The sequence below is a fragment of the Mustela lutreola genome, chromosome 14 (assembly GCF_030435805.1).
Source record: "Mustela lutreola isolate mMusLut2 chromosome 14, mMusLut2.pri, whole genome shotgun sequence".
NCBI classification, from domain to species: domain Eukaryota; kingdom Metazoa; phylum Chordata; class Mammalia; order Carnivora; family Mustelidae; genus Mustela; species Mustela lutreola.
In genome coordinates this window covers 71,119,083-71,185,557 of record NC_081303.1, presented here as the reverse complement: position 1 = coordinate 71,185,557, position 66,475 = coordinate 71,119,083, and the positions used below count along the sequence as shown (strand labels likewise).

At 54.4% G+C, this 66,475-nt stretch overlaps 3 protein-coding genes across 6 annotated transcripts; 2 read left to right on the top strand and 1 right to left on the bottom strand.

Annotated features, from left to right (window-relative positions):
* Positions 1-1,548: 1,548 nt before the first annotated feature.
* On the top strand, positions 1,549-10,323 carry CASQ1 (calsequestrin 1). The gene is made up of 11 exons (XM_059146577.1): positions 1,549-2,257; positions 3,910-3,994; positions 4,751-4,851; positions 5,080-5,191; positions 5,493-5,566; positions 5,856-5,986; positions 6,975-7,020; positions 7,435-7,489; positions 7,720-7,820; positions 8,636-8,710; positions 9,693-10,323. The coding sequence occupies exons 1-11, from the start codon at positions 1,985-1,987 to the stop codon at positions 9,837-9,839; spliced, it is 1,200 nt and encodes a 399-aa protein (XP_059002560.1). The 5' UTR covers positions 1,549-1,984; the 3' UTR covers positions 9,840-10,323.
* A 2,717-nt stretch (positions 10,324-13,040) lies between these two features.
* On the top strand, positions 13,041-21,307 carry PEA15 (proliferation and apoptosis adaptor protein 15). Its single transcript, XM_059145490.1, has 4 exons — positions 13,041-13,194; positions 18,488-18,661; positions 19,757-19,912; positions 20,064-21,307. Exons 2-4 carry the CDS (start codon positions 18,490-18,492, stop codon positions 20,126-20,128), a joined length of 393 nt encoding a protein of 130 aa, XP_059001473.1. The 5' UTR covers positions 13,041-13,194; positions 18,488-18,489; the 3' UTR covers positions 20,129-21,307.
* Positions 21,308-22,395: 1,088 nt separating this feature from the next.
* Positions 22,396-65,109, bottom strand: DCAF8 (DDB1 and CUL4 associated factor 8). Of its 4 annotated transcripts, none has more exons than XM_059145484.1 (14): positions 64,971-65,109; positions 63,858-63,930; positions 50,654-50,728; positions 47,252-47,922; positions 46,181-46,321; positions 44,848-44,942; positions 40,281-40,391; positions 31,895-31,967; positions 31,354-31,411; positions 30,738-30,845; positions 29,056-29,186; positions 25,458-25,577; positions 24,926-25,042; positions 22,396-24,298 (listed from the first exon to the last, which is right to left on the bottom strand). In XM_059145484.1, the coding sequence occupies exons 3-14, from the start codon at positions 50,700-50,702 to the stop codon at positions 24,182-24,184; spliced, it is 1,791 nt and encodes a 596-aa protein (XP_059001467.1). In that variant the 5' UTR covers positions 50,703-50,728; positions 63,858-63,930; positions 64,971-65,109; the 3' UTR covers positions 22,396-24,181. The 4 variants fall into 4 exon arrangements, with proteins under 4 accessions (XP_059001467.1, XP_059001466.1, XP_059001469.1 ...); XM_059145483.1 differs by lacking the exon at positions 64,971-65,109 and adding an exon at positions 64,800-64,940; XM_059145486.1 differs by lacking the exon at positions 50,654-50,728.
* Between the last annotated feature and the right edge of the window lie 1,366 nt (positions 65,110-66,475).

The following is a 66,475-nucleotide window of genomic DNA, read 5'->3' as shown; positions in this document are numbered from 1 at the left end:
GGGGGTGCTGAGGGGCAGGTCCAGTGTTCCAGCGTCTGCCCCTCCCCCAGAGTGCAGCTGAAGTCAGAAACTCCCTCCCGCGGCCTTCTGTCTGGCTGTCTGACCGTGGCCCTGGCTTGCTGCTGTGGGCAGCTCAGTGGCTTTCCTGTGAGGCCAGGAGATGGGTTCCGAGGCCTCTTAAGTTCAAATGGGCCCAGCTCAGGTTAGCTCGGGCCTCTCCCGCCCCAGGGGCAGCTGTCTCTCTTGGACAACCCCTCCCCCCGCCCCCCGCCGCCCTGCTGCACCACATTCTTGAGATATCCCTTGGCCTTACTTGCTTACTTTGCTTGTGGTGCAAGGCCCACCCCACAGGAGGGGAACGCTGTTCTGCTAACACAACTTCATGTCCCTGCCCAGGTGCAAAATAAACCCTCCCTCTCCGAAATCAGAGATTGCTCAGGGTGGGGGCGGAGGGCTTCGATCTAGCCTCTCCCCTGGGCTCCCTTGTGCCTCACTTTACCTGTGCCTTGTAGGAGCCCTGGAGGGCCATGAAAAGGGTCCTTCCTTCCTAGGTACCCAGAGCCAAACTTGTCCCCAGCCCTCACCCCCAGGATGGGGCGCAGGAAGTTAGAGCCCCTTCCCCCACTCCCCCGGGCTCTCAAGTGCACAGAACGCGTCAACCCCAGGCTCTAGTGCAGGGAACCGTCTTCAGGTTTTCCAGGAGTTAACGTCTCCCCCACCAACCCCCCAACCCCAACCCCCCACCCCCACCCCCGGCCTTTGCGCCTGATCCTCTTTGTCAGAATGTTTGGCCTTTGCGCCTGATCCTCTTTGTCAGAATGTTTGTCAGAATGTGCTCAGCAACTCTCCCTCCTCCGGATGGTCCAGCCCCCGGGAGCCACCCCTCCCCGCTGTGCCCTAGAGAACGGAGTCCCCTTTGATCCGGAGTCCCCTTTGATCCGAGGCTGTGCTGAGCACGAGGGCGCGAGGCAGCACTCAGGACTTTCCCCTTCTCCGCTAGGCCCTGTGGGGAGGAACCCCAAATCGCATTTCTGCAGGGTGGACGCGGGCCAGCGCTCCTGGCCCCACGCCCCGTCCTGCCCCTGCGTCCAGACAGGAAAGCAGCTGGGGCCGGGCCAGGCGGCCCTTCTCGCCGGCCGCCCAGGCTCCATCTTTTATTCAGAGAATGACCTCATCCTCGGTCCTGGCTCTTGAAAGGGAAGCGCAGGGCCTCTTTCTGCAGCCCGGGCGCTTCGTACCAACCTCTCGGCCGCAGGATCGAGGACACAGTCCCAGGTTTTAGGACAAGAAGCAATCTGGCATTTGTGCCCCTTTGTCCAGTCTATGAATTTATTCTCTGACCCAGAACACGTCCTGTCCACCCCGTCTCTCTCGGTCTGAGTACCCTTACCCTCCCTGGACTCTCCCTAATGACTCCACGCCTCCCCTCCCCCAGCCCAGCTCATTTACCTCCGACTCATCTGGTCCTATTTTTAGCTCAGCCTTTTTCCTTTCTTAATATGGCGATGAGCTTCATCGGGCAGTGGGGACCGTGCTGAGGAACCCTGCCCGAGGCGGAAGGCAGCGGGGGAGGGGCTCCAGGAGCCTGGGGGCGCGGTGGAGAAGGAGGGAGGGTCCCGGCCCTCCTGGAGCTGTCCTGGCCTCAGAAGGTTATCTTCTCTCCTGCCAACCCCAGAGACAGAGACATATTTAGACGGAGCCAGGTGGGGGCCTCCTGGTGCCAAGTTCAGGGACAGCTCTGGTTCCCTCCCCGCCCCCTGCGCCTATCCCGCCTCCTGACCCTTTCACTCTTGGCTCTGTCCTCAGTGTGTCCAGAACCCAGCAGCGTCCTCTGTCCCCTGCTCTGGGCCATTCCCCACCCCACCCCTTCTGTGAGCCCCTCACTCAGGGTTCAGGACCCACGCCCCGCCCTACCCCAGCTCCCTCTTCAGGACCCGGCCAGCTGACCCTGACCCTGCTCCCTCCACGCGCACCTGCTGACAGGATGGGGGCCAGTGCTGGGGCCAGAGCTGGGCCCAGGCTACGGCCTGCACTGCTGTTCCTGTTGATGCTAGGGACACCCAGATTGGGGGTGCAGGGGGAGGACGGGCTGGAATTCCCTCAGTACGATGGCGTGGACCGTGTGGTCAATGTCAACGCGAAGAACTACAAGAATGTGTTCAAGAAGTATGAGGTGCTGGCGCTGCTCTACCACGAGCCCCCCGAGGACGACAAGGCCTCCCAAAGACAGTTCGAGATGGAAGAGCTGATCCTGGAGGTGAGTGGGGTGGGGCCTCTCCCGGCCACCCCCAGCCTGGCCACATGCAGACTTGGAGGGGGACTCTCGGGGGGCGAGGGGCAACATGCCACCAGACTCGTGGCATGTGGCCTTGGCCCCACGAGAAAGTGGCTTGGAACCCAAAGTCGCACCACGGTTAGGCACGCTTAGGAGCCAGGGGCTGCAGGAAGACCCCTCCTCCAAGCCGCCCGAGGCTGCTGGTGCTCCGTTAGGCCAGGACTGAGGTGTCCTTGGAAGGGGAGCACAAGAAAGAAAAGGGACGTGCTTCGGAGCAGGGGGTTGGAGCTGTACGGCAGCCCCAATCCACTCTCCTGGCCAGTACGTGCCCCCTGTCTGCGCACTGTGGGGCCTGCACCCCGAGCCCATCCAAATGGAATGCATTTTCAAGGCTACCTACCTCTTCATTTGCATGGCATCACTTTCTCCCACCCAAGGTTTAACTGAGCCCACCATGACTCCCACTGGCCTCAGTCCCTCTCTCCCTAATTCTCCATCTGCCCCTACTGGGTCAGGCCAGATGCCCTGATGGGAAAACGCTTGCCATTGCAGGAGGCTTCAGAATGCCTTCCCCAGCTTCTCTCTGCGGGAAGGCTCTCCTCACCCAGGAGCAGAGCAGACTTACAAGAGAAAAGGCCTGTTCTGGGGGATGCCTGGGAGACACAGTCCCACACACTCTCTAGCAGCTAGGATGCATTCGTGTTCTGGTCCAAGCTTCTGGAGCCCCTTCTCCAGCCCGGCAGGACGGCAAGGCTCCAGCCTGCCCGAGAGAGGGACCACAAGCTCTCATTTCCGTGTGCCCCTGTGGGTGCCGGGACCTGCCGTCTGATGAATGCGCCGAGTATTTTTATCCCGAGTGCTCAGCATCTCTGCCCGTTCGCCTGCCAACAGCCTCCCTGTCTTCGGAGAATCTGGGCGCCCAGCGTCACTTAAGAGGGAGCGTGGCAGAGCGAGCCAGGGCTGAGTCCAGCGGGGAGGCTGGAGGGGGCAGGGACCTAGGGGAGTGACTGTCCACAGCCTGAGTAAGGAAGGGCTGGGACACGCAGGGTGAGTTTGGCCTCAGTGCGGACAGCTCTACCTGTGTCCCCTCTCATGCCTGCTAGAGTCTCTGCCTCTGAAGGTGACAAGTGGTGGCCACGGTGACCTCTACTCTCATCTCTCTGGCTTCGGCCACTCCTCAGTGACATGACTGCCCACCCCCACACACCCCTGCCCTCCAAAATGCTCCCCAGTGGGGGTCCCTCAGAAGAACCTCGAGGACTTGAAATGTCACCCCACACTGAGCCTGGCCTTTAACGATGAGGGTGGGCAGGGCTCAGCCCCAAAGCAGGAAGGGCCTAAGCTGCTCTGAAGTCAGACTCCCCAGCATCCCCGGGAGCATGGAAGTGTCCCGCACCCGCCTTGCAGAGCAACGTCGGAAGCTCCATGCCCACGAGCAGCCGTGTCCAGGGGCTGAAACGGAACCACAGCCCAGGGGTGGCTTCGCGGGGAAACGGAGGTTCCCTGGAGCCCTGTGCCATGCCAAGGGCAACTCTTCTCTTCCCCATGTCCCCAGAGACCACTCTGGGAAGCATGAGATGGGTACGGGGTGACTAGGAGCCCCAGAGCTGATTCCGTCCCTGTGTTCCCTCCAGTTAGCGGCCCAAGTCCTCGAAGACAAGGGTGTTGGCTTTGGGCTGGTAGACTCGGAGAAGGATGCAGCTGTAGCCAAGAAGCTAGGTAAGGAGGGGGTGGGGAGGCCCTGTGTGTGCACGTGTGGGATGGGGGAGGCCCAGGCCAGGGGTTTGCGTGGGCCCCACCGCGTCTGATCTGGCAGTGGGAAGAAAAGATTGACACGGGGGGGGGGGGGTATGGCGGGCGTCCTGGCACCTCCTCCACTCGTAGAGACCCATGATCAAATCCCAGAAAGAGTCAGGGGCGGCCTCCCTCATCCTAACCTAAACACCACGGCTGAGTGCTGGAGGAAAGGGGCAGAACCCAGGCCGGCTGGAGAGGCCTCTGGGTCCAGGGCCTGCGGGGGTGGGGGAGGGTCCCCAGCACCGGCCACCAGGGAGCAGCAGAGGCCTGAACTGGACCCCGGAGATGCCTGGGGCCGGCGGTCAGTAACCAGGTCATCTGGTCAGTCATAGCAGTGGGTTACAGGGCCGGACCGGCAGGGAGCGACGGGAGTCCTCAGAGGAGGTAAAAGGAAAACCTGTCTCTAGTTATGGCGAGCAGAGGAAGGCAGACATCTTGCTAGAGTCCACGCCTCCCCATGTCCCCCCCGACACCCCCGCTGAGCCCACCTTCTGGAGAGCCCCGGGGCCTGCCCGCTGCCTGGGCTAGACGCACAGGCCCAGTGCCCAGGCCGTAGGGGCCTGACGTGAGGTGAGCGGGGTGGGGGGACGGAGAGGTGGAGGACTCCAGGGGCGCGGGGACGGGCCCTGGACCTGCAGGCCGCCTGGCCGCCCGGCTCACCTCCGGCGGGCGCCCTAGGACTCACGGAAGAGGACAGCATCTACGTGTTCAAGGGAGATGAGGTGATCGAGTACGACGGCGAGCTCTCCGCAGACACCCTGGTGGAGTTTCTCCTCGATGTGAGGCTCTCCCGGGCCCCGGGGCCTTGCTTTAAGACTTCACACCCATCCCCAACCAAGCCCAGCCTCGCACACGCGCACACACGCGCTCACACGCCCGCACACACTCACACACGCGGGCACACACACTCACCAGGCAAGAGACAGCCCCTCCCTCCCACCCCATCCCTCATCCCTCCCCTCCCCGGCTGGCTCCTTCCAGTGAGGAGACCCCTCGTCCTCCTCCAGGTCCTAGAGGACCCCGTGGAACTGATCGAGGGCGATCGCGAGCTGCAGGCGTTTGAGAACATTGAGGACGAGATCAAACTCATTGGCTACTTCAAGAACAAAGATTCTGAGCGTGCGTAACCCGCAGGGCCCCTGTACCTCTGTGGACCCCCGTTTTACCCATCTCCGTAACCCCCACTCCACCCACTGTCCCCACGTCTCTGCAGCTAACCCCCTGGCGTGGTCAGCTCCCTCACGGCTCTGACCTCCCTGCACTTGGGGCTCCCAGCCCCCCAACGTCCCCCACTGAAGTCTTGCTGCTCTTAGAGGACTGGCGGGGGATCTCAAAAGGAATCCCTCCGGCCAAAGGAGACTTGGGGAGAAACAGAGTGGCCTCGGCTCCCCCAGAGACTGACTCTGTCCTACTCCTTCAGATTACAAGGCCTTCGAGGACGCGGCGGAAGAGTTTCACCCCTACATCCCTTTCTTCGCCACCTTCGACAGCAAGGTCTTCTTCCTGTGGCCATACGGAGGCCCCCTGCCTGCAGCTGCCCTCCAAACCTCTCTCCCAGAATCTGTGGGGGGACCTGGTCACACATGACACCCCCATCCCCACCTCGGGCCTCTCACTCTTGCCCCCAAAGATTTTAGACCCTTTAACCCACTCCTCCAGGGTTCAACCAAAGCCCAGAGACCTTGTCCATTGTCCTAGGGGCAGCGACACGGGCCCAGGTCATCTGACCTCTGTCCTAAGATCTGCTCCCCATGATGCGCATCCCCCCCACCTCCCCCGCCAGGTGGCAAAGAAGCTGACCTTGAAGCTGAATGAGATCGATTTCTATGAGGCCTTCATGGAAGAGCCTGTGACCATCCCAGACAAGCCCAACAGCAAAGAGGAGATTGTCAGCTTTGTGGAGGAGCACAGGAGGTGGGCACCAGGGGCACCCCTAACCCAGGTGGCAAGAGATTGTCAGCTTCGTGGAGGAGCACAGGAGGTGGGCACCAGGGGCACCCCTGACCCAGGTGGCACCACCTAGGGCCCCAACGCCCCTGCGCAAGAGGAGCCGGGGGTCCCCACCAGCCAAGAAGCTGGTCTGGCTGCGAGTGAATGCCATCCTGGGCATGGCGGCCGCTCACTCGCGCACAGACCAGGTTCAGCCAGGGGCCTTCCAACTCTACTATTGTTTTTAATCCTCCCAACAAGCTCAGGAACCCTGACCCCACCGGTAGGAAGTGTCAGAACGGGATCCTGACCTGGATCTGGGCACCACTGTTTCTCGACCGGGGCGACCTGGTGGAGGGGCAGGTCAGGTGGGGGAGGCTCTCACCCTCCAGGGGGCACTGGCATTTTTGATGGAGGAGAGAGCTACCGCTGTCTGGTGGGGAGAAGCAGGGACACTGCTAACCCTCCAGGGTACACCGGACTGCGCCCCACAACAGAAAATTCTCCAGCCTGAGGCTGGGACCCTGCCCTCACTCCCACACGGTGACTGTCTTCCTTCGCCGCACCCCACAGCTGGAGCGTCCCCTCACGTCCGTGGAGATGCCACTGCCCTCACCCTCTCCCGCTAGGTCACGGTCCCTTTTGTCGGGGAGGGCCGTCACAACGCCTCCGGGGCGCCTCGCACAGTGCCCAGAACATCTCAGACTCTCGCTGTGCCGTATGAAGGACGGAATGCCCAGAGACCCCGTTCTTACCTTTTTCCCAAAGAGTCTCTTCCAGGCCATGCCCCCCCCCCCCCCCCGCTGCCTTCCCACCTGCTTTAACCAGGCGGTGACCCGGGCCTGCCGCCCGGAGCTTAGACACTGCCAGATGGCTTTGCTCTGGCCTACAAGCTGTCTGTGCCCTAGGCTTGACCCAAAACCCTCTTGGGGGGCATCCTTCTCCTCTGCTGAGTCGTGACCGTCTCTTCTAGGTCCACCCTGAGGAAGCTGAAGCCTGAGAGTATGTATGAGACGTGGGTGAGTGTCTCCCCCAGACGGGGCCAGGTCCCCAGGGGGGGTGTGGGTGGCTGAGGACGGAAGTCCTGGAAAGTTCCCGCCCCGCTGCGCTCCGTCCGTGTCTGGCTCGCGGGAAAGACCAAAACACCAGCAGAGTATGGAGGCTGTTGCTCTTAAGAACGTGCCAGGAATTAGGAGACACACAGACCCTGACACAGATGACAGGGAAGGAGGTCTGGGGGCTGCAGAGTTGGCCAGAGGGGACGCGGGGGCCCTGGAGGGGAGGCGAGCCGTCCGCGTCCCGGGGGCCGCCGCCACAAGAGCCTACCTAATCCAGGAGCTGGGGTTCCACGAAATTCAGGCTCCAGGAGGAGGCAGCGTGGGTGCGGCTCTCAAACTTCAAGAAGCATAGCTAAGCCGTGCTGTCCCCAACAGGAGGACGACATGGACGGAATCCACATTGTGGCCTTTGCGGAGGAAGCCGATCCTGGTGAGGGACGGACGCTGGTTGCGGGGGCGGGGGTGGTTGAGGGACACAGGGGTGCTTGGGAGATGTGAGAGCTCGGGCTTCCGTGGGAGGCCCTCCTGGGAGTGCAGGGGCCCCGGGGTGAGGCAGCAGCGATGGTGGGAGGAGGGGAGCACCCCGACACTGCTGCCTCGCCTCCCTTGCCTCCCGGTCCCCCTACCGCTTCCTACTCTCTGACTCGTGTTCCCTCCTAGATGGCTACGAGTTCCTGGAGACGCTCAAGTCTGTGGCCCAAGATAACACTGAAAACCCCGACCTCAGCATCATCTGGATCGACCCTGACGATTTCCCCCTGGTAAGAGGTCGGCTCTCCCCAGGCAGGACCTGACGCCGTCACCCTTCCTGAGAGGACCTGCTGTCAGGGTTCTGTCCCCGACTTCCGGCCTGAGGACATTGGGGGGTTACGGCCCGTGCTCAAGGGCACCGTGGGCAGGCACCGAAGTCACCCCGAGAAGGGGAGACAGGATGGGAAGTAAATCACATGGAACATCGCACACGCCATGCCCAGAGCAGAGGCGCGGCAGGGAGCTCGTGTGCCCGGGGCTGACCCCTTCTACAAAAAGACAGAGTGTTGGGGGGCAAGTGGGCCCATGAACCCTGCAGATGGTTCTACACCGTCACGGACTGGAAGTGGGGAGAGTCCGTGCCTCAGGGGACAGCTCCGTTCCCAGCCGGATCCCCAACACTGGAACTCATCGTTGAAGGAGCAGCAGAATGAACAGATACGTGAGGAACATTAGCAATTACTGGGGACAACGGCCTCAGTTTAGAGATGCAGAGCCCGAGGGTCCCTGAGAAGTGACTTGCCCAAAGTCGCAAGATCAGGCGGTAGCAGAGCCAGGATCGGAACACGGGTTCCAATCCAGTTTTCCTGGGAAAGTCTGGGCCAGTGTCTTCAGCTGACCCCTCCGGATAGTTTCTGTTTGGGACTTTTACCTGCAACTGCTCCCGCACACACCTTCTCTTCTGGCCCCCAGGGGGTCTGTCCCCATCCTCCAGCGTGAGTTCATAGTGACCTTCCCCTGTCCCCAGGCTGACCCTCTACACTCCCCGTGCTAGACACACGTGTTTCCAGATGCTGCTTCGTTACCGTATGTGGTCTCTCCACAGCTGGTGCCCTACTGGGAGAAGACATTTGACATCGACCTGTCAGCGCCGCAGATAGGCGTGGTCAACGTCACCGACGTGAGTTTCCTTCCCACACGCCCCGCTTGCCCCCCAGCTCTGCTTCCCAGCCCGTCCAGCTCTCCCTGCTCCGCCGACCGCCCCCCAGACGTCAGACATGCCTGGAGACTCGGGGTCTGAGTACACAGCGCCCTGCGCTCCTCCTTCCAGGCCTGGCCCACCATCCTCTCCAGATCTCCCGTTTGGAGTCAGGAGCCCCCATCGGCACCCCCAGAGTCCATGTCCCATTGCTAACTGGACTTCGCTTCCCCTAGCTCTGCATTACGCCCGCCGCCCGCCTCTCAGGTAGACTCTGAGCTCTTGGAGGGCAGAAAGCTCATTCACACACAGCAGGTGGCCTCTGCAAGTCTGTTCTGGCAAACGGAGTAAGCCAGACTTTGCCTTCATCCCCTTCGCCCTGTGACCAGGGAGGCGGGTATTTTGTTAACAACACAGCCAGATCTTATAGACCCGATTCCAAAGAGACTCATAAAATGCTAGGAAGCCCCAGAAATCAAAGCAGCTTCTGCCGGAGAGAATCGGAGAGCAAGGTTTCAAGGAGTGGCCCCGAACACGGACAGACGCTCGCGGGGTTGATGATGAGTCTTTCCAAACCGACGGGAAAGTTAGTGTGAAAGGTCAAAAGTAGGAAAATGAGTATCAGGTTCTGGAAAAGGCAAATCCTTTTTTATAGCTTGTGAGACTAGAGGCTTCTGCAAACAGGGCTGGAAAAGCAGGTTATGAAAAGCTGAAGGGTGGCTGGCCTGGCTCTCTGGCCGCCGGCGCTTCCCCATCAGAGGCCAACCCAGCCATCCCTGTCCCCCACCCCGTCGCCCTTCCCACCTAGACCTTCACCTGCACAGCAAGCGTCCCTGGCCGGTGACAGGAGAAGGGGAGGGACAGAGGATGCAGGGAAGGACAGAGGGGGCCCCGGGAGGGGGAGGACAGGTCTGCAGACCCGAGTCGGGCTTAGCTGCGGTCCCCTGTCTGTGCCTCACCCCAGGCGGACAGCGTGTGGATGGAGATGGACGACGAGGAGGACCTGCCGTCCGCGGAGGAGCTGGAGGACTGGCTGGAAGACGTGCTGGAGGGCGAGATCAACACGGAGGACGATGACGACGATGATGATGACGACGATGACGATGACTAGCGGCTGTGGCCTCGTTCTCCAGCCCGGCCCCCCCCTCCCTGGGCTCCCTCCCAACCCCGTCCGTCCCTGGGCTCCCCTGGGGACACTGGGCCATCCTCTGCGGTAGGGAGGCCCGATGCTGAGTGCTGAGACCCCGACCTTTGCCCCACGAGGCCAGGACCTGCTCGTCCCCACGCGCCAGTCCAGCCACCTCTGCCGGCCATCTCCTGTTCCTACGATCCGTTCCCTCCATGATGCGTTTCCTTCCCCATTCCCTCTGCTCTGACCCACCGTTCCCCATACTCTTCCCTCTGGTTCTCTTCTCCTTGGTTCTCTCCACCTGTGCATGATCTTCCCCACACTTTCAAATCCTCCATCCTTCTGGCGGCCTGATCCCTGGCCAGGAGAAAGGGCGGGCCCCGTGTCTGCGGCTCTCGGCCATCTCTTGTTAATGCATTTGGGTCAGATATCGGGAGCCCTCAATAAAGGATCTGGGGCAGCATGAGCAAGTGTCTGCTGGGGAGAGGCAGCCCCAGGACGGGGGCTTGGGGGTGCGGGCCTCGTTAGGGCACCAGGATGGGGGCGCTCCCTCTAGGCGGTCCTCCCAGAGGACAGAGGACTGTTTATCTGCCACCAGAGCACAAGCTCTCCCCTCACACGTGGTGTTTGTCCAGCACCGCTGGGAGGCTCTGGGAGAACGCGGAGTGCTGGGTCTGTCCCTGCTCTCGAGCTGATTAGCCTCACTGGGAAGTCAAGACGAGCAGCCCAACGACTGAAGCCGAGCACAAAGCAGCACGTAATTAAGTGATTATGTGCTGCTTGATAGCACCCTCCCTGCAGCTGCTCTTGGAACCCGCAGGACTGAACCCAAACAACTCTTCTCGGGGAGGCCTTCTCAGAGGCGGCTGCTGCGGTTCCCTCCTCCGGGCTCACGGGCCACTCTCTCCGCCTCCAGTCCAGTGCTCCCTCACCCTCCCCGGACAGGTCCCTCTTCTCCACCAGACTGCGGGGTGGGGGCGGGGGTGCTCGAAGGCAGGAGGCCAGGCTTCTCCTCTGTGCCCCCCAGGGCCTGGCACACAAGAGGCGAGCTGCCAGCAAATGTCTGTTGACAGAAGGAATGAAGGAACACGCAGGGTCGGGACAGAGAGGCCCCAGCGGGCTCTGACGGCTTCGGGAAGGAGCACTTTCTAGGCCTTCAGTGAACCATGGGGTTTGACAGGGCGCAGGAGACAGGGAAGGGACATTCCTGTCCGTGGAGAGCACCAAAAGCATGGGCAGAATGTGGGTGTCCCACGGGGGGTGCAGAAGAGACGGGAGGGGAAAGAGAACCTCACGGGGCGGCCATGAGAAGGGGGAGACGTCACGGGATGCAAAGAAGTTCGACTTTAAACCCCGGGGGCTGCGAGGAAGGACACAAAGATGGCAGTGATGAGCCGGAAGGACAGAGGGAGGGGAGGACGGAGCCAGCAGGTGAGGGGGGCGGCGCTCACAGCCGGAGCCCTTCAGAGGTTGGGAGAGCGTGGCCCTGCGCGGTGGCCGTGGGATGAAGAGGAGACACAGAGCTCTGCGTTCCAGGGCTCCCCATCCCCACCCCAGACCCGGGCTGCCAAGGCTCCTGGCAAGAAGGACCTACACCAGCACCGCCCAGGCCGGGGTACGTGTCAGGGGGTCAGATGACGTGGTGTGGGGGAGCCAAGGAACGGACCACGCCCAGAGCTCCCAGACGGGACAGCGGTCATGGGGCCGGGGTAGCCACGGGTGGGCTGCCTAGCTGCCGAAGGAAACCTGAGGTGACACATGGGTCACCCTTCAGAGACAAACGCAGGAAGTGCTCCCAGAGGCGGCAGAAGCGTGTTGAGCAGAAACCATGTGTTCACCCAACTAACACAGGGCTAACGGGGGGCTGACCGTCCAGCGTCGGTCAGCAGAAGGCCCCAGATGGAGCAGTCACCCTAGGTTTCCAGCGCCCACTTGTGCCAGTCCTTACACACTTAGGATTTCCAAGTCTCAGGAGAACCATGCCAGGTGGACGTCAGCATCTCCGTGTCACTGGTGGGGACACTGAGAGTCCGAGGTAGACCCAGCATGAGAAAGGGGCGGGGCCAGTGCGGAAGCCCTGGTCCCCTGCGCCTGCAGCCTCAGGGAGACTTGACCCTGTCTCTGTCCAGAAGTCCTTCCGTTTCTCTGGGTCTCACCAAGGGGCCAGTGACATGAGGCAGACGTGAGCAGAGGACGAGGTGGTCTTGCTCCAGAGGGTGGTGACGGGGAGAGTTGCTGAAGAGCACGGAGAAGCAGCAGGAGCCTGAGTGTCTTTGGGCTTTGGGCGCAGTGTAGACCAAGAAAGGAGGGGCTCACCTGAGGCTTCCTGACAGGGTGTCTACTGGGCCAGAACTGAGGGGAGGCCGGGAGGCCAGGGCAGTCCTGGCCGTGGCGTAGGATGGGGCTCGGACCTCTTTCCAGGGCCAGACTCTGCCAGAGTGGAAGCAAGGACCCTCGGGCGGGGCAGGGGGTGCGGACAGATGCTTCCCCACTTCTTCCTTCCCTCTTTGAGTCTGGCTGAGAATCTGGGGGAGGAAAGTCCCTGGGGTGGAGAGGAAGTGAGAGCCGACGAGCGGGCCTGGGCAGAGAGGCAGCGCGAGGAGCCGGAGCTAAGTGTGGCTTTGCGAGCTGTCTATATTTGCATGCTGAGCTCACTGCTGCTCTTTTCCTCCCCAGAAAATAAAATTACATCATGGTGGGGGGAAGGCAGGAGGGCGGTATATTCGGGAAAGGTGAGAGGAACACAGGGGGCATCACCCCAAGGAGAGAGAGCGGACGAGATCTGGGCTCCGGGTCAAGGCAAGGAGGCCCCACTTTGCTTCCCGCCCGCACCCGAGCCTCCACCCCGGCCCCTCCAAAGTGGACGAAGTCGGAGCGGGCCCCTGGGGCCCTCGCCCCCGGTCCCCCGACCCCGAAGGGGAGGAAAGCGGTTCCCCCAACACAAGTCGGCCCGCTAGGAGGACGAGGCCCAGGGCCCTCCAAAGGCCCAAACGCCCGCTCGGCGCTCCCCGGGGTCCCCGCCGCCGCGGCCCGCAGAGGGGCGCGGGGCAGGACGTGCCCCCCCACCTCGGCAACCGCGCCGCGCAGTCCCGGGGCTCGGGCGGCGCCCCCGGCAGCCCACCCGCGAGCCTTCCAGAACCCCCGCCCCCCGCCCCGCCCCCGGCGCTGACGTCACCGGCCGGCCGGGCGGGGCGCGCGCGGGGCTCGGGCTCGGGCTCGGCGGGCGGAAGCGGCGGCGGCAGCGGCAGGAGCGGCGGGAGCCGAGGCGGAGGCTCCGGACGCTGCCCCAGGACCCGGGACGCCGGACAGCCGCGCCCTGAGCGCTCAGCCCGAGGCGGTGAGAGGCGGGCCGGGGGGCGGCGGGCTCGGGGCCGGGCGGCGGCGGGGCGGCGAGCCGGGGTCGGGGGGCGTCCGCGGACCGGGGTGCGTGGCCGGGCCCGGGGCCTCGGCGGGAGCCCGCTTCCCGCGCGGCCAGCCCCCCCCGCCCCCGCCGGCGCGGGGATCGGCGGACCCGGGGCCGGGGTCCGGGCGCTGGGGGGCGGGGGGCCGACGTGGAAGCTCCGTTAATTCCATACGCCCCGCGTCGGAGCGGACGGGGACACACACACCTACGAGAGACACGCCAGCACACACGGTGACACACGCCCATGTGACTCTTACACACACCGCGTCGCCCGCAGCAAATCACAGCCGTCCCCGCACTACGCGTCCCCTCCCCCCTGCCTCCATGTGCCTCCCGGAGGAACATCTGTCCGCAGGACAGCTGGGTGGGGGCCCTGGGCCCCCGACCCCCCGATTGTCTGGGCAGATGCTCCCAGCCCTGCGCTTCTGGGGGCCCCGCTCGCCAACACAGGGGGGACAGGGCAGGAAGTCCTGCTCGCTCCGCTCGGGGACAGGGGGCAGGATCCGGGGCCAGGGAGGCTGCCGCTGGCCTCTCTCGCTGGGTCCACTTAGAGCCTAGGGGGCTGGGACTGGCTGGTTTCTGCGCCCTGGAGTGGCCAAAGGACGGAGGAGGGGGTGGGAGAAAAGGAGAGGGAGAGAAAGAATGAGTGTGAGTCAGCCGGGGACGGAGCCCAAGTCGGGAGGGAGAGAATGAGGGAATGTGTGCGAGGGACAGCGACGCAGTCGGGGACGGCAGGGGAGGACGCGACACAGAGATGGCCAGAGCAGTGGGAAGAGGGCTGGGGGCTGGGCTCCCCGGGCTCAGAGCGCGGGGGAAAGCGGCATGGCGTGAGACCTCGGGGAGCCGGGAAACATGCTGAATACGGGGGTTTTGTTTCTCGACGAGTCTGGCCCCTGGGCTGTCAGAGCGATTAGCTTTAATTGCTCTTCCCTTTGTGGCTAAACACTCCGTTGGGGAAATTGCCAGGGATGCCCTAGGCTGGCCGCTGGCCTGGTTGCCCAGTTCCTCACGTCCCGGACACCTGTGTCCATCCCGTGCGCGGGGACCATCATGCGTGAAGAGGGCCGCGCGCCCCTCCTGCCGGCCCTCCCCTTTCCTACAGACCCTCTGGCCACTACAGACCTACAGACTCCCCTTTGCTACAGACCCACCGACTCGGCCCCTCCCCACCAAAGTGAAGATCCCTTTACAGCCAGGAAGCCAGTTCCTTCCCAGTCGGACAGTGGCCCTGAGTGTTTGGATGGGGACACTGAGTCACAGGCCCCAGAAGCCCTTCGTATTCAGGGTTCCCCCCACAGGAGATAAAGCCCACCGGGGGGAAGGAGGAAGAGAGACTGGAGGGGGAGGGGTGGGAAGGAAACCAACGGGAGGGGGGAGCTCCGGCCGGCCTGACCCTGTGGGGGGGGGGTGTCTCCTGACGCCCCCACCTTGGATCCATCTCTCTCTTCTTACGCTAAGGGCTGAAGGCTTAGCACCATCTCTGTGCCCCGGGCTCACCCATTTGCTTCTTGGACTGAGCTGAACGTTTTGAGGCCCAGGTACCTGCCTCCCCTCACTCTCAGGCTGGCAGAGTCTTAGAGCCGCTTCCTTTGTTACAGAATAAAAACATTCCCTGCCCCCCCCCCAAAAAAAAAAGCTGAATGGAAGCTAAGGGAAGAAGCCAGCAGAGTGTGCTGTTAAGGGAATAATTAGGGACGAACTCGGGGGGGGGGGGGCAGGTAGATTTTAAAATGGGCACCCTGTGCTCTCCCCGCCCCCTCTTCCGCCTCTCCTGGATCACCGCCCCACCCCTGAACCAGGCAGCATGACCCCTGCACCTGCGTGGGCTGGCCCTCCCCTCCGCACCTCCGCAGCAGGTAGCCCAGGTAGCCCCAAGCAGAGAGGAGGGAGGGAGGGGTGCCAGGGCTCCTAATCCTCAGGCTTTCTTCCAAGTTGAAGCTAACGCTGGGGCCTCCTTCTGCACAGGTGGCTGTCCCACTGGGCGTGGGTGCTGGGGGCCGGGAGAGGGCAGATCACCCGCCTGTCCCGCGCCCAGCTCCCACGCCCAGAGACCAGTCTGTGAGCTTCTGACCTCCTGCCCCTGTCCCCCAGCACCCTCGGCTGGTCCCACCTTTGTCCAGGCTCCACCTGGGGCCAGCTGGGAAGGAGAGGGAGGCAGGCAGGAAGGAAGGTGTGAGGAAGCCGCTAGCAGAGCACAGAAGGATCCGGGAGGGAAGGGGACCGACTTCCTGGCAGCCTCAGCTCCGGTCCCGGTTCCTGCCCCGGTATCCTGTCCCAAGAATGGCCTCCGCCCAGGCTGCCGGGTGTTCCCCAGGCCGCCTTGCGCTGCTCCAGCAATCAGGAAGACTTTTCTGGGCCAGGAGGGGAGGAGAGGCACATAGGCCCGGAGGAATTCTGAATCTCCAGGAGGACAGGGCCAGGGAGGGTGTCGGGGCCCAGCTCCACCACAGCCACACCACTCCAGGGGCGATGACAGATCAGTGAGGCCAGAGAGCCACTTCCTGGTACCCCCAAAACTCCCCCAAGGGACTGGCCATGCCCCTGCGGCCACACCCAGGCTGCCTTCCCCCCCTTCCTCAGGGGGCCCCACTCCCCTGCTCTGTCCCTTCTTACTCACTCGCTCCCCACGCCCCTCCCCTGCAGCGGTGTCATTGTCCTGACCGGTGGGGGGCTGGGCCCCCAGAACTGCGGTTGCCATGGTAACCGCTGAGTCCCGGCGCCCTCCCCCCCCCCCCCCATCACTGCGGCCTCCGGCCTCCTTCCCTCTCCCAGCCCCACCTCCCTCCCGTTTGCAGGGTCTCCTCACCCTTCCCCTTTTCTCCGGCCGGGAGCCTGTGATGACAGACCTTGCACACGCTCTGTCTCTCTCTCTCTCACACACACACACACACACACACAGAGCACGTATTTGCACGGCCAGTGCTGGCACAGTAGCACCCATGGCAGAGCGTGCACACGCCCGCACAGATGCCCGCCGCTGCCGCCTCCACGCACCCGTGCCCACGCCGGGGGGCAGCAGCCGCGCGGGCCTGGCTCACCACTCGGCCTCCCCACCCCCGTTCTCCGGGGGGGTCTCACTGTGTCTGCCTCGCGCTCTTCGAAAGCGCCTGCCCACCGCCCCCCAGCCGATGTGGGTGGTTCACTCACACATTAATCCCTCCCCACCGCCTCCCCGGGAAGTCTGTGTTTTCCATCCAGAGCCCTAAACCTTAACTCCTTCCAGGAGATACAGACACACACACACACACACACACACACACACACACACACACACACTTTCCTTCCCCAGGATCTAGTTACAGTCTCTTCTTCCACGTGAAAACAGGACAGGCTGACCCTAATGCTGCCCCATTTTCCAGATGAGGGCTTGCTCCCAGGGTCTCTTCCCGGGGGTAGAGTGTTCTTGGGGGCCCCCTGCTCCCTCTTCCTTTTAAGCTCTCCCCACCCCCCATTAGTTCCTCGTGCATGGACCCCTTCCCCTTCACCTCCCCCTTTCCTGGCCGGGGATTATCAGTGGGGTGGGGGGCTGGGCTCCAGAGCCGGCTGCTCTGACCTAGATTTCAAGGCGGAGACGGTTCCTGGTGCTGACAGTCCGGAGAGCATTGTTCCGGCCGAGCCTGGCAGGGCCACTGCTGGGCCCTTCTGTCTGCTTGCACCTGGGTGTGCAAGTGAGCATGCCTAGGAGTGCCTGCTTCTTGAGGGGGTCCGGCTGGCCCTGCTGCCTGCCTCATTGTGTGCGTGTCACGGCGCCTGCCACGGAGGGAGGCAGGCGTGTTTGTTCTGGCCCAAGTAGGGGGCTGGGAACGGGGACTTCTGGGTCTGCGCCTCTCCCGATGCCGTGCCTCTCTGCCTCAGTTTCTCTGCACCCAGGCCAGATGCCGCCTGCGCTCTGCTGCATGCCCAGCCCGCTGCTGGGAGGTTTGGGGGCAGTCTCAGTCCAGTACAAGGTCATCTGGCTCCTAGCCCCAGCCCTTGGTCTAGCCACAGTGTTTATGCTATAACTTACTTTGTAAAATGTTTTACTTTTCTGATTATAAAAGAAATATTTCCTTGTTGTGGGTGAAGTTCACATTTTATCCCATCCAGAAGGTTCATTCTAAGGTTGGCCTTCCTTCTTCCTGTCTTAAACACACTTTCTGCCTAGTGAGTGCCAGGAGGGCCTCGCGTGTTCTCTCCCTTGCCACGTGGAGATCTCCACGCGACAGGCATGTGGGCTCAAGGCCCTGAGACCCGGCCGTGCCCGGCCCCCTGTGGGAGCCCCCCCCCCCCCCAGTGACGCAGCAGGAGCAGCAGCCCCTTTCCTGCCTCTCGCCCAGCGCTGCCGCTAAGCCCCTTCCCCTGCCACCCAGCCAGCCTGGGAACTGGGCAGGGGGCCAGAGCCGGCCGCTTAGTATTCTCGGGCGCGGGGGCTGTGGGCACAGCACAAAGGCTGGGAGAGGGGCTGCGTGGAGGCCCGGCTGCGGTCAAGGGAGAAACCGGGCTGCCCGAAGGTTGGCGGGGGGAGCTCATTGCCTGCCGCTCCCCGCCCACCCGAGCCCCAAGGACTGAATGCAGGGGGCCGCGGAGGGGCCGGGGACCATTAGACCAAGCACCTAGGCAGCTGTCCAGAATGAGTCATTAGCGAGGTGGTGGGGGGCTGAGAGTGAGGGTCCACTTTGCTTCTGGGGCAGAATGGAAGCAAGAACACATGAGCTCAGCCATCCACCCCCTCCTGCCGCTTCTGAGCTTCTCCCTGCCACAGCCAGCCCGTCTCTCCCTGACGGCTGTTTTGGAGTGTTTTCTCTTTCTTTTTCTTTTTTTTTTTTTTTGACAGGGGGAGGGGTTGCAGGTGGGTGGGGCGATTCTGGGGGGGCCTTGGAGGCAGCGGGTGAGAAAGTCTGGAGCAGGTTGCTATGGTAACCGCCTCCTCAGTCAGGGGAGCTGTTGCCAGGGTTACTGTTGGGGGGGGTAATGAGGAAAAAAGATGGGGTAAGGAGGTGTGACTTGTCACTCTAGGCTGTAGCCTGGACCCTAGCTTCTCTGTTTCTTCCTGTCCACTGCCACCACCCTGAGGCCTTGTCCCCCTCCGGCCCAGCCCTCCCCAGCCTCCCTCTGTGGGGCGGCCTCCACCCGCCTTCCCCTCCCCGGCCGCCCCACAGAGCGGGGATGCTAGTGGGAGGGACCAGCGAGTAAACCCTCCTGGCACCTCCAGCTCAGCGGCCTCTCCCTTTGTTCGTCCCAACCCCAGTCATGGCCGAGTACGGGACCCTCCTGCAGGACCTGACCAACAACATCACCCTCGAAGACCTGGAGCAGCTCAAGTCGGCTTGCAAGGAGGACATCCCCAGCGAGAAGAGCGAGGAGATCACCACAGGCAGTGCCTGGTTCAGCTTCCTGGAGAGCCACAACAAGCTGGACAAAGGTAGGTGGGCCGGGGGGGCCCCAGCCTCTCGGGCTCCGTCCCTTGGGCGAAGAGAAGCGGCCAGGCCGGGGGAGGCTGAGCGCCGCGGCTCGGGGACAGCAGTCCTCGCGGCCCTCGCAGGGCGCGTCGGGAAGCCGCGCGGCACTCAGATACTACTGTGTTGTGATGAGTCACGTGGTACAGATCATCAGGTCACAGAACAGTAAAATACAAGTTAAAAGTGGTAAAAGTTAAAACCGCGAGCTCTAACGTTTTCAGAGGCACTTGCAGAGCCCTTGGGAAGGGCTGGGGGCGGGGAGCTGCGTACAAAGGCGAGTGGTTTCAAAGGCAGGGTCCAGAGGAGGGCTGCCTGGCAAAGGACCCGAGTCCCAGAGGCAGGAGCGTTTGGTGCGTCTGGAAGATCAAGGGGTCCTGCTTAGCTTGGCTGGGGCCTGAGTGAGCTCTGAAGTGGCTGGAAAGGTTGGTTAAGGCTCTGCCGTGGAGGGCCTCGAGTAGGTGGGGTGAGCCAGCTGAGGCCTCAGGGGTGGGCTGGGGGGCCCAGCAGGCAGGGAGGCTGGGGTGGACCTGGCCCCGGGAGGAGGCACCTGCAGCAGTCGGGGGGGAATGGGTTGGGGGGGGGTGGAAGGGACTGAGGGCGTCCCCAGTCTCCTAGAAGCGGCCCAGCCACGGACAGTGTCCTTCTGGCCACAGGGGGGCCTTGTCGAGAGACCCCCCCAGGTCCCACATGTGCTAGCAGGAAATTTCTCTGACTCCGACTTGGAGGAAGAGCGGGAGGGGGCCCGGTGGGCGACCGGCTGGGCGGAGGGTATGAGGTAGGCCGACTCATTTTTCTCTTCTCCCTCCCCATAACGTGGGACCTCTTTAGCCTGATTCCCTCTGAAACCTCACTGGCCAACCCCCTGCTGTCCTGCACAGTCCCCTGTATCGTTGGGGCCTTGGCTCTCTGGTCCTGCTCAGTAGCTTGTCCTCTTCTCGCGCTGCCCCCTCCAATAAGCAATGTGAGCACCTCCGCCGTGGTTCCAGAAGCCCGGTGCGGTCAGGCAGGGGAAGCCGGCCTCTTCAGCCTGGCTGACCCTGTCTCCCGCCTCCTTCCAGACAACCTCTCCTACATCGAGCACATCTTTGAGATCTCCCGCCGCCCCGACCTGCTCACCATGGTGGTGGACTACAGAACCCGTGTTCTGAAGATCTCGGAGGAGGAGGAGCTGGACACCAAGCTGACCCGTATCCCCAGTGCCAAGAAGTACAAAGGTAGGCGCCGCGCCTTGAACACGCACCTCTGCCCGCTCCCCTGGGTGACCCTTGGGGCGCTGGATTTGGGGCAGATGGGAGCGGACGTCGGGGGCTGGCCTGCTGTCTCCCACGCCTTCTGTGCCCGGACACATCCCTTCTTGCCTCCCAGACATTATCCGGCAGCCCTCCGAGGAGGAAATCATCAAACTGGCTCCGCCACCGAAGAAAGCCTGAGCGAGGGGAGGAGAGGAGGAAGGTCGGACCTTCAGCGGACCACTCCCTTCCCCCAGCCTCCAGGGGAGGGGCAAGGGCCACCCCCCAGTCTACCCACTTACTAACCTGGTCCTAACCCCCTTACTGTGCGCGTGTGTGTGCGTGTGCGCACGCTCTGTCTGTCTCTATGTCTAGCTCATCGAGTTCCTCCTCCTCGTGAGGGGGTGGGGGTCGGGCTGGGGGGGGCTTCGTTCCCCACTTCAGGGGGACGTGGGGGCTCTTTCTATGCAAATAGAAATGGGCACATTCCTCCTACTGCCCTTTCCTCTATGGCTGAAGTGTGGGAGCAGAAAGGACCTGTATTTTCCTACGCCGCGGAGCCGAGCTGGCGGTGAAGCGTGGGGCGAGGTGGGTGCGTCTAGTGACAAGCAGTGGGAGGGAAGGCGGTCACCCAGCCGCCACCTGGAAGGGGCAGAGAAAAGCCAGAGTTCCGCGTCTGTACCCTGTGCTGGACCGGCGGAGGGATCTTTCCTAGATGTTCCTTAGGCTGGGGGGCCTGGGCCCCAGCAGGTCCCTTTCTCCTCCCCTCCTGTGGGCCTAGGATGGGTATGAGCCAGGGATCGAGCGAGGGATCTAGTGAGAGGACCACAGGACCCTTCCGTGTCCCCGAAGTACGGACTCCACGGAGCAGCCAGCGCTAGTTACTCCCCCGCACCCCCAAGAGCCCACGCTGGGAGCAGGCCCCACCGCACCAGGCGCCAGGGGTGTGGGCCCTCTTCGCCACTCCTTTATTCCTACTCAGACTGTTGCACACACGGACTCCAGACCTGGGGAGGTTGAGGAATGAGCTCCTTAGGTCTTCACTCCCACCCTGCCCCACTCACAGGGTCCCCGCGTGGTCACCACAGGTGACCTTCCTTCTTTGGGGTCTGGAACACCCCCAGCAGGAAAGACAGGAAGAAGCTAATTATAGCCTTTCCCTTTGGACTGAACCCCCCAGTTCAGTCCAGGAGGGGACTTGCTAGCCCGTCTCCCTCGATATCCTGGCGTGTTGGGCTCGTGAATGCCTCCTAGCCAAATCGCTAGACCCCAGCCCCCTTCCTGTGCCAAGACGCTCTCCCCACCCTGACCGTGCTAACTGTGTGTACATATATATCTACATATATGTATATTAAACCCGCACTGCCATGTCTGCCCTTGCTCGTGGTGTCCAGCATTAACTTATTGTCTAGGCCAGGGCGGGGCTGGGAGCGGAACACCACAGCCAAGGGAGGGCCCGTCGCGTTGCTACACAGGCAAAATGAAAAAACTTTTTTTTTTTTTTTTTTTTAACTTAAATTCACACGCCATCTCAAGAGACTCTTTAGAGAAAGTTGAAGTTCAGAGCTTGTTAAGATGTGGGAGCAAAACTGACGTGGGACAGGAAGACTGGCTGCTGGAAGAGGGAGGAAGCCAGGCTGGCCGGAGAGCGGCTTCCGCTCCCGGCCTGGCCCGGCCCCGCCGTCCCCTCTGGCCACTGCTGCGGCACCTGCCTTAACACGCACACCTGGAGCACTCCACAGCTCTGCCTTAAAGGACCCCCATGCCTGCCCAGCCCTGTCTGCGTCTCCCTCCAGGCCAGAGAGATACTTGTAGAATTGGGAGGAGGGGGACTGAGCATGAATTGTCCTTCCGGTCAGGATTCTGTGATGTGAGTGTGTGAGAGAGAGAGAGCGCGAGAGAGAGAGAGAAGGGAGGGAGCCTTCTCTGAAGAGCAGAGCGGGCGAGACGGGAGAAGGAGACAGGGCCGTCTTGAGCAGAGTCTAGGAATACCTCTGTAAGGCAGAAATCATCTAAAAAGACTAACCTGCCCTCCCACCCCCGTATGGCTGTGAGGTCGTCCCTATCCTGTGCTCCTCTGTCTGCAGTGTGCACGGCCTTCTAACCCTGGAATAAAGGTGATTGACTGTACTGCATCTGACTGAATTCTAGAGTTTCTGTGAAGGAGCCTTTGGCTGGGAAGGGGGGGGAAATAATACCCCACGTCCCTCCCTGCGGCCTCGAACGGTGGCCGGGAAAACGGGAAAACACCGAGTGCCACCGTCCCGCTCCCCGCCCCTAAGTAGCCCCGAGCTCTGGGGCCTGGTCCCCAGACAGCGGCTCCAGCTGGAGCCCAAGCCCGGAAACGTGGCTGTCACAGACCAAGCCGCCTCTAGCCGCAGTATGGGCTGGGCCAGACACCTACACTGGCCGGAGCAGAACCCGCCCACCGTGAACGAATGGGTCACGCATCACACACACAACAGTGGTCAGAAAGAAAAAAAAGCTTTACTGAGAGAAAATACACAACAAATTCCAGAGTGCATGGTTTTCAGGCCACTCCAGCACCCCAGCAGCCGTGGGAACGCAGACCACTGTGGCCACACGCCGCCTACCTCAGGGCGGAAGTGCAGCACTCACAGCTGGTCTGACAGTTGCTAAGAAAAGGGCCAGGAGGAAGGAGTGTCTGGGAAGTCCATCCTTCCGCTGTTCCCTTCCTTCCCGGCCAGTTCTAGAGAAGCGCACCGCCCCGGGGTGCAGAGCTCCGGGATGGGCGCAAGGAGACAGCAGCACAAGCGACAGGCCGGAGCGCAACTGCGACTTTCACAGCCGCGACCGGCGACGAGACACGTGTCCAAGCCCCAGCCGCCTGCACCCTCACCGTGTCCCTCGACCGCAAGGTCTCAAGAGGTGGACAGGCTGTCAAGGCCAGCCCAGGAGGGCTCTGGCGACTACGTTCTTCCCCTAGGAAGGGAGCTGCTAGGGGGAGGTGGGCGGCTTGAAGAGCGAAGCCGCTGACACTAGCGTGAACATGTACTCTGTCACATACGGTAGGACAGTCCGCAGAGGCAGCACCCTTTCCGAAGCCCAAGTTCAGTCAAGTTTTAAAGACGAGCCAGCCTCTGGTCGGGAGAGCCATCCTGGGGACCCCACAGGACAGGAGGAGAGGTAGGCGAGCTGAGGCAAAGAACTGAAAGGAATTCACTGTTTTCCCAACCCCAAAACCGTGGCAGGAGGCAAGGGAGGGCCACACTGAGACTCCTTCCATTCTGGAGCCTCCAAGAACCGCAGGGGTTCGCCCGATCTCCGCTGGCCGCACACACAGGGCGGGCTGACCCCAGTGCGACCGCGACATCGTTACTCCCGCGCTCTTTTCAGTCCCTTTATTGCGGTCAGAATATGTAGGTGTTTAAACTGACAATAATTTTAACGTGATACATCCAAGTTTGACTTGCTTTTTAATATATTTATAGATATAAAATTAGGCCTCTAACAGTGACAGGGCAAAGAGATTGCTGCCACCAAACAACTTTGTTTTAAAAGTAACAGAAGAGGTAACGCGTCCTTCTATCCTTCCTCCACCTCCGCCCCTCCTCCCGCCCCCCCGGCCCCCCGCACCGGACCTAGTTAGGGGGACGGGATTAAGAGCGTGAACGACACATCATCAAGTGTGAAACACTGTGGGAAGTACAGAGGGGAACGGGTGGGAAGGAAAGTGAAGAGTGGGGGGCGGTGAGGGGCTCTAAGGACTCCCCAGAAAAAACAAGATCCTGGGTTGGGGTTGGTCGGGGGGAAAAAAATGCAACTGTCACAGACTTTTAAAAAATAAAGAAGAAAAAGGCCAAAAACCTAAACCAGAGAGAGAGTGGCACTCCCACCACCCCCACTCCAGCCCATGGGTACTGAACAGCCAGTTAGCCCCACCCCCCACCCAAGAAACAAGGGAGATTAAAGAAAAGGAAACCCCATTCCCTACCCCAAACCAGTTAACAAAATAGGCTCCCCCCTCCCAAAAAACAAGGCTTTGGGGAGAGGCCATTTCTGCTGAGCCCTGTGCACCTCTCCACGGAGCCCATCCCGGGGTTTGGCTCCCGCTCTAAGCTACTCCGCGGGTTCGCTCCCCCTCTGGTCTTTCTCCTGGGATGTCTTTCTTTTTTATCTAAAGCAAAAAGTCCAAAGTGCGTGTCTGCTGACTGGAAGGGCCTGGCACAGGAAAGGGCTGTCCAGGCAGGATCGGGCCAGCATCCCCAGCCCGCCCCTCCTGGCGACGAGGCCTCAGGACGGCATGCACTGCACACGGTCGGGGCCCTCGTCCTCGTCCGATGTGTCCGAGGAGCTGGGAGACTCCTCGGAGTCGGCGTCTGGGGCCCCGACCCCGGGCTCTCGCCAGCGCTGTAGAGACGGAAAGGCTCTGTTAGTAACTGCCCCGGAAGGAGGACAAGCCTGTTTGGTCTTAACTCTCTTCCAGGCGCTGCAGGCCAGGGGTCAGCAGAATGTTTCTTCAAGGGCAGATAAGAACTACGAGAGTCAGAGAGTCACGGGCCACAACCCTGCTGCGACTGCGGCTGCGACTGCGGCTGCGGCTGCGCGGCGCGGCTGTTGCAGCAGGGAAGCGGCAGCAGACAACAGGAATGAATGGGATGGTTGTGTTCCAATAAAACTTTATTGCAAAAAACAGGCAGCATGCCAACTGCCAGAGTCTGCTAACCCCTGCCGCAGGCCTCTCGGGCATCAGGACGGAAAGACGGTCACCCTGACACTTATTTCTTCTCAACTCCTCTGGCACGCTCCCGCCTCACGAGGACAGCACTCTGTGTGTGGCGACGGTGAACAGACCACCCGTTCTGCCTGGCGGTTCTACCAAGGCCACAGCAGGGCTCTGGTGGGGCTGGACGACCACGGATCGGACACCCAACCCAACCACCGATCTCTTTTTAAAGTAGCGAGTAAGTGTGCCCTGAACTGTTTTACCCTGGAGAGAGTCACTGCCCTTGGAGCTCGCCTCCTGTGGCCGCTTACCCGGTGGTGGCGTCTCTGTCTCAGGTGGTGCATGAGGAACCAGAGCATGTGGCTGTCAAACAGGTCGGTGTGGTGCAAGCTGTCTTCATCACGCTCCCGCTTGTTCTTCTTTATCACCTGGAACCCAACAGGGGGCGGGGGCGGGGCGGCCATGGACGGGGGGCCCTGGGCCACCCCGGCTGGCCCTCCATCCCCGTGAAAACCTCCCCGACAAACTGTGCTGCTGCAGGGGAGCGAGACCACATCGGGAAAGGAGGGACCGGGCTCACCCACTCGGGAGGCTGGGAAGCCCTGAACTAGAACGATTCTTCCTCCAGACGCCCGGCCCCCGGCCCACCGGCACGACAGGCACTCCGCAGCTGCCCCGGAACCCCATGCTGGGGCCACTCTCCGAGCGCCCACTGAGGCCAGGCAGGGGCGGTGTGCGGCTGGGGCCTCTGAAGGGCGGGCAGCCGGCGGCTACCCCTCCCCACACCCCTCAGGACGCAGCGAGGAACGCGCGGAACGCACACGCCCACGGTCAGCTACTCACGTCCTTCAGCCCTGTCAGCTCCGTGGAAGTTTCAGCTGTGGGTGCCCAGATCTTGACATCGTGGTCAAGGCCACTGGTTGCCAGCACCGGCAGGTGAGGGTGGGGCTCGAGACAGTTCACCTGGTCGGGAAAGGAAAGCACAGGCTCAGGCGGGTTGGGAACGGGCTTAAAACCACCACTCACCTTGAGCCAAACATATCCTCAACCAGAGCTGGGGCAGAGCCGGGAAGGCAGGCCCGACCGTCGTGAGTGTGGGCCCAGGGCCCCGGGGATGGCGGAGACACTGGACACAGACGGGGTGTAAGACCAGGCCTCTCTCTCATTCCCTAAGCAGAGGCAGGGGTGGCCACACCCTAGACACAGCCCCAGGGGTGGGCGGGTGACTGGTCAAGCTCACTGCTGCCTTGGCGAAAAGGCAGTGAGGTCCAGATGACCTCATCCACTCCGGATTCCACAGCTCCGACTTGCCCAAAGATGGGAGGCAGGGGCCGGGGGTGGGGGGCCTCTCAGAGGCTTTCACGAAATGGCAAATTTTTTAAAAATGAAGAAAACAACAGCTGCCACTGAACGCCCAGAAGACAGTCCAGGGACGATTACATTCACTTGGCGCTGCGGCGAACTGGAGGGAGGCACAGGCTGCGAAGAGGCAGCCCGCGCAAGCGAGGAGGTAGGGGAGGCTCCGGGAGGCTTGAGAACCCTGCGCGCCCCGGGGCTCAGCACCCTGCTGTCCACCCCGAGAGCCCGCTCAAGCGTGGCACAATGCAGGAAGAGAGCTTCCCACAGCCCTGGTGTGCGCATCAGCCACCTCTGGGTACCGTCACGAAGCAGGGGAGATGTTCTCCCACAGATGGGCCGGCTTCTGGCTCAGGCAGCCTCCTTTGCTCTGGAGGAACCCATGCCCCCTGCTGTCTGACCCATCACCTTCCGAGGGGCAGGGCAGGGTGGGGCGGGGTGGGACAGGGCAAGGCAGGCAGCTCCCAAGGCCACTGGTCGAGCTGGTCCCAGGTCGAGCTGCCAAAGCATTTTCGGGCTTTGAGTCAGCTGAGGGATAGATAGGAAAGGCCCCAAAAGGAAGAGGGTGTGGTCCCAGCCGCTCCTCACCGCCCCCACCCCACCCCATCGCATCCCGCCCTGCAGCTGCCCTGTAGGCCAGGAAAACAACCCCTGGCAAAAAGCCTCCTTTATCTGCACTTCTCTCCGGACCAGCCTCCTCCTGGCCTGCACACGCAGGGGGAGCAGCTGAGGGAAACGGGAGCCGGCACCGGAAATAAAACTGACCCAGACTTCCAACCTTCTTCGTTCTTCCATTTGACAAGTAAATAAAAATGCTCCAGAAAAAAAATGAAGCTAAAGCCTGAGCCTAAGAATGAAGCAGAAATCCTACTTCTCTTCTCCTTCTCTCATTCCCCATGGGGATCCCCAGTTTGTGTGGGGGCTCTCTTGGGCAGTGGGGAAGAGCTTCTGGCCTGTGCAGCACGAGGAGGCACTAGACAGGGCGCCACTGCCTGAGAATATGATCAAAAGCTCTGTGACCACTCACACACGCCAACCTGAGCTCCTCCATCCGCCTCCTGATAAGCCTCTGCTCCGCTCTATTCTGACCTAACCTCTGCTTGAGCGGGTCAGTCAACTCAGAACGCACAGAGGAGAAATTCCTTGGGACTTAAGGCTGAGGGCAAACCCGAGGGCAGAGCCAAGGGCGAGAGGCAGACAAGGAGCACACGGTACCTTGGCTGGAGCCTGCCGGGGGCGCTGGCAGAGAGCTTCTGGACCAGGCCCGTCTGAGCGCCAGGACTTACCCTGTCAGTAACACGCCTGAGCAGAGCGAAGAGCTCCAGCCTTAAGAGGACCGGACTGGGCGACGCAGGGATGGGAAGGGGCAGCCAAGTGCTTTGGGAGACTAGGGACTGTCTTCCAACATCATCCCCCCATCTGTCCCTGAATGGGAACAAAGAAAGGACTCGAGTTTGAGCCAAAACCAGACTTAAGAAACCTGGGCAAGGCAGACAAGAATGTCTAAGACCCCTCCTGGTTCTAAAATTCTACGTCATGATGAGCTGCTCTCTGCCTGCTTCGGAGGCCGGTGCCTGGTGACCCACTGCAGGCAAGTCAGGCCCAAAGAACAGAGGGGCCAAGCAAGGGCACACAGGTCATCAAGCTCCCCAGCTGGGAACCTTGTTTTGGGGTACAATCCCTCTAACTCTCACTCTCGGGACCACTCAATCCAGGCCTGGGGCCCACCCATCCCGTGCAGGTGCCCTCCCCACCTGAGCGCCTGGACGCCTCGCCAACCCCGAGCCTGGCCGAGGTGAAAGCAAGCCGGCCTGCAGAGTGGGCTAGGGGAACGGACAAGGGCTGGCCTGCGGGAGGGCACACAGCCCCCCTTCTCTCTGGAATGGAATGCAAGACAGTTTAGGATCTAGAAAGGATCCAATGGCCCCTTGTGACTTCCTTCTGACTACATGCCTACTGCAGAACTCTCATGAGGACTCCGGTGTTTTAGTGTGGCCACTGCCGATGACAGAAGAGGACCTAGGGGAGAGCAGGACATGAAGCAGGCAACCGTGAGACACACCTTCCCGCTCGGGACCCCTCTCCACGTACGTGCAGGCCGTGGAAGCCATGGATCTGTCCTGGCCCCAGGTCCCCAGAATTTAGACAAAACCAGAAAACAACCTGAAATGATTTCACAGCAGGGCAAGAAACACACAAGGAAAAGGAGCGCGACAGCAACAAACCATTCTGCACTCCGCTGCGCTCTCAGGATGAGCCCACGGAGACGGCCGGGCGCTCTGCAGCCCCGCGGAGCGCAGAAGGAACCAAGTGGGAGAGAAGCCGAGCCAGCTCGGCCGCTCCCCAGAGGCCCTGCACCAGTCTGCCTACGGCGATCGGCACCATGTCTGCCGCACCGCCTCTCCTCGGCCATCCGAGAACCTTACGCTAGGAAGCCACTCGACCCCCTTCCTAACTCTGGGTCTCAAAATGGAAAGAAATATATGGTTAGCTAGATGCACACAGAAGCAGACCACGCTTCACTCCCCCACTCAGGGTCCCCGTGCTGCTTTTCTGCCCAGCCTCTGGGAAGGCAGCCTGCAGGTCAAAGGACAGGCAAAGCAGGCCGCTCAGTCATTATTTAAAAATAAATTTTAAAAATTCTAAAAAATGAAAAAAAATTTTTTTTGCCGTGTTTGCTCTGTCCCCATTGGGCCCTTCTAGCTTATATCCGCCGAGCCAGGAGCTAGTCAAGATCACTACTTCGCACCCCATTGGGGAAGAGGCATGAGCCTCGCGAGCGTCTCTGGCTCGGCGCAGGGTGGAGCGCCTCGAACTCCAGCGCTTTTCGTTTAGAAAAGGCGTCTGCCTCGAGATCCCTCATTCAAACCAGAGGTTCTCTCCCTTTCTCTCCTCAATAAAGCATGCTTTAGAGGGGCAGAAGACAGAAAAAGGGAGACAAGATCCCACCAAAACCTCGGCAGCGCCGGACGACCCCTGCCGTCACTGTGCCGGCTGGACCTGAGCCGCGGCGCCGCGGGCCTGCTGGGACCTACCTTCCAGGCAGGAGAGCAGGGAGCCTGGCAGCCCCACGCGGCATACTCACCACGCCTCCCTTGTCCCCCTCCATGAACTGGACGATCTGGCAGGACGACTTCTCCCAGAGGAAGATGTGCCCGCAGTCACTGCCGCTGACCACAAACTCACTCTTGGGGCCGTAGAAATTGACGCCTTTTACTGAAATGATAAAGGAGGGAACAAACCACTGGAGAGCTGGCATCGGGCCTGTGTATATTTACCTCATGGGGACCTGAGTTATTCACAGACTCTAAGTCAGCTAAGAGCCAAAGAAGTCCTCTCACTTTCACAGAACAAATCAAGGGGCTGTGTGTATATTAGAGGCCAAAAATCACACCAGTCCCAGAAACGATTTCCAATACCCCGCAGGGCTCCACGGGGCTGAGGGCCTGCAGTCCCCCAGCAGCAGCCTCGGCCCCCGTGGTCTCCGCCCTGCAGAGCACCTCCAGCCTCACTAATGCCTTACTTGTCCCAGGCTGAGTCACCCCAGCTCTGCCGACGCCCAGGCAAACCTGTCTATGCCCGAGGATCACCCTGGGTCAGTGAGGGCTTCCCGGGCTGCCAGCAGGCCTGAGAATGAGGGCGGGCTAGGCCGCCGCCGCCGTCAGAGGCACGGGAACTGTGCCTGCTACCGAGACTCTCAAGGACACGGCTCCGGCCCCTGAAATGACTAAGAGAAGCCGCACATCCCAGCACCCCTGTGCAGCGCCACGGCGGTCATGGGACCGCACTCAGCTTCTCTCCGCCCGAGGACTACCTTCCAAGCACTGGTTCCCGGCCCGCCTCACCAGCTCAGAAGAAAAAGGACAAGTCACTGCTCTCCCCAAGTCAAACTTACGACGGGTACCTGTTAGGGGTGGTGAGGACAAGGAGCAGCGGCCACCCCAGCTCTTCCGTATGCTGGTGGCACACAGGGAGCTTTTAAAAAACCCCTATCAAGCTGCAGCCAATCCCAATTAAACCAGAATGTCTGGGGACAGAAGCCAGGCCTTAAAAGACTGGCAGGTGACTCTGGGGCGCCGCCGAGCTCAGGGACCACAAACACAACACACACGGCCCCTCTTCACCGCAGCCTGGGGACAAGGCCCTGGCACCAGGCCTCCGTCCCTGCCTCGTTCTGAAGATGTGTTGCCCCCTCCCGCCCTAGAGCCAAAAGCTCCTCACTCCTCCCGACCCCCGGTTTCAGGCAATACAGTGCCCCAGACTGAGGAGGGCTCTCCCAGAATCCCTAACAGCCTGTTAAGCCTGAAGTTACCTGAGATATTTATTTATTTATTTATTTTAAATATTTTATTTATTTATTTTTTTGACAGAGATCACAAGTAGGCAGAGAGACAGGTAAAGAGAGAGGAGGAAGCAGGCTCGCTGCTGAGCAAAGAGCGCAATGCGGGGCTTGATCCCAGGACCCTGGGATCTTGACCAGAGCTGAAGGCAGAGGCTTAACCCACTGAGTCACCCAGGCACCCCATTACCTGAGATCATGAGAAAACCACGTTCACTCATGTCTTCTTATGCCTGATCGAGGCCCCACCCCCGCAGTGAGAGAGGCTTCCGGGCCACTGTGCTTGAGCACAGCACGCCCACGGAAGCTCCAGCCCGATGAGGGACACCCTCTCACGGCCCTGACAGGCAGCCCTGTCCTGTCCGTGCAGCCGGAACGACACGCTGCAGTCCCTCGGCCAACCCTGGCGGCTAGGGGGACGAGCTTACCCGTGGCGTTATTCCGGTGGCCCTTGTATCTCTTCACGTACTGGGCCCCATCGCTGTGAGCGGAGTTGAAGAGGTAAATGTCTTCGTCGTTGTAGCTGGCCAGGAGCTCTGCCAAGAGTAAGCACACAGCAGTGAAGGCAAAGGCTGAAACAGAGCTGGGACCAGGAGTGGGGGCTGGGGTGCAGCTTCTCGCCGGGAGCGCCCCCTCCTAACACCCAGCCAGAGCGCCCATCTCACTCCGCTGGAGCAGCAGGCAGGTCAGGCGTCCAGGGCGGACCGAGAACCGCTGCCAGCCCAAGGGCGGCAGGATGCTCGGGAACATCACACCCGTGAAGGCAGGAATGAGCCACAGGCATAAGCACCTGCTCAGGAAGGAGCCTGGGCTTCGGGACGGGCACTGCGAGCCTCATCTGCGGCATTCTGCGGGCGGCGCCGGCCCCTCGAGGCTCCCCTGCGACAGCCTCCCACTGTGCGCCGGGCCTCAGCAGCTAGGCCCCAGCGGCTCCAGGGGAGCCAGAGCACAGCGGTGAGCGCTGGAGGGCACACGCCCCGCGGGCTCCGCAGCTCCCCAGACAGAGGGGCGTGCCAGCCGAGGAGCTGGGCCCTGCTCACGTACCTGTGCCGTCGTGGCTGTACACAAGACAGGTGATGTTTGCTTTGGACTCACTGTTCACCTGCAATAAGGAGCAGATACTGACTGATGCCCCACCCCCCGCCCCTCGTTACACAACCGTCAGGAGACAGGTTTTCCTTCAAACTCCCCTCTATCTTCTCCCAGAGAGTGAGAGAGAGAGAGAGAGAGAGGGGCAGAGGCAGAGACAGGAGTACAACGAGTGAAACGTGGCCAGCTCAGGGGAGAGGGCTTCCTGCTGGTGGTTTTCTGTGTGTGAGCCATGGGACAGACACACTCTGTCCTCTGGCCTTACCATCTCAGGGCAAGGCGATGACCTTTATCTCTACACTCTGTGACCAAGAAAACCTAGGCTAAGAGAAGTAAAGTGACTGCCCAAGATCGCAAAGCTGGTAAGTGGCGGAGCCGGGACTCAAATCCAGGGAACGGACTCGAAAGTCCAAGCAACTCCATGCCAACGATTCTGGGGACAGCCCTGGGCTTGAGTTAGGAAAGCTGGGAACCACTGGCCCCTCGTGAATCTTACCAGGTGGTGAGGACAGAATTTCTTGAGCACTCCATTGTTCTCGTTCTCATCGATTTTCCGCTGGTCGTAAATCCTGTAATGGAAGAAACAATAAAATGTTAAAATTTAACAAACGCCCAGGGCGCCTGGGTGGCTCAGTCATTAAGCATCTGCCTCCAGCTCAGGTCTTGATCCCAGGGAGTCCCACATGGGGCTCGCTGCGCTCGGGGGGAGCCTGCTTGTCCCTCTCCTTTTCCCCCTGCTTGTGCGCTCCCTCACTCTCTGTGTCCAAAAAAAAAAAAAAAAAATTTAAAAATTTTTTAAAAACCCCCAAACTTACAAACTGATCCCTTGGATCACTGCAAAGCAGGGCAGCAGAGCCGGGAGCCGGCCGTCAGGTCAGATGAAGGCCACGGCACCGGGCTTCCAGCTCCCACTCTTCCCGGAAGGCCCTCCTCTCCCGGCCCTTCCGAATCCCGACTGTCACCCGGACCCTCCCCGGTTCAAGCGGGAGCCCTCCAGCACGGGAACCCGAGCGGCTTCTCGCTCCTCTCAGCTTCTCAGCGCTGTTTATTTCCACTGAAAGTTCCCCAACAGCCTTTACTGCTACAGAGGCCAGGCTTCTAGAAGTCCGTGGGTCTTCCAGCCTGTCTTGGCCTCTAAGCTGGCCCGTTCGCCCTCTCGCTCCTCACCGTGACGACTACACCCCCCGCCCCCGCCAGGATCTCAAGACCGCTTTCCTCCTGCCTTCAGTCCCACCCAACCCCTGTCACCCCTCCTCATCTCTGTGAGCCACACTCTGACCCTCCATTCCGACACCTAGGACAGATGTCATCAGCCAGGTCCCCCGTCAGGTGCGGGGCCTTCGGGAGGAACGAGCCGCCGCCGGTGCACGTCCCCCATCTCGGCGCGCCTCTCCACAGCTGTGCTTTCCCCGCTCTGAGGCCCGACGTCCAGTCCAGTCCCCGACCTGTCCCTCGTGCCTGTCTGCCCATTTCCCAAACACCCTCCCTCCCTCTCCTGACTTCCCACTCTTGCTTGTCTGTCCTTCCCTCTCAGAGGCCAAGTACTGAAACAAGCCACCTGCACGCAGTGCTGTCCGTCGTTTCCGGCTCCCTTCTCCATCCATTCCCATCTAGCTTGGGCCCTCAACGCGCTGGTGAGAACTCCCAGGCCCGAGTCACCCGTGGCCCGACAGCCTCCACCCACAGGCCACTCTCTGGGCCTCTCCCTCTCCTCTGGACACCATTCGGGCGGTGGCCAACCACCCACTCCCGGCGTGCACGAGCTGGTCGGTCTTTCTCTCTTCAACGCTGACACTCCCCGGAGCTTTGGTCTGAAGTTCTCCTCTGACTCTACAGGGAAACCATGACGTAGACGGAGGTTTGGCCTAGGTTATTTGCAGTATCCTTCTAAGTGACTTCCTTGCTCATGCTGTTGCCAGCATTTTTCTAAAATGCAACATTTTATGCAAATTCCCCGCTTGAAATCTCTCCAGTGATTCTGTATTTTTCTCCGAAATAAAGTCCAAATTCCATCTCTTAGGACTCTCCACCTCTTCTCCAAGAACCTGTACATTATACCAGAACAAGCAGAAAAGAGCGAGGCTTCCTCGAACACACTGTGTCACGTGTCACAGCCTTTGTCCTACCTCTACCGCAGTGGCCCCTCTACCCGCCATCCTCATGTCCCGTTGGGTTTGAGGATTTCCTCTGTGAAAAAGAACAGCGTGGAGAAGTGGTTTCTCCCATGTTTAAGGAGTCTGAGGTCAAACACTGACTCTGCTGCTTAGCAGTGGAGTAATCCTGGGCATGTACTTCACAGTTTCTATCCTTAATATACCTGTTTCTCCAGAATGTTCCTCAAAGGCGAGGTCTATTTAACTGTGAGCTAGCACTAGGGTGCTCAGTAAGTGCGGGAGGAACGGAGGAATGAATCAATACATGTCTGTGTTCCCCACAACTTCCTGCTTAACGTCCTGCATTAAGAGAATTGTCCAGAGGGCGCCTGGGTGGCTCAGTGGGTTAAGCCGCTGCCTTCGGCTCAGGTCATGATCTCAGGGTCCTGGGATCGAGTACCGCATCGGGCTCTCTGCTCAGCAGGAGCCTGCTTCCTCCTCTCTCTCTCTCTGCCTGCCTTTCTGCCTACTCATGATCTCTCTCTGTCAAATAAATAAATAAAAATCTTTAAAAAAAAAAAAAAAGAGAGAGAGAATTGTCCAGAAATGTCTGCTAAGTGAACCCCGAAAAAAGACAAACAGGAGACTGCTACTGCCAAGTACTCCTCCTCAGCAAACACAGCAGCTGATCATCTGATGTAAACAAAGCCTAATCAACAGCTCTTAAATATCACTAAGCCACCATAAACTCTCTAAGTCAGCAAATTAGTAAAACATATTTAAGTATTCAATATTTTGGTGTATGGCCATTCGGTGTTCCTCGGTATGTAAGGCTCTCTGCTCTTCCTCTTTTTTTTTTTTTTAAAGATTTTATTTATTTCTTTGACAGAGATCACAAGTAGGCAGAGAGGCAGGCAGAGAGAGAGGAGGAAGCAGGCTCCCTGCCGAGCAGAGAGCCCGACTCGGGGCTTGATCCCAGGACCCTGGGATCATGACCTGAGCCAAAGGCAGAGGCTTAACCCACTGAGCCCCCCAGGTGCCCCACGCTCTTCCTCTTTCTGAGCAAACCCTTACCTTCCTTCCCCTCTCTTCCCTAACTATTTAAGAAAAACCTACTATACTCTAGATAGGACGCTAGGCTGGGGGTTGGCAAACTTGATCTGAAATGGTAAGACAGGGAATGTTTTAAGCCGGCAGGCCATCTGGTCCCTGTCACAACTACCAAACTCTGCCACTGTAGCATGAAAGCAGCCTTGGATAATATTTAAATAAATGGCCATGGCTGTGTTCCAATAAAACTTTATTTATAAAAAAACAGGCAGTATAGGGGTATCTGTGTGGCTCAGTTAAGCATCTGACTTTGGCTCAGGTCATGATCTCAGGGTCCTGGGATGGAGCCCTACATCAGGCTCCCCACTCGGCCAGGAGTCAGCCTGTCCCTTTCCCCTTATCCCTCCCCAGTTCCTGCTTGCTCTCTCTCTCTCAAAACTTAAAAAGAAAATAAAACAAAACAGGCAGTAGAATTTGCCAGCTCCTTTGCTAGACAGTGGGATACAAAGATGAATACGAATTATTCCCCTATTTTCTAAGCATGACAGGCTCTTGATATTTAAAAAATATATCAGAGACTTTTTTTTTTTTAAGATTTTGTTTATTTATTTGACAGAGAGAGATCACAAGTAGGCAGAGAGGCAGGCAGAGAGAGAGAGAAGGAAGCAGGCTCCCCGAGGAGCAGAGAGCCTGATGCGGGGCTCGATCCCAGGACCCTGAGATCATGATCTGAGCCGAAGGCAGAGACTCTAACCCATTGAGCCACCCAATGGTGGCTTTTTCTTTTCAGCAGGTTTAGGTTTACGAAACTATCCGGGGGTGGCAGGGGTTTCCCTCACTCTCTGCCCGCACACACATCACCTCAACACTATCAACACCCCTCACCAGAATTGTTTTTTGTTGGCTTTTACCAAGTATGAACCTACACTGACACACCTGTGACCACCTGGGCTTTTGCTCCTGATGCATTTTCTACAGGTTTAGACAAATGTCTGACACAGATCCATTGTTATGATACCATACGGAGCATTTTCAGGGCCCTGAAAATCCTCTGTGCTCTGCCTGTTCCTCTCTTCCCCGCCCCACCCCTAAAAAGCACTAGCATTTTTATCGCTTCCATAGTTTTTTGCCTTTTCCTGAATGTCATATGCTTGGAATCATATAGTATACAGCCATATCAGATTGGCATGTTTTAAAGTTAGTAACACGCACTTTATGGTCCTCTGTGTCTTCATGTCTTGACGGCTCACTTCTCGAGCACTGAATCCTGGTCCAGCATCTGGATGTACCAGTTTATCCATTCACCAACTCAGGGACACCACAGTTGTTTCCAAGTTTTGCCAATAGCGAAGAAAGCTGCTCCACACATCCGTGTACAGGTGTCCAAGCGCACGTACTTCTCCGCTCCACTGGGCAAACACCGAGGAGCGCGGCTGCTGGATGGTGCACGAATATCATGTTTAGTTTTGTGTGAAACTATCAACTGGCTTCCGGTGTGGCTGTACCGTCTCGCACTCCCACCAGCAATAAATGAGAGTTCCTGTGGCTCCGCGTCCCGGCCAGCATCTGCTGTTGTCAGTGTTCGGGAGCAGTATCTCGTCGTTTAGTATGCATTTTCCTGATGACCGAGGACATGCTTTTACATATTTATTTGCGATCTATCTACCTTCTTCAGCAAGGTGTCTGTGTTAAGGTCTTGGACCCATTTTTTAATTGGACTGTTTTCTTGTCGAGTTTTAAGAGCTCTTCGTGTATTTTACGTAACAGTCTTATATCAGATATGCCTTTTGCAAGTACTTAATCCCAACCTGTGATTTGTCATCAGATTCTTTTGCACAGAGAAGTTTTTCACTTTAACGAAGTGTACCTTATCAACTATTTCACAAATCATGTTGCTGGAATCATATCTAAAAAGGCATCACCACTTTTTGTCCAACATCTCAGCAAGGCTCCAGGCGTGGCCGCTGCGCTCCAAGCCTCCCAACACCTCCGAAGGACCAGAAGGAAGATGCCGGAAAGCCGATCAAAAAAGACAAAGGCCCAGTGAACAAATCTGGGGGCAAAGCCAAAAAGAAGTGGTCCAAAGGCAAAGTCTGGGACAATCTCAGTAACCTGGTCTTGTGTGACAAACCAAAATGTGACTAACTCTATAAGGAAGTTCCCAACTCTAAGCTTGTCACTCTAGCTGTTGTCTCTTAGAGACTAAGGAGGCGACATCCTCTGGCCAGGGCAGCCTTTCAGGAACTCCTCAGCGAAATCCTGACTGAATTGGTCTCAGAGCACAGAGCACAGAGCTCAGGGAGCTTCCGCCAGCAGCGCCGAGCGGGGAGGTGCCCGAGCTGCCAGTGAAGATGCATGAACAGAGCCGCGACTGGACATTCCGGAAAACAATTTATTAAATCAAAATAAAAGCCACCACCATACCAAAGGTCATCCAGGTTTTCTCCTATGCGATCTTATATAAGTTGTATAGGTTGGGGTTTTACTTTAGGTCTGTGATCAGTCCGAGTCAGTTTTTGTGAAGGGTGTAGGGTCTGTCTAGATTCCATTTTCCACGTGTAGCCGCCCAGCCGCTCTAGCACCGCAAGCAGAGCCTGCTGCTCCACTGTACTGTCTGTGCTCCTTTGTCAAAGATACTTCGACTACATTTACGTGTGTCAATGTAGGGCTCTCTGCGCTGTTCCACTGATCTACTCGTCTCTTCTTCTGCCAATACTGCACTGTCTCCATGACTACAACTTTATGGGAAGTCTTGAAGCTGGGGGTATCAGTCCTCCAACTCTGTTCTTCCCCTTCCATACTGTGTTGGCTATTACAATTTTAGTATATGTGCTGCCGAAGCAAGCACTGTGTTGGCTATTACAGATCTCTTGCCTCTCTATATAAATTCTAAAATCAGTTTATCACCATCCACAAAATAACTTGCTGGGATTTTTACTGGAATCGCACTGAATCAACAGATCAAGCTGAGAAAGAGTGACATCTTCACAACAGTCATTCTTCCCATGCCCTTCAAATCCAGCGTGGTTTCAGCACAGTCTCAACACCCTTACGGCTTCTCCACAGGCCTTCACGCACCCATTAGCTTGTTACCTTAAGCCTCTCTCTTTCCTCCACCCCCCCCCCCCGCCCCGACCCCAGCCCACCCACCACCTCCCCCTGCCCTTAATCTAGCGTTCTCTCAGTGTTGCTGATATCGGCCTAAGGACAGAAAAGCAAAGGGACTATTTATTGAGTGTTGATCAGCCAGGGCCTATACCAAATCCTTTACCAATATATTTACATGTCAACACACCACCAGGATTCATTCATCTGGTATTTTCTCCTTTTCCTCACTCACGTCAATTCGTAAACCTAATCCTACCTAAGTAGGATCAGTTGTAGGCACCCACACCTCCACCACCTCCATTTACCTACTTTTTCCTTTCTTCCCCCACCCCTTTTTTGGCTATAGGCCAAAAAGCAAATCTCTCTAGGCTTCCTTTAAATGCTCTTCACAATACTAAACCAAAATTCAGTATTCATAATGCAAAGGCCTTGAGAATGAGTAAGCAATTTCTCTGTATTCCCTTGAAGGAATTCCTTCAGGCTAGGAATGAAAGCTAATGGTGTCATGATACAAAATATTCATCAAAAATGTTTTCAGATTTGTACTGGAAGATGAGCTCTTTAGGACCCTTCAAAGAAATAATCAGAAAGGGGAAATCCGGGGTGCCTGGATGGCTCAGTGGGTTAAAGCCTCTCTGCCATCTGCCTGGGTCATGATCCCAGGGTCCTGGGATCGAACCCCCACATCCGGCTCTCTGCTCAGCAGGGAGCCTGCTTCCCCCCAACCCCCACTCTGCCTGCCTCTCTGCCTACCTGTGATCTCTGTCAAATAAATAAATTCTTTAAAAAAAAAAAAAAAGAAAGAAAGAAAGGGGAAATCCCAAAACATTCAACTGGCTGAACTGAAAAGGTGCCAGAGAAACTGAACGAGCCTAATGTCAGAGAAGAGCTAGGGTGCTCGAAGGACCACCTACTTGCATGGGGTCAGTGTGCCTCCATATCTACACACGCCAAGTGAACAGTGTACATCTGCTAAAAATCTGCAATATACAAAGGGACAGAGGCTATTGAGCTGATAACAGACAGAAAATCCGGGGCACCCGGGCGGTTCAGTGGGTTAAAGCCTCTGCCTTCGGCTCAGGTCATAATCCCAGGGTCCTGCGATCGAGCCCCACATCAGGCTCTCTGCTTAGCAGGGAGCCTGCTAAAATGTTGACACTGATTTCCAGCCTTAGTCTAACCCTGGCAACATTATCAGCTTTGGATTAAGGCATCATCAAATGCAGCTCTGGATAAAGCCAACTGCTCTATTCTCCTCCAAACATCAAGAACCTAGTGGTTGGATTATCTACAGATACAGACTTCTCAAGCAATCCAAAGCTCTAACTAAGCAGGAAATCCAAACCAGGAATTTCAGTAAATGCTTTATATGGAGGAGGCAGCACCTGACAACTATAACCCTTTCGATCAATAGCTTATTAAAAAAAACAAAACAAACACTATTCCTACGTATTTACTACTGGTGAATAAAGGAGAAGAATTTGGAACGCAAGGGACACAGGAAATAGGCACAACGTTGTCTAATTCTCTTGTGGCAGGATTCTTGAACAAGGGAAGGTCATCTTTCATGTATTTCTAAAAACATCCCCTAACCCCATGATATGTATCAGTGAGATTAATTTCAGAATCCAGTTATGGAAAAAAAAAAGTGCTCTTATTTTAAAAGGAAAATAATGCTTTTCACCCCCCACCCCAATCAGAAAAGCAAAAAAGTCACTCATTTTTCTAGCGATCCTCTCCCTCCTCCTTCTCAAACCGATGATCCCTGGGCAAAGCGGGAGAGTATAACCAGAGAAACAGAGTCAAATAGGCCAACTGGGTAGGGAGGGGATACAGTTTGTGACTAAGGGCCAGAAGGAAACTAAGTGATACACATGGGGACTGAAGCTCTGAACTCTTTTCCTTAGGATATGCCTCAACAGCCTGTGTTACAATAAACATTCACAGTAACAAAGATATCACTAAGGAGAAGGAAAACTGGTTCATGACAGTGGGAGTCAAAAATCCAGAGCTCACACTGAGTACTCCCACTCACATCATTTCTGTATCTGAAGCCAGACTTCAAAATTCCTAGTACATGTTAATTTATATATGAAAAATGGTGGAAAATATTTACTAATACACTGATTACTAGTAAACCCAGATTTAAGTCACAGCTGCTATATGGGGACCTTGGTCAATTCATCAAACTTCTTTAAAACGTGGCAATCTCATATGCCTGGAGCATCTGCCTTCAGCTCGGGTCATGATCCCAGGGTCCTGGGATAAAGCCCACCATCAGGCTCCTTACTCAGCAGGAAGTCTGCTTCTCCGTCTGTGCCCCACCCCCCCACCAAACCTGCCCCATGCTTTCTCTTGCAAGCTCTGTCTCAAGTAAATAAAATCTTTAAAAAAAAAAAAAAAAAAAAGAACTTGACGATCTCTGTAATATGGTAAGCTACCCCTCAGGAATTCCCACTGCTACATCACGGAACAGAATGCCTCAGAAGAAGCTTAAGCTCTTTGGAAGAGGGTAAAAAGTTCAAGACGGTGGTTAATGGATTCCGAGCCCATACTCGTGGGCCACAAAGGACCCCTGGCGGTCCCCAATGCATCAGTCTCTAAGTCTTAACACAAAAGAGCCAGACTCACCTTACAAATTGATCTCGTCCCCCCACTGCAAACTGGTGGGTACTGGCAGGATTCACGTAGATCGTATACAGCCCCACTTTCTTCTCCTTTTCTTTTGTCACCACCAGTTTCCTTCAAGAGTAGAAGAGTGTAAAAGTTACATTCTCTAAAAGACCCGATGGTCACGACAATAGAGAGCACAGGGAGTAATGCAGACACAGCTAGTAAGACCAGATTCTTGGGGCGCCGGGGTGGCTCAGTCGACTGTTAAGCATCTGCCTTCAGGTCATGATCCCAGGGTCCTGGGATCGAGCCCCGCAATGGGCTCCCGGCTCGGCAGGAAGCCTGCTTCTTCCCTCTCCCACTCCCCCTGCTTGTGTTCCCTCTCTCGCTGTGTCTCTCTGCCAAATAAATAAACAAAATCTTTAAAAAAAGAGAAGACCAGATTCTCACTGTGAAAGCAAGAAAAAAGCGGTTTTGTTTTGAACACTGGAACAAGAAAAAAACAAAAATCACCTCCACATATATTTAATAAATGCTACCTTGGGGAAGGAAAAACTAAAGTGTAGTGAAGTCATTTTCTGGTATTCCTCAAGACGTGTAAATTAAAGTATACGAAAGTACAGCTTCTCAGGTAGTGTCGGGTTAGCCGGAGTCCGACACGATGGGAAGCTATCATTAAACAGACGACACACCCACATTTTCCATCGACATAAATACATCCTCCCAATCCATCTGGGAGCAGGGAACAAGAGGAGGATGAATCATAAAAACAGTGGCCAGAAAAGACCTTAAGGTTAGAATCCACCTCCTAGGGGCACCGAGGGCTCCTAGTGGCTCAGTCAGTCAAGGTCTGCCTTCGGCTCTGGTCATGATGGAGCCCGGAGTCGGGCTCCCTGCTCAGCGGGGAGCCTGCTTCTCGTCTCCCCGTGTCCCTCTCTCCCTTGCCTGGGCCCTCCTTCTTTCTCTCTCTCCCAAATAAATAAAATCTTAAAAAAAAAAAAAAAAGAAAGAAAGAAAAGAATCTACTTCCCAGATTCCACAGAAGTGTCACTTACAAGCCAGCTCTAAAAATGCACATGGAAAAATGACAAGCCTCAGCTCTAGGACGGGACGGCCCGGAGGAAAGCAGCATTCTTCCTTTATCTGAAGCAGGTGAGGAGAGATTTGTATGGAGGCAGCTATTTCTAGAACTGGAAAATCATCTCTAAATTACTCCTCTGGTTGTACCACCAAAAAAAAGGGCGATCCTTAGGTCTTTGGGGTCCTGAGTAAAAGTCACTCAAATTTTAGTTTTAGCCAGAAGATTCTGGCTAAACAGCCCTATCTGTCCCAGCTTAAGGGTGGCACTATGAATACTTCTCCCGAATCCAAGAGTCCAGCCAGTGGAATATGCTATCACAGAGATTAACGCATCGACAGGGAAGGAAAGGGCTGGGTTCCAGCTTTCGTTTTTAATTCTACGGTTTTGTGCATTTTGTTGTTATGGAAACTGAAAGAAATATAACCATGACAACGAGTTTCTTTGTAAAGAAATGATTTTAGCATCTTCTCTGCATGGTCAAAGTCCCTCCAGTCTAGAACTGCTCTAAGCAAAGTGGAGAGATTTTACTTGATTTTAAAATCTCGGCAGCTTTTCACTGAAGCACTACGTGGGGGCGCCTGGGCGGCTCAGTCAGTTAACGTCTGCCTTCAGCTCAGGTCATGATCCTAGTGTCCTGGGATCAAACCTGCTTGTCCCTCTCCCTCTGCCCCTCCTGCCCCCTAACTTACGTGCTCGCATGCAGTCCCTCAAATAAATAATAAATAAAATCTTGAAAAAAGAAACAGTGCATAAAAGTCATGAAAATGAATGTCATTAAGGAAAACACACACATTCACAACCCTCAAAAACACAAGGTAGAAAACATATCCAAACTGAGTTTAAGGAACAAAACTAGCACAGAGGAGAGGCAGCTCGAATCAGGTCTCAGTCGGGGAAAAGCAGATGCTGCTGCTCTTCACAAGATCATCTCATTTTCTCAGCAATGTGGATTTTCAGAAGGAAAGAGGCAGACAAACATAAGGCTGACCATGTGGAAGCAGAAGGAAGAAACTGAAGAGACAGATTACAAGACAGGGCTCTGCCACGCTGTAATCCTGACAAAGAGCTCGATCTTTCTAATGCCTCAATGTACTCATTGGAAACAAAAAATTCTCTCCCAATGGATAAATGCAGAGTACCATGGGGTTTCCAGAGAGCTGGCTATAAAAATGATTAATCATGGCAGCAGGTGAAAAGAAAAATATTTTTTTCATATCAGGAGGAGGAAGCACATGAAAGCATAAGAAACAAACTTACCAAATTTTGCCTTAAAATTTGCATTTTTAAAAATAATTCAATAATGTATTATTTGTTTCAGGGGTACAAATGTGATTCATCAGTCTTACTTTTAGTGAGCAGGTATGTTCCAACAAAAAGGGAAAAATAACTACAGATCAGGGCGAAGAAGTCCTCTGAAGAGTATTTCAAACGGGCTTCCGCTGGCTAAAGGACTTTCCCACCCACAGCTCCAAACCCAACTCTTTTCCTAAAAATGTCAGCCAGTCTCACCAGCTTCCAGAGCCTTAGCTATCATAAATACACAAAAGAGAAGTTCCCATTAAGCCAGCTTCACACAAGGATGCCTCTGATGTGTGGATGTTCACACACTAGCTTCACACATAAACACAGTTGGACTTTCCAGCCATGACCTTACATGCGGGCCCCCACCTCAGTCAAACTTTCTACTACTTCTTCAGCCCCTAAAGCAAAAACTTCTTCAAAGTTCACAGTCTCTTATTTCCCCGAATCCAGAATCTGGGCCTTCTCCTCCTTCAAGCTTCTCCTATATTCCCTCTTTAAATTTCTAGCCCACCCGTCAGTGCTTGCATCTGGAGCCACTGCTTCTGTCATTTTATTCCAAATTCAGTAATCTGCCCAAGTCATCTGTTTTGCCCACGACATGGTCTCCGACTTCTTGTGATCTAACAGTGGTTTTCCTATGAGCTGGCGCACAGGGTAAGCTCCCACTCTGTTTCACAACTCTCTATCAGAGCAGACCAAACAAACTTAGCCCATTGGTTGCATCTTTGAGCTTCCCCTCCCCTCTGGAACTAAAGAAAGAAAATAACAAGGGGCACCTGATGGCTCAGTCAGTTAAAGTAGCTCCTTCTGCTCAGGTCAAGATCCCAGTATCCTGGGATCAAGCCACGTCGGGCTCCCTCTCTCTCTTATAAATAAAATCTTAAAAAATAAAGAAAAACAAAAGTCTAATAATAACCAACCGTGAGACTGTATTTCCTAAATTAGCTTATCTTCTACTCGTATGTTTTGTAAATCATTAACATCCCTTAGTTAACACTGGAAATGACATACACGACTTGTTTTAAGTTTTAACACTAATGAGACCATAAATAATGTAGATAACTCATTAACAAGGTAGCAATTAAATAAACTGTTATAATAAACCACTGCTTTAACTACCATGGTTAAATAGACCTTCATGGTCGGATGTAGAAAGATCTCTAAAACATGTTTCCACATGAAGAAAGCAAACTGCAAGGGACTACGTGTGTGTATTTATACGTATGTACATTTAATCCCATTTACGAGGGAAACTGTATATATATATATCTTAAGATACATAAAAGTATACAAACAGGATTGGAAAGGTATTCCAAAATTTTTCACAGTGGCCACCAATAGCCAGAAAAGTGGGGGCAGAGAGGTGTGCACGAGACAGCATTTACATTCTGTCAATATACTTTATTATTTGAATTTTTAAAGTAAGATAGATTTACTTATTATAAGAAGAATTAAAATTTTTAAAACTAAACTAACTAGTAGCTATAATGTAATCAGTTCCAAATGTGGAGCCAGACACTATGCTGGGGCAGCAAGGACATTATCAAAAACACTCAAGGAGGTCACAGACGGAAATACTGATTGGTTATGCCCCAAGTTAAGGCTGGAGAAACGGCGGTCCAGAATGGTTAGCGGTGCCTGAGGGGCAATCTGACCCAGGTCTGTCCAGATCCAAGTAAGATGCTCTGTTCTTTACGGGACATCACACGGCTGAGGAGTGATGAGATTAACTACGAGTCTCAAATTCATGTAAAAAGAAACTGTTATGACAGACTATTACAGGCATTAATATTTTCGCGCAAGACTTGTCCTTTGCTTACACGTTTCTATACATAATTGAACTGAAAACTCCATCAGACCGTATGGCTAAGCTGCTCTGCAGAGTAATGTGCTTCCTGTGGGCGAGTGGAGCGGAGCGGCGCCCAAGTGCATGGAGAGGAGATCGCCCCGTGATTACAGGCGGCACAGAAGACAGCCGAAGCTTGTTTTAGGAAAGAAGGTAGACCGAATAGTCCCATGCTGCTGAGCAGCAGACCAACCACAACAAAGAAGGGAAGCAGCGCTCAACCCTCAACCTGCTTCTCTGAACAGGCACGGAGGGACCCTTCGGATGGGCCAGACACATGGATATTACCTAGGACAGGTGGGGTATTTTCAAGGCCAAGAGATCCAGTTCTGTAAAAACATTACTGCTGTACTTACGAAGCTGGCCGGTCTTGTCTGAGGTCAATGGTGAAGACAACCGCATCTTCACCTGCAGAGAGGAACGTACAGGGAGAGTCCGGTTCCAGAGCCAACTACGGGACAAAAAGACAAAGATTTCTTTTTTCTTTTTTTTTTTTTTTAAAGGACTTTACTTATCTGACAGAGAGAGACACAGCGAGAGAGGGAACACCAGCAGGGGGAGTGGGAAGAGGGAGAAGCAGGCTCCCTGCTCGGCAGGAAGCCTGATGCAGGGCTCGAACCCAGGACCCTGGGATCATGACCTCGGATGACAGAGCCACCCAGGTGCCCTAAGACAAAGGTTTCTACAGATTAGAATTAGAAGCCACCTAGTTCATTCCTTTATCTTCAGGAAGGACTGCACTTTAAATGTCACAACAAGAGACATGTCTAGCTTTTTTGTTGTAAAACCCCAGGAAAGGAACTAATAAACCCATTCTCTCTTGTTCTATGTGTTCTATGTGTTACAGCTTATTTATTCCAAACAAGTCAAGAGGACAGGAGTTTTGCTATTTCAACTAAGTCCCCAAGGGATCCGAATAGAGATACACAGAAAAACATTAACCATTAAGGTTCATTCTCAAAGAAAATCAATTAAACTCTCAGGTGGGGGGTGAAATGGTGCGCAGGTTTAATTCCTTACACCTCAGTTATAAAAATTAGTTAACAGGTTGAAGGCAGGCTTAAGAATCAAAGAAACAGGTTAACTTCCATATTTTTCTGAGCCATTCGGCCTAGAAAAGGATATCCCACGTCCACCTACCTACTGCTCAGGGTTTGTGAGAGAGGGCCGCCGTCCTTCTACAGCATGACCGCTCTGAGACGAGCTCTCGGCTGCTCACTGGCTGCCCCACGACTGTCTGTTCTATATTCCCAGTCCCAAACAGGGCGTCCATAAATAGTGCTGTCCCTGAGAGCCAAGAGAAGCTGGAGCTCTCGCACATGAGGGGCCGGCCACTAAGACCTTGGAGCTGTTAAAGTGTTCCAGATACAATCAAGGGATATTTAAGAGGTTTGGAAGACACAGGAGACCTCAAGGATTTCCAAACCAACCGCCGGTCAGCTTAGGGCTTAGTATCATCACCTGAACACTGTATGTGCAAGATCTAGAAAGCTTTCAAATACTTCACTTGCAAGAAATTAAGGGTGGCTGCTTTTCATCCTTTTTTAATCTACAAACTTTAGGACAAAAGAAGTGAGGCAGGTGACCACAACAGAGGAGACACAACAGGCAGAGATCTGGGAAGGCCCCGGCTGAGATCCTTGGTGGAGGAGCGAGACTACACACCCATGGGGACAAGAGCTTACTTACCTTGTGGGACGCTCCCTTGTGCTGGGCCACACGCTTGGTGTTCTTGCAACACTGCGTGGCAGACAACTCTGCTACCCGCACCTGCCCATCGCGGGCACACATGGCCAGGGTGGAATCACCGCTGTTGGGAAGGAACTTGGCCTGGGTATTAACGAAAAAAGAGACATACGAAAGAAACTGAGGAGGTGAATTTGAGAGGGGGAAACTGTAATAACAAACATAACCCATCCTTTTGGTTGCACCAGAGCTGGAAACTTAGCTCTCCTAGTCTTACACCGTGGGCTCAAGTCCAACTTCTTCCCAGAGTTAAAGAGGGAGGAAAACCTTCTGATGCAAGAGAGCATTTCACCGGACTCTGCAAGGCTGAACTGGTATAGGGTAAGTGCTCGGGTGAACTAGGACTACGCCTACTAGGGGAGAAACTTAAGAAAAGAAGAAGGAAAATCTATCTTGATTCAGAAAGCAAACAGAAATTTGCTACAAAGACAAAGGAAACCAGAGGAGATGCTGGGGAAGAGATCAAGCCGAGGAATCAGTGCTGGGACCAATATGATGGGTTGGGCTGCTGAGTAAACAGACACTGGTAACGCTAACAAATACTCGTCAAAGGTTCCAACCAACCCAACCAAAGGATTCCACTAACCCTATGCCTGGTTCCGAACTGCTTAACTTCCACTGCTGTATAAATGCCCTGGTCCTCTGTGTTATTAGTTCGACACTACAGACCAATAAACTAAAGCCGGAGATTAAAGAATTTGCCCATGATCACAAAGCTAATAAAGGGCAGGGCTAGGAACCAAACCCAGTCTAGGTCTAGAGCCTTCCCCCAGGGCACACTGAGTGCCTTGCTGAGAACCTCCAAGCACCCCACCGGTAATGGGCTTCTAACCCCCTCTGTGCTTAGGAAAAACAGAAGGCTGCCGTGGATCTCTGGACCCACGGGAGCCACGGCAGGACTAGTCCTGATGCCTCCTTCTACCGCAGCTCTCCGTCAGCTCCCTCAGCAGGCCTCTCAGGCTCGTCTAACTGCCGCCCGCCTTTCTCAACTGCTGTTCTGCCCCCATGCCTCACCTGGAAGACATTGCTCTTGTGGCCACTCTCAAAGTCCAGTACTGGCTGCCGCCGCACCCAGTCCCAAACCACCACCTTCAGGTCATCGCTGCCACTGGCCAGCCAGGTGCCGCGCTGGTTAAAGTGCAGGGTGTTGACACAGCCATTATGGCCCTCCAGCCCGTGCTGCAGGCGGAAACGCTGCACGAAGACTCTTGCCCCGCAAGCCTCATACACGAAGCGGGCGCTGGAGCCCAGCTCCCGCTCCCGCAGAGCAGGGAGGGCTTGCCAGCGAGGGCGCGGCAGGGCGGACGTCTCTGAAGACACCCAGTCCTCCAGGGCCCGCTCATCGTCTGACGAGTCCTGGTCACGGCTGGCCCGCTTCCGCTGGACCCGGCGCCTAGGATGCTCTTCCTCCTCCTCTTCTTCTTCCTCTTCTTCCTCTGATCGGTCATGGACCTGGTTTTCATCGTTGATGGAGTAATGGCCAGTGTCCTCCATGCTGTCGGAGTCCTTGTCTTCACCCGAGCTCTCTGTATCTGTACCCCGACTTCCTGTGCTGGTGCGATTGGGGCCACCGTCATCCCCGGTCAGGCTCAAGCTCAGGTCCGAAGCCTCCACTTCAATGCCTGAGGATGTCTCCCGGCCCTCCTCAGCGCCAGACATCTCCTCCGGACTGCTAGACAAGCTTCCTGCAGGCCAGTGAGAAGAGGGGAGTGAGAGGGAAATAAGGAAATGGGGCCGTGATCAGAAGGATGTCCCGCCTCGGTCTAAAAACCATCACCCAAAGGTCCGGACACCAACTTCAATTAAAGTGTTTCTGTTCATATGCTTACCAAGACTACCTTCTGAGTAAAGGACAAGAAACTGAAAAGATTAAGACCGAAGCCACATGCAAATAAAGGTACTTCAACACCAAGTGGAGAATTCCAGGATGGCCCGAGAGTGATCGATTCTCTCTCTCTTGCAAAGCATGGACGGGCTGTGCCCAAGTACCAACCACCTTAAGCTCTGTCCTGCTCGAGGCACATCCACCGGTCACACCAAATAACTCAACCACATGTAAGAGAAAAGAACATCCATGCCCAGCAAGAAATGGTCCAGACATCTTCTCAGAGAAAAACAGAAAATAACAGATGAAAATCATTCTGACAATGGGTGGGAGCTGAACTATTTCCTACTTCAAGAAAGCACTGCTCCTCCCCTCCCCCCAAATCCTAATTCCTTCCCTTGAGGTCCTAAAATCCACTAACAACCAGAAGGAAGCAGAAGGGACAAGTGGGACTGTGATCGTTAGGATGGGTTTTGCTCACCTTTCACTAATAAACGTATTCTGACTTCCACTGACCTGACCATGTTAATGCTACTGCTAGTTACAGGAACTCTTTATTGAGGGAGAGCTTTATCAAGACGCACACACAAAACTGATGAAAAGCAGGGCCACGAGAGCAGTATCTGAGAAGGGAAGCTCACCACATCCAGGCTGGCCACGTTGGTGGTTCTCCAAGAACTAGGTCACTCTGGGCAATCTAAGCCCCGGCGATCAGACACCGCACTCGCCTACCTAGCAGCAGCCAAATCGCATTCCAGCGAGCGTCCCGCTCCGCGGTGTGCTGGAGACGTGACCACAGCCTCCGCACTGAAGCCAAGGTAGAAGGAAGGAAGGAAGGAAGGCGGCTGAGGACGTTAAACACTGTTCACGGCCTCCTTTCCTGATGATGACGAACTTGACCTCGCCAGAAGAGAAGGTTGTGAGGTACAGAAGAGCAGCTCCGTGCGATGCTGGTAGGAGCTACCCGACCCCACGAGGACACTGAAAGGATTCCAAGTAGCTCCTGACAGCTTAGTCACCCGGAGCAGAGCAAGAAGTTCCAAAGATCTCTGCAGCCATGGAAGCCCTGGACGTCAAACTCTCAGGCAAAACCCACCACGGAAAACAGACGAACAATACCAGCACGCTGGCTCAAACGGCGACAGAAGGTAGGGAGGCTTGTAAACAGCTCTTTTCAGAAAGCATCTCAAGTAAGATCCCAGCGTGAAAACTACGGGGGTAGGAGCGGGAAGAGAAAGGGGGAACGTGCAGCAATTCGCTCACAGGAGCGACAGCTGCGGAGACGGCGCGGCGCGCCGAGGAAGCCGGCAGCTGTGCTCTGTCGGGTACAGCCGGCCTTGAAGCCACGCTGGGGAGAAAGGGTAAAGTGCCACGCGCTTCGATTCTGGGGAGAAGGAAAACACAAATACCGAAACTCCTAGCATTTCTTGTTAAAATTATGATTAGCCAATCAAGAGCACTTGGGGGCTCCAGCATATTCACACAAAGGCCAGAGTACATCACGAGCTCAGCAAGGGGACCCTCACAGCCAATGACCAAGATCCAGAGGTCAGCAAGTTTCTTCTAGCGAGGGCCTTCACAGGCCACAGGGATCTCTGTCGCTAGTCCTCAGCTCCACTGTTCGAGCATGAAAGCGCCCGTCAGCACCACGTGAATGAGTGAGGCATGACTGCGTTCAACAAACCTGACAGAAGCAGGGGCAGGCCAGATCCGGTCCGAGGCCACAGTCTGCCAATCCCTGACCCAGCTGATGGTCAAATTCCAAATCAACTACATACCTCAAACCACGCTAGAACCCCGAGTCTCTCAACGAAGCCCAGTCAAAAATCTGGTTCACTTTTCTTAACAGAAGATGAACGAACAGCGGTGGTAAGAAGAGAACACAGGGTCAATAAACAGCATGTTGACAAATCTCACTTTCCCTTACTCGACTTCACTGCTCTACCAATCTCATCAACCAGAACTGAGCCTATAATCCTGACCAACGTGCTCAAGAATGCCGGATGCTGTGCTGCCCAATTACATCTGAAGGGCATTTCTCCAGTTCAGAAGTAAGCTCAAGGCTGAAGCAATAATCGAATAACCCATTATTAAAATCTTGATATTCTACCTTCAAACAAGCCCCAGACCCAGTGAGTTCACACTGGCCAGACCCTACAAAGAACAGAGGCCAGCCCTCACACCAGTCGGTTTAGGCTGGAACTTCATCTCTCGTCTGCTGTCTCCACCGAACTAGGACCTGCCGCAGAAAGAGACCCCTCGTCACAACTGGGGAACCTTACCCTCCCACAGCTCCCTTCTTTCCACCACTAACTGATCTTTTCCTCCTAGGTTTCATCCACTCTTACAACCTTTCAGAATTCCAAACTACCTGAACTCCTAATGGCATACCTCTATTACTGACCTTCTGGAAACAGTCAGAAGTTGAAGCAACAAAAGTCCCAGATAGTCCAGGGTGTCTCCTGTATAGTTTTCTATACACAGAACAACACAGGCAGGGTCCACGCTTAGGCAAGATTTCCTTCCCTCCACTAAAATCCCAGGTCTCCACTTTCTTCAGGGGAGGAGCAGAACCTCAGGTGGCCCCTTACCATTGGCTAAGTCTGTTTTGCCATCTGCGCTGCTCCCTTTGCTGGACATCTTGAATGATGTTTATAGTGGCCAGCCTGCATTTAGGAGAGGAAGAGAATGAAACAATTAGGAAATAACCTAGGAGAAAAGACAAAAGGGACAAGACATTTAGCCACGCACAGCCTTTGTCATTTTCATAAAAATGATTTTCTGAGGGGTGCCTGGCTAGCTCTGTCAGTGGAGCATGCAAGTCTTGGTCTCAGGATTGTTAAGTTCAAGCTCCACACTGGGTGTAGAGACTCCTTTAAAAAAAGGGGGAAAGACAGCTTTGACTGTGTGTTCAACAGGGCTCGTCAGCTGCTGAAAATCATAGCAGGTCCTCCTCCCCCACGTCTCAATTCCATACAGAGACATCTTTGGGAGGTCATCTCTTTACCTGGGTAGCTGGCAGGGATTTCTGAGATGGGAAAGAAGGAACTGAGCTCAAACCTGCACCAGCAGGCATATAACCGGCGACAGGTACTACACGCACAGAGGCCTAACACAAAGAGCTAGCTTCAGCCTTGTCCTCCAGGCAAGAATCTTCTGTTGTAAATTTAATCATAGGCATCACCCATAAATTCTGTGAAAGACATGCCTTTGTTACATGAAGAGGTGGGCCAGACTCCAAATACCACCTTACACACGAATCAAGAGACAGGAAAGACCAAGCTATAGGGGTGAGTGTTCGGGCTCTGTGTTCACTCAGATGCCAGGCTCTGATCTTACAGGCAGACACTAAGGATTGTTAAGAGGCAGAGCCAAATTAGAATTCAGGAGCACCCTTCCCCAAGAAAGAACCTAAAAGGTTTCTTTTTTCCTCTTACAACTAAGCCACCAAGTCCACAGCTAGGGAAGGAAAGGGCCACATTTCCATGAAACCATCTCAACCCATCTCAAAAGTGGCAAACGTTATTTCATCTAATTCCGCCAGCTCTCACCAGACCTGTTTGGCGAAGCCCTGTCTGTGAATTGGGGTACCTAGCCTTTTCCCTTTCATCCCACTGTAACACATTATTTTTACAGGGCCTCACTCCCACCTCGAGCAAATTCCAAAGAGCAAAGAATAATATTATTCAGACCAGAATTTTGTTAAGCCCTTTCAGTGCCTGGACAAAAGGCACTGGTCAAAGACAAAGTATGATTATGACTCCGGTCCTCGTACCCAGGCACACGGGCTTCTAATCTTTCAACAGCCCTTTCATTCCCACAACAATTATCCCAGAAGCAGCCCCATCCCTATCCTGACCCCCTACTCTCCTCTACAGAAATCCAAGTTGCTTCAAAAAGTGTCCCCTGCCAAGAGACAGCTGCCCAGAGCTTGCTCTGCAGGCCAGCACGGGGGAGTAGAAGCAACGCACGGGTAGGACGGAGGCCGAGTCTGAGGCAGGCCCTGGAAGGGTGCTGGGAGACGACGCCAACAAAGCACAGATTTGTGAAGCCACCGCGAAAACACCAGCGGCGAGCGGTTTGCAGAGCAGGCTGTTTTCGTCCTCCTACTGCAAGGAGGTATTTCTGCACAGCATTCTTCACACAGCACTGGCTTTTTCCTGTTGGGAGTCCCTGTTTACATTCTCCAGCATATCGGCAATAGCTTCTTCCCCACCTAGGGTTTAAGTTAATTATGCTGCAGTTATATGTTATATGTTGCAGTCTCCCAACATGGGGAAAACAAGTGTGCTACTTTGTTACGATTAAACACTCAGGTCATAAGCACACGATGCCTTCTGGTCAGCGGAGAAGAGCTCTGATGTCTTCTCACCTCTCAACCGCGCCATACTGTCCACCAGCATGACCACCTTCCAAAGAAGAAAGTGGCTCCAGAGACCCTGGCTCAAAACTGAACGGCACCGGTTCCTGCAGGGGCCCAGCCGGCCCGAGCCACAGATCCGTAAGGCACTGGAGAACGCATCTGCTCTCGTAGCCCCCACGACCGGGAGCAGCCAGGGCTCCTCGCCCTGAGAGGCAGCAAGAGCGGAGCCATACGGTTCCACTCACACTCAGGGGCTGCAGAGCTGTCTTTTGGGGAAAATGGTTTAAGGTTCTTACAAAAAGAGATCTTCTCTTTGGGAAGAAGTTGACAAAATGTACCACAAATTCAGAAACAGGGACAACCCGGCGCGTGCCGACGCCAACTCTGTTTAATCCCTGAGCTGGCAAGCGGACAGCTTCTAAAGGTCACATTTTAGGGGCCACAGAGTTTAGCAAAACTAGTTCTAGACCGAAAACTAGTCCCGGGTTGTAGTATCAGTGAAGCCATTAGCATCCTTTCTGACCACCGGTGAGCTACTTATCCTTCTCCAGATTCATTTTCTCTTTCTGTACACTAGTACACTAGCTTCAGTAACTGCAGAGACGGCGCACCGGAGCAGAATTCCAGTTTAACAGGCCCGCAGCAGGATGCGCCAGCAGTGCTCCCAACGCTGCACGCAAACCCCGATCAGCAGCAAGTTCTACCACAAGCCCCCAGCATGGGTGCATGTGCATCACACATCTAATCAAGTGACATCGAACGCGAGCTTAATTTTTCTAGGGAAAAAAAAAAAAACAAGTTCCGACATTCTTTTTCTATGTATCACCATGTCACCTTCAATACTCCTTGGGGTACACACCTTCCCCTTTGGAGGACCACTCTTTGAAAAAGTCAAGAAATGATGACAATAAAATACAATCACTTTGGAAATTATCTGTTATTCTTATCCTTTACATTTCTATCAGAATAAAGAAATTTAAAACCGTCTCAACTCTGGGGCAGGAATTAAAGCACCCAAATTAAGAGCCAAGATGCTATGACAGCGCCCTTGGTCTCAAGTATAGAAGCCCCTCTAGAGTCTCCTTCAGCACCAAAGAATTAATCTTATTTAAGAATCAGAAGTTGGGGCGCCTGGGTGGCTCAGTGGGTTAAAGCCTCTGCCTTTAGCTCAGGTCATGATCCCAGGGTCCTGGAATCAAGCCCCGCATCGGGCTCTCTGCTCAGCAGGGAACCTGCTTCCCTTCCTCTCTCTCTGCCTGCCTCTCTGCTTACTTGTGATCTCTGTCAAAGAAATAAATAAAATCTTAAAAAAAGAATCAGAAGTTAAGGGGCGCGGGTGGCTCAGTGGGGTAAGCCTCTGCCATTGGCTCACGTTCATGATCCCAGGGTCCTGGGATAGAGCCCGGGCATCTGGGCTCTCTGCTCAGCAGGGAGCCTGCTCTCCCACCCTCACCCCCACCTGCCTCTCTGCCTACTTGTGATCTCTGTCTGACAAATAAATAAATAAATAAATAAATCTTTGGGGGGGGGGGGAAAGAATCAGAAGTTAGGGACTAAACTTGATCCAAACATAAATTGCCTTCTTCATGCACTACATTCCCAACAAATCCACTGCTTTTACCTTGATGAACTGTCATGTAAAATCCAGTCCAGAGCAAACCAATCTCAGCCTGGAAGAGCTGAGGAGCTCACTGTCCCAGGTAGCTGGGGGAGTTTAATTAGATTAGCTCTACTGCCTACACTCTAAAAATAACCCTAACCTCTGCCAAACTGAAGGTTAAAGAGTAAACTATTGGGGGATGGGGAAAAAAATATCCAGGTGTCATTTTAATTTCTACCCAAGAAATTCTAATGACCTAGATATCTCTTGCGTTAATAAAAAGGCTTTAAATTTTTAACCAAATATATGACAAATTATTAACTAAAAACCAAGCAAAGGGACAGTTAATACAGTGTATAAAAGTACTTTGTGGAAGAGGTACCAAACATCTCTTGTTTAAAACCACTGGGGGGTTTTTCTTTTCTCAATATTGAGGAAAGATTTGTGTAAGAGACCACATATACCAGAACAACAGGATATCCAAATGCAAAAAAGAAAAAGGAAAAAAAGGAAAGAAAAAACCCACAAAAACACCTTTCCTCCTAAGTTGTACAATATACAAAAACTAACTCAAAATGGATCATAGACCTAAACGTAAAAGCTCAAACAATAGGGATGCCTGGGTGGCTCAGTGAAGCTGAAGCTTCTGCCTTCAGCTCAGGTCATGATCCCGGGGTCCTGGGATTGAGCCCCACATCGGGCTCTCTGCTCAGCGGGGAGCTGCTTCCCCTTCTCTCTCTGCCTGACTCTCTGCCTACTTGTGATCTCTGTCAAATAATAAATAAAATCTTTAAAAAATAAAAAAGTAAAAAATTTTTAAAAAGCCCAAACAATACAACTTCCAAAAGAAAACAAGATAATGCTTGTGACACAGGTTAGGCAAATATTTAAGAGAATGACTCAAAACAAAACAAAACAAAACAAGCCCCCCACAAGCTGTGAAAGAAAAAATTAAACTGGACTTACCAAATTAAAAATTTACTCTTCAAGAGACACTACTAAGAAAATGAAAAAACAAGCCAAGAACTGGAAGAAAATATCTGCAAAAGATGGTTTCCTAGAGGGCAGCAGCCAAAATCTACTTCTCACAGCTGAATAACAGTCACCTGAGAAGATGCTTGACATCCCTCAGCCATGAGGGAACTACAAACTAAAACTACAATAAGTCTCTACACGCCTATAAGAATGGCTAAAATTTATTAAAATAATAATAACGAAAGCTTCCTTTATCAAGTGCTAACAAGGAAGGGAGCAACTCCAGTCCCACACGCTGCTGGCAAAAATGCAAAATGGCAGTCACTTTGGAAAACAGTTTGGAAGTTTTTTACACAAACTTACCATACAACCCAGGAATCCCACTCAGGTACGTACTCAAAAAAAAAATAAAAAAAGTTCACCCAGAAACCTACAGGTGAGTGTTTTCTTTAGTGGCTTTATTTAAGTTCACCAAAAACCAGGAACAATCAAATATTCTCCAACCATGTCATAGATAATACGTAAGTTGTGATCCATCTACTGAGCGACAAGAAGGAATGACTTAGTGAAACACAGGAATGCAGATGGGTGGCAGGTATGTCGCACTATGTCAAAAAAGCAAGACCCCAACAGCTCTGTGGTAGGATTCTATTCTCGGGACATGCTAAACAAAATAAACGATACGGACAAACAGAAGAGCGGTTGCCGGGGGTGGGGGAAGAGCACAGACCGAGAACAGGCATGAGGAAACCTCTGGAAGGGATGGAACTGTTCTATGCCTCCACCTTGGTGCTGTCATGTGACTGTGTGTGTGTCAGAATCTACAGAATGAGTCACTGAAAAAAGGTGTAAATTTTACATGTATGTAAGTGATACCTCAAAAACCGTGGCCAATAAAAAGGGAATAAGAAAAGGGATGTGGGAGGAAGAAGTCAGGCCAAGTGTTAATGATGGACAAAGCCCAACAATTAAAATTGAAAATACTAAATTCTCAGGGTCGGGGCACCTGGGTGGCTCAGTTGGTTAAGCATCCGACTTCGGATCTCCACCCAGGTCTTGATCTCAGGGTCACAAGTTCGAGCCCTGTGCTGGGCTCCATGCTAGGTATGGAGCCTGCTTTTACAAAATAATAATAATTAGAATAAAATTAAAAATACTAAATTCTTAACGCTGGGACTACTAACAGACACTGGCTAAAGTGCTCAACATGACACAGTAACTGAGAGCAAGATACCAGTTCTTGTTCGAAAAAGAAAGTATGGGAGGAGTTTGGCTGCAACAGAAGCCACCTGTGATTTCCCAGCAACACCATAGACTCCAACCCCTCTGTCTTGGTGACAACTAAAAGTACTGAGAGCCTGAAGGAGTTTAAAATAGTTCTGTGGTTGTACTGTCAATTTGTATACTTGATGCTTTTTAAAATTTCTCTCAAATTAAATTTCATTTTCATTCCTTTGGAGTCTAGGAAAAGAAGTGTGATAATTCTTCCTCACCTCAGGCCCAATGGGAGCATCAACAACTACAGACATTACCGTCCCTGATCCCTTTTACTAAGACCCGGGCTCAGCCGGCCCCGCAGTCCCCATGCCTTACATAAGCCCAGCAGTCTGGTCTGGCATGCCTCCCTCTGCAACTGAAGCACCAAGCTCTCCTACATCAACACCCATATTTAAAGTAGACAAAGTTTTAGAATCGCCTCTGAAACTGACAAATGGTGGTAGAAAATACTTCAGTTATGAGCAGAACAAACATCTGAGAGTCACAGTGTTTGGCTCCTCTTGGGAGGACAGGCGTCCCAACACGCCCATAACAGGACAGCTGTTCAGGGCCCCATCTCCATCTCCAGGACAAATCTGCCTTTCTGCCCTGGGCTTTGTGTCCATCTGGAATCGACCAGACCTTCCCCCTCTCTCTCTGCCTGCCTCTCTGCCTGCTTGTGATCTCTCTCTCTGTCAAATAAATACATCAAATCCTAAAAAAAAAAAACGGAACTGGAATCAACCAGACCTACTTTCCCTATCCCCAATTGTGGTTTTCAAGCTGAAATGGCTCATTTAAAATTCATTCTCCTCACCTTATTTCTCTACTTCACAATAAACACTTCCTCAGCCAACTTCCGACTCCCAGCGCCAGCGATGCTCCAGCAGTGCAGTGTTTATTAATCAGAGAGCCCCGGGCACTGAAATTCAAAGGATAACCCCGAGGAAACTGAACTTCAGGCGACATACAGCATGCTTCAGGGGGACAGGCCTGTAGTGCGGGGCCACTCCTCTGACGCACTAAGAGGAGGTAAGTATACAACGGTCTCCTCCGGCACGCTGGGCAGAGGAGCGGAAAGAAACTGTAAGTGTTTCTGGATCAGGAAAATTCAGCCCTCTCCGTGCTGTGCGGAAGATCTGACAGCACAGGGCCCCCAACTGCCCACACGCCTGCCGCCTTTGCGTACCCACATCCTAGGCCTCTGACACCACCCAGTGGCCCAACGACGCACGGGCAGGCTAGTCAGGCAACAGCCTACAAGGCACCACAGGAGCTACAAACCCGGTCCAGGCAGTCCGAATCCCTTCTGCAGCCACTCATCAGTCGGAAAAATGAGTAGACAGTGAGAACACGAGGGATGCCAGCATCAGTATCATCAAAAAAAAAAAAAAGAAAGAAAGAAAGAAAAGAAAAGATAAACTCGGCTTTGAAGGGAAGACAGGATTTCAGGGGGTGAAGCAGAGAAGGACCAGGACAAGGATGAGGAGATACATGCAAGATGAAAAACCTGGTATGGCCCCGTCCGTCTGGGCCAGGGGGTGGGGCGCAGCTCATCAGTTGAGAAGTTGTGTGGAGGGGTGCGGGGGGAGAGGGTGCCAGGAAAATTATTTTGTCAAGATTAGCAAGATGGGACTGAAACGGACAGAAAAGGAAGGAGAAACAAGTTTAAAAGCGTCCACAGCTGTTGAGGTAAAAAGCATGGAGCGCCTGTCTGGGGCTGCCGCAGAGGCAAGGAGAAGGGAAGCGATGTGAGCGGGCCGTGCCGAGGCAGAGCGGGCCGTACCTGGCTCGACAGTAGTTACGAGGCCCCCAAGATCAAAAGGGCAAGTCGGAGTCTGGGTGCCCAGGGAGAATCAACATCATAAATGAGAAGCTGGCATGTATGGGAGACGAGATGAATTTGATTTTGACTATGTTTAAAATCCAAGTTGACATGTCAGGAAGGTACTGGAAAACAGAAGTCAGTCTGGAATTTAAGAAATCAGGGTCAGAGATACATACTCGGGAATTACTGTACAGAGAAGCTTCGAAATCAACCACCATGTAAGTCATACCTCACTAAAAAAAACAACAACAACAAAAAGTTAAGTACCCAAGAAAGGTGAGACAGTCCAAGGAAAGAACCTTCGGGAACACCTACCCTTGGGAAAAGAAGTAAGAGGGAGACTGCAAAATGCACAGGAGAGCAGAAGGAATAATGAATGTCAAACATCTTGGAGGTCAAGAGACAGGAAGGTTTCAAGAAGGTGGAGACCAGGGGCGCCTGGGTGGCTCAGTGGTTAAGCCTCTGCCTTCAGCTCAGGTCATGATCTCAGAGTCCTGGGATCGAGCCCCGCACTGTGCTCTCTGCTCGGCAGGCAGCCTGCTTCCTCCTCTCTCTCTGCCTGTCTCTCTGCCTATCTGTGATCTCTGCCTGTCAAATAAATAAATCAAGTTTTTTAAGAAAAAAGAAGGTGGGGACCATCCACACTGCAAATGCTTCAGAGAAGTACAGGAAGAGGCAGACCGAGGAAAGGCTCTGAGAATCAGAACAGTGTTCTGTGGAGACACCTTCAGACTGAAGGCAAAATGCCATTTTCTCCCTCTTCAAGGATCAAAAAAGGCTTCAGCTATCTCCTTCAGTGTAGTTACGTCCATTAAAGTTATTGCCTCAAAAATCTCAATAGCCTACCAGTTAATCACAACCTGAGAGCCGTGTTTAAACAATTCAGAAATGTTATTTATACTGTCTTGGGGACAGACCTTTTACACTTCACATATGTTTTATAAGAAATACCAAATTCTTCTTTACAGCTCATTTGTTTCACTGGTTGGCATGGAAAAGTCCAGGTTTCTAAAGGCAGCACAAGGTATAATAAAAAAAAGGACTTTCGGCGTCAGTCAGAGCGGAGTTTGAGTTCTGATTCTACCACTTGGGTCTGTTTCTCTTTCTATAAAGTGGGACAATACCATTACTCTGCAGGAGCTGGTTTCAAAAATTAGAGACATTTTTGCAAAGAGCCTGTCTGTACAGGGCAGGGATGCGCATTATTTTTCCAGCTTCTCATTTCTGCAGACCGCACTTCCTAGAGAAGCCGGGGTTTCACCACTCAGGAACGACAGACACTGCGCATCACGGAGGACACGGTCCCAAGTCTATAAAAGCTGCTTCCCCGCTCACTGGCCTTTTAAAGAACCAGGGGGCTCTGTCAGTATCCCTGGCGCACACTCACGCTCTATGAACTGCGGTAAACCAACATACCCAGGTGCCCGAAACACAACCCTCGCACTCTTTAGTTCTCCTCCCTCCTGAGGGTCCCTGGATAGCCAAGATGAGAAGCTCAAAGAGATCCTCACCGATGAAGAAGAAGAAAAGAAGGAATTCCTGCATCGACTATACGATGAACAAGGAACTCCCTTCGGCCCTTCCCTCCCTGCTGGTAAGACCAAATGCCCCGCGTTTACAGTTCACGGGCTCTGACTCTAATAACGGTGTTTCTGAGTACGTCAGGAGAGCACGCCAGCTCTTAAGTCCCGTCGCAGCAATACAGCTAAGGAATTTTTTCTGTCCGTACTGAAGCCCATTTACCTCAATTTAAATGATTCTAAGGAAAAGTCATTTCTAAGGAAACTCCATTGTGTTCCCACAATTTCCAGATTTACCTTCACGTCAGAATCCACCGCCACTACCAGCTTTTACCACTCCCATTTCGGAGTGCTCTTTAGTCACTGGAAAGGACTCGCAACAGGACGCTCCGAAGACACAAGGGACAATGACACAGTACGAACAGGAAGGCTAATGACTTGCACAAGTGCCCTCCCACCTGCACCAGGTGAGAGCAGAGTCTAACGTGGGGCCCTCAGTAAGCTAAAACGGGTCTGGTAATGGGGCAAGGCTTACAGTACGCCAGAGGAACGCAAGCTCTTGGCTACCCCCACACAGATCTCCAGATGGCTAAGACAAACCAAGAACGACAGGACGACACGGGAGGCAAGCACGGATGCTTCGCGTTAGGACTTTGCGAGACCTCCTCAAACAGTACCATCAGAGGATGAGAGCACACACCGAGGCTCTCAGGGGCAACACCAAAGACGTCTGCAGCAACCCAACCCGTCAGACACACTACCTTTTGGTAATAAGATGCCATCTTTGCCATAGCAATCACCCCTCCGCCCAACCTGCAAACTCAGAGCAGGCTCAGTCCAGTAATTTATCTTTAGTGTACACGTTCCGGAGGTCAAGGCAAGCACTAGAGAAAGTGGGCTCTGGCCCAGAAACTAAGTCCTATGGAGACAGAGATAAAAGCCTGCAGTAGAGGAGTGTGACCGATTCGCAAAATTCATTACACACTAACTTTCAAAGACCTTTCAAGGACTTCCATCTCCAAGAGAATAACTAAATCAAGTAAACAAGAATTTCTGACCAAGCTTAATGGTGACAAAGTTTCTCTATTATATTCACAACATTAAGATGAAAAGTTTTCCTATTACTGCAGAGCTAAGCTAAAATCACTGGCGTCTGGCTCTGACATTTACACACGTCACCACCTCCACGTCTGTTGCCAATTCAATTCTTTCAGCTAGTTCCCTGGGTTCCAGATTGGGTGACAGTAAGTAGATTACCTTGGCTTACTGATCATTTGTTTTTAAAGAAGAAAAAGCTAATTCAATCTTAAAAAACTAACTTAAACACCAATGTTATGCAAAAAAAAAGCTCTGTTTTTTATACTCTGGACCATTCCTAAACAGGTTTAGAATAACTTTCCTATGGTAGAAACAATCCAGAAACAAATCTGTCTCCGGAAAACAAAGTTTCATTGTCACCCCATGCTTTTAAAAGCCTGTAAATTCACCTGCTAGAACACAGGACCCAGAGTGTGAAAGTCTGAAGGTCTCAGTTAGCCACAATAGGGCGCACATCTGCAGAACGTCTTCTCCTAGAGTCCCTTTGCTCTTGAAATGTCAGTATTGTTTTAAACTGGCAACAAAAACGCTGCTTGCTTTTGGCTCTCTCTGAAGACAAGCTTCCGTCTTAGGTTGATTCTAGGCAACACTAAGGATCACAGCCCTGGTACTGATTCCTATGCTTTCCACAGACCGCTGTACAAAATGCCCTATCAGGTTGGTGGCTGGAATTAAGGTCACAAGCAAACTGGCCTCCCACTTCAGTCATACTAGGAAATACTTCCTAATAAGATGTGACAATTCTTATGCAACGCTCTGAAATATAAAGCATCTTCAGAAAGGTAACAATTTTACAGCTGTGGCCGGAGACTAAGAATACTGTTTCACTGTATACAAAGATGTCACCTGGACTTCAGAATCGGAAACCCCTGGGGGAGGAAGGATTCTTACCCAGCACACAGAGAAGAGCAAAGCTACGCCTCTTTCAACGTATGTCCCTTTCACCTCCCAACCCTACCCCCCAACACAGATCTCCAGATCTCATAAAAACACAAATAATAAAAATGCAGTCTCGGCCCACCTCAAAACCCTCCATCCAAAAGTCTACTTTTCAACAGGGAGAGCTCAGACCCTGGATGGTGGTAATGAAAGCTGATCAACTCTAATTTGATCACTGGCCTGAATGAATACAGTTGATTTCACTGCAGTATTATCAACACTTTTAATTTCCATCCGCCCAAAAAGATGTAGAACAAAAGCCAACACGAGGTTAAAAAGCTGCATCTTTGCCATCACACTGTTAAGATGGTCCAGCTGCAGAGATCAAATCAAATGCTCTGCAGTCCCTGCTGCCTAGCCCAGACTCACTTCCAAGAACAAGGAGACCGTCTCGTGGTCTAGTCCTCTGATAATCTATTGATGAAGATCACTGCAGAGCCCGATAGCTCAGAAAAAATGTATTCTCTTCAAGGCAAAAAGGAAAAAGCATAACGGGGAGCCTGAGCAGAGGTGAAAAACACCACCTAAACAGCAAGGGGAGGGATTACAATCCTTGTGTCAACACTGATCACGTGTGCTAACAGAGACCAGGAGGAAGGAAGCAACGAACTAAGGAAGAGACTGATGTTTCGTCTAAGAAAGCACTGAGAGATACACACAGACGGACGTGTAGTATTTCCGCTGTCCTCTGACCTCGAACCCCCACCACACAGATCTCAATCGTGTTCAGACAACTGTAGGTGCGTACCCACAAAGCATGTATCTACGCTGACCAATTAAAAATGATTTTTAAGAAAAGGGGGGGGAACATGTTCGAAAGCAGAATGCAAAGAAGCATCGACTAATGCATACCTTACTCAAACCCAAAGCCCCAGCAATGATGTGTAAAGAAAACCTTTTTTTTTTTAAGTGTCCATCCTATGTTAGGCATCGAACGGCTTAACACAGGTTCCCTCATACAATACTAACAATGACCCCAGGAGGTAAGTGGTATTATCCCACTTTGAGAGATGTGGAAATTAAGAGTCCAAGTTTAAGTAGCTTGCCCAAGGTCTCAGGGCCAATAAATCTTAGTATTTAAACTCAGGTCTGGGGCGCCTGGGTGGCTCAGTGGGTTAAGCCACTGCCTTCGGCTCGGGTTATGATCTCAGGGTCCTGGGATCGAGTCCCGCATCAGGCTCTCTGCTCAGCAGGGAGCCTGCTTCCTTCTCTCTCTCTCTCTCTCTGCCTGCCTCTCAGTGTACTTGTGATTTCTCTCTGTCAAATAAATAAATTAAAAAAAAAAAAATTTTTTAAAAAAAAAATAAATAAAAATAAACTCAGGTCTGTCCAGCTCTCAAAGCTGAATTATCTTTTTACACCTTACTGATACACATACAGGCCACCAATAATAATCTTGTTCCAGTTCATTCTCTAACGAGGACACCATGAGAAACAAAACTTCCCAGTGTCACGCTCAGCCTTTACTGACTACCTGGCATAAAGGTATTAGCAATCACCCAGGCCTACCTTCTAGAGCCACTCAGCTCTTCTATCACAGCCCATGGACGTCAACCACAGCACTAGTCTCTGCTACCAGAAACCTGAGAGTCCTACAAAAATTACATTCACAAGCAAGTTCGGACTCCCTCTTGGACCCTGGCCCATGCTGCTAAATGCAGAGGATGACTGCCCCGCTCACCAAAAACTCTTCAGACCAAGTATAAAAGAACAGCCGAATTTTTTTAACCCCCAATTGACTACTATGTCCTGAAAAGTTGGAATTCGGAGGTGGACTGAACTCAGACACCGACTGACGGCGCCGGCACTGCCCAGCCTCACAAGCAGCTGGATTCACCCCTACACAGACACAACAGTCCAAAACCCCAAGAAGGGAAGAGACTGGATCTGGCAAGAGGCCAGCACTCGGGCAAGCGAATTCCCAGCTTTTAACAGTGTAAGAATCACGACCCACCAGGGGGAGAAACACGGACTTGCAGGCTTCACTGGGGTGATTTGACGATACCCAGCAACAGTTTAGGACAGAACGTCAAGATGCCCACAGCCAGTAAAACTTGTCAGAGTAACTTAACCGGAGCCGGAACGCAGCCAACAGCAATACCCCAACTCTGGGATACTGTGGCAGGAATTTTAAGATCTCAGTGGTCAGCACTTGGGCATCAGGGTAGGGTCTGTCTTGGGTCCAGGAATTCGAATGCCTTCAACTCCTACTCACCTTTCCTTCTTTATCACTGAAGTAGGGCCAGGCTGCGCTCCTGAGAAAACAGGTCTGTTGATTCACTGAAGGGCTGAGAAAAGTTAAAGTTTAAATGGCAAAGGTATCTCTACCAAACATCACAATAAAACGATTTAGGAATACATTTCAGAGTCTCTGTAGACCTCCTCGGAACGCTTTAACACCAGAGCAGCTCAAGCTACCCAACAAATCACCCACCCAGTTAACAGGAATAAAATGAACCAGGGAAGTCCTCTCCCGGCTCCACCTAAAAAAGCCACCTAAGAGGAAAACCTGAATCCTTCCCACGCTAGCCCACAAGCAAACCTCTCCACAGGAAGCCACAGAGCAGGGGGAAATCCCGGGGAGAACGCGATAGCGCTAGTGCCGGTTTGTTTACAGGACTCCGGCAACAATCCTAGGAGTCAGAAATTCAAGGCACCAGATGCCTTCCAACTAACAGGGAGCAAATGGTACGGTTCTGCGGCGCCCTGGAAGGTCTGGGGGTGAGGGGAAGCAGGCTGCGAGAACTGTCTCACAAAGGGGACAAGAGCGGACGGCGACAACTGACTTGGACCTCGGCCTTCCGTACAAGGTGCTGGGCCCGAGAACTCGCGGTGGGGGAGGGGGCACGCTGCGCGGTGGCCCCGAGGTGACGGGGAGACGCAGGGCGACCGCTTCCCCCGGTCTAAGGGGTAAAAACGCGCACTCGCACGGGTCACCCCAGGAGCAAGACGTCCCTGAGGGCTGCGGGGCAGGCTTTTGGGGGCAAGCCCAGGGCTGACCCGAGGCAAGGGCAGCCAGTCCTCCCGGCGGAGACTCGGGTCAGGGCCAAGAACAGACCTGAGCCCCGGGAGCTCGGGAAAGGAATCCAACCTATCCTGACGGGGAGCGGGCCGGGGGCGAGGGGGTCAGGAGGCCAAGCCGGAACGAGACACGGACCGGATAGGTCAAGGGGGGGGGTGTCCGGCTGGGGCAGTTACAAGCACGGGAGCCGGCGAGGCTCAGCAGCCCGCTTCCCGTCTTGGGTCATCCTTCTGCCAGCGGCTGCTCCGACTGTTCCAGGCCCAGCCGCCCCGTCCACTGCCGCCACCAACGCCGCCGCCATCTTACACTGGCCAGCGGCCGCCACCACCGCCGCCTCCGCTCTCGGCGCCTGCGCCTGCGCCGCCACGCTTTCCGGCCCCGTTTGCGACGAGGTGCTGGAGGAGACTGAGGGAAGAGTGGTCGCGCGAGCTCTCGGCTCCCAACCCTCCTCGGAGGACGCCGAAGGGGCGGGGCTTAGGACCAACGGAAAACAGGGCGCGGGGCGCGTGCGCAGTCCCGGGAGACGGAGTTGCTCTGGCGGCGGGTTTCGGCGGCGCCGCTTGCCTGGCGCGGGCAAAGCGGACGCGAGCTGGGGGCCGCCCCGCGCTGCGGCGGTGCGGTGGGAATAAACTCCGTGTCGGGCGGGCTGGCGGGCGACCTCCTGGGAGGCCTCCATTTTGCCCTGCTTCTCGATACTGGGAACGGGCGGTTGTGGCTGGGTTTCCTCCGCGAGCCCCGTTGCCTCTGAGGACCTTGTTTCGCAGCGGCCTCTGCACCCTCGAGCCCCGTTGCCCCCGAGACCTTCCATCCCCGCCTTTCCAGATTCAGAGACGGGCTTGGGAAGCTCAGGTGCCGCGGAGCTCTTGCACAGGCTGTTTGCCGGGGCGGGTGCTGGGCGGTGGGTTCCCCGGCGTGGCCCTGTGCCGTGCGCTCTGCTCGGTTCGGACGCCCGAAGGGCGCCTGCAGAGGTCTGGAGAGGCGGCTGCCCGGCGCGGGGATGTGGGTGCAAGCAGCTGACCCCTCTCACCTCCTCTGTCGCTACCGTGCTATTATGTCATTATGTATTACTTAGCCTGTCGCAATGGACACCTAGCTGGTTTGTCTGCTTCCACTATTTACCTGCCAGTTAGAAGGCAGCCGGGGTGACCTTTTAACACGCAAGTCAGGTCATATTATTTATCCCAAATCTTCATCACACATTTAAAAAAATAAAAATAAAATGATCACAGTGGCTTCCAAAGAGGGCCTCACGTTTGTTGCACCTGTTTCTCTGATTTCCTCTCCTCCCATGCCGCCTGCCTCTGGCTTAGCCCCATTGGCTTTCGCTGCTCTTTTAACTCCAGCCAAAGCATGGCCCACCCTTAAGGTTTCTGCATTTGTTCCCCTTTCTTGGGATAGTCGCCTACCAGATCTTTACCAGTCTGGCTCCCTCCACTCAGATCTCTACTGAAATCCTACTTCTGGGTGGCAGCTCTTGACTGTTCCAAGGCAAAGGGTATCACACACTGCCATCGTCCTCTGTCTTCTCACTCTGCATTGTTTTTTCCTAACATTTTTTTTTTAAATCTGTGAACACTTAACCTATAATTATGTATCTGTAATCTAAGTATACCAATAGAATATAAGCTCTATAACAGCAGGGACTTGATCTTTCTCATCGTTGTAACCCCAGCATCTAGAAGAGGATCAGAGCACAAAGTAGCTCTCTGATGCCTTACCACTCCATTCTTTCATTCGCTCCGGCAACATCTGTTGAATTCCTGTAGCGTGTAAGGCCCTGTTCTAGGTACTGGGGTTGAAGCAGTGAAAAA

Coding starts and splice junctions, on each gene's coding strand:
- CASQ1 (XM_059146577.1), top strand. CDS start 1,985: ATGGGGGCCAGTGCTGGGGCCAGAGCTGGGCCCAGGCTACGGCCTGCA. Junction 5,192..5,492: donor CAAGAACAAAGATTCTGAGC/GTGCGTAACCCG, acceptor CTACTCCTTCAG/ATTACAAGGCCTTCGAGGAC. Junction 8,711..9,692: donor GCGTGGTCAACGTCACCGAC/GTGAGTTTCCTT, acceptor GCCTCACCCCAG/GCGGACAGCGTGTGGATGGA.
- PEA15 (XM_059145490.1), top strand. CDS start 18,490: ATGGCCGAGTACGGGACCCTCCTGCAGGACCTGACCAACAACATCACC. Junction 18,662..19,756: donor CCACAACAAGCTGGACAAAG/GTAGGTGGGCCG, acceptor GCCTCCTTCCAG/ACAACCTCTCCTACATCGAG. Junction 19,913..20,063: donor CAGTGCCAAGAAGTACAAAG/GTAGGCGCCGCG, acceptor CTTGCCTCCCAG/ACATTATCCGGCAGCCCTCC.
- DCAF8 (XM_059145484.1), bottom strand. CDS start 50,702: ATGTCCAGCAAAGGGAGCAGCGCAGATGGCAAAACAGACTTAGCCAAT. Junction 31,412..31,894: donor AATTCTGTCCTCACCACCTG/GTAAGATTCACG, acceptor TCCTTATTGCAG/GTGAACAGTGAGTCCAAAGC. Junction 29,187..30,737: donor CCACCGGAATAACGCCACGG/GTAAGCTCGTCC, acceptor TTATCATTTCAG/TAAAAGGCGTCAATTTCTAC.